General features: G+C 34.9%; 1 pseudogene; it reads right to left on the minus strand.

The window, feature by feature from the left end:
- Positions 1–37,158: 37,158 nt before the first annotated feature.
- LOC128566438 (RNA-binding protein 6-like) lies at positions 37,159–41,415 on the minus strand (annotated as a pseudogene).
- Between the last annotated feature and the right edge of the window lie 30,674 nt (positions 41,416–72,089).

Below are 72,089 nucleotides of genomic sequence, written 5' to 3' on the forward strand. Positions count from 1 at the left end.
AATACTTGAAGGAAATGTAAAGTGCTACTCCAGTGAACACTCAAATGATAAGAAAGCAAAATATCCTTATTTCTGCTATGTAGAAACATTGAGTGCTCTGTACCAGCCACAGAGCCAAAGCCTAATTCAGAGCAAATTCTTAACTTTCTTTAATTCTATGAAAATGAGAAAGGTTAGAAAATGCAGGAAAAAAGTTCAAAATTAGCAAAAATTTGTGTAGGAGATTGAAAAAATATATTTTCTGTACATAAAAGTGCAAGTGCTGATGTAGAAGCTGCAGCAACTTATACAGATCATCTAGCTGAGATCACTGATGAAGGGGGCTACCCTAAGCAAGAGCTTTTCCATGTAGATGAAAAAACTTTATACAAGGAGAAGATATGATCTAGGACTTTCATCACTAGAGAGAAGAACTAAATGCTCCACTTTCAAGTTTCAAAGGAAAGATTGGCTCTTGCTGGGATTAATGCAGCTGACGGCTTTAAGGTAAATTAGAATGGTGTATGAGCATTTTAGCTAAAGTCATCAGCTACATTCAGTCCCTAGCAAAAGAGTCAACCTCTAGAACCCCTAAGAATTATACTGAACTTACTCTATCTCTGCTCTGTAAATGGAAAACAAAGCCTAGACAATAGGCTGTTTTCAGCATGGTTTACTAAAAATTTTAAGAGCGCGGTTAAAACCTACTGCTCAAAATAAAATATTCCTATTAAAATATCAATGTTACTGTTCATTGACAATGTGCCTCATCATGTAAGCACTCCAACAAAGATGTGAGAAATTGTTTTTATGCCTGCTAAAACAACATTCATGCTCCAGCTTTTGGTTCACAGAGTAATTATGACTATAATGTCTTAGTGTTTAAGAAATATAATACCTTTCATGAGGCTGTGGCTGCCGTTGATAGTGATTCCTCTGATGGATCTGAACAGAGTAATGTGAAAACCTTCTGGGAAGAATTCACTAGAGGCATTCACGATTCATAGGAGGAGGCCAGACTAGCAACATTAACAGGAGTTTGTAAGAAGTCGAATATAACCTTCCTGAATTACTTTAGAGGATTCACGACTTCAGTGGAGGAAATAACTGCAGATGTGGTGGAAATAGCAACAGAGCCAGAGTACGAAGTCCAAAGATATTTGAATTGCTATAATATCATGATAAAACTTGAATCAATAGGGAGTTACTTCTTTTAGGTTTGCCAAGAAATGGGACAGACTCTGCTTTTAATGAAGATGTGAACATTGTTCAAATGCCAATAAAAGATTTACATTACATGTGTATTACATAAAGTTAGTCAATAAAGCAGTGGCAGAGTTAGAGAGGGTGAGATGCTATCAAATGGCATCACAAGCTACAGAGAAATTTCCAGTGAAAGGAAGAGTCCATTAATTTGTTACACTTCACTGTTGTTTTATTTTAAGAAATTGCCGCAACCTCCACAACTTTTAGCAACCACTACCCGGATCAGTGGGTCACCGGCCGTATGGAGGCAAGATCCTCCCTACCAGCAAACCCAGCAAACACACTCTCTAAAAGCTCAGAGGACCATTAGCATTTTTACTAGTAAAATGTTATTAATGAATGTAGGTAAATGAGATTTTTAGACATAATGCTATTGCATACTTAACAGACTACAGAATAGTATAAACATAATTTTTTCACACATGGTGAAAAAATTGGGTGATTCCCTTTACTGTGATTTTTGCAGTAGTCTGAAACTGCACCTGCGATATGGCCAAGGTGTGTGGATGTGTATACATATAACACACACACATACACAGAAGGTGCACAAAACATGGACACCCATTTTAAAAAATGTTTTCTATTTATTACTTTTAGAAGTTGAATTGAACTGTAGTAGCAGTGACTATCATTGCTACTTTGACAGTCATTTGCTAGGATATCAAACTATAGTATGACGTTTTTGCAAAAGATGACATTAATCAAATGAATGCTACGGTCACCATGCAACAAGCAACACATCAAAGAAAATGGCGCAAGCACAATTGTAGTTGAAGGAGCATGATACCATTTTAAGTGGTGTTTGAAATCCTAGAAATTGCGGAAATACAACAATGACAGAGGCCTGAGTAGGCAACAGAAACTCCAGCATGCCAAACCATTGCATGCTTTCTTGGTAAGTTTGAAATGAAAGGGAAGAAATTGAAATGGCACGCGTGGTGATACCAATGGATGCAAATGGCGTGAGCAACTTTGATCATGATCAGAAGTGTCTGGACGCTGATAGTAACCACTTTGAGCACATCTTGTAATTGCAGAAGTCAAACGTGACTTGTATTTATCTATTGTTGATATTATGTATCGAGTATTGCAATTTTAATACTGTTGTTTCCTTTTTTATGATGTATATGTGTTTCTTGGCACCCTGTGTGTGTGTGTGTGTGTGTGTGTGTGTGTATCACATACCAGTAATGCACTATATTCCAGGGTAAGTTGGTAAATGTGACCCAGGAAGTCACTGTGCTTATAGAGCTCATGCCCAGTGAGTAATAAACCTGAGAATTAAGTTTGCAAATTCATCCTAGAAAAAGTGCTTTGAAGGGTGAACCAGGCACTGGCATAGGTACACAGCTTCCCAAGGGGAGTGCTTTGAAGGTGATCATGGTGATCTTCAGCCTTGAGGTATGTATGAATTTTTCTAGGATGAGTAGGAGAACTTAACTGTCAGACTTCGTATATATGTCATATATGTCACATGCCAGACTAAGAAGGTTAGAGATTTTTTTTTCAAAGGTTTTTTTATTAGTAAACCATACTGCCTTTACATAAGATAGATGACAAAATAGAGATGATTTTAGCCCTTGTAAGGTGATAAAGTATGTTGAACAGCCAGACCTGGTGATATAATCTAGTACTACAAGTTATTTTAAGGTAATCAGAACAATTTATTGCATGTTTTGTATCTACGTAAACAAGTGTTTGCATAGGGCAGGAGAAAGGACAGCTCTCCTTGTCAAAGAAGTTATTCAAGTTCAAAAAAGTCACTTTTCTATTTTAATTCTGCCTGATAAAATTGAGGCGTGCCCTTTGTCATCCTCCTGGAGGAAAGGTGAAGTCATCAGAGTGAAGAGTGTTAATAACCTGATAATCTGCTAATGATGACTGCTCTAAATATCATGTATTATTATACAGTCTGATTCTTCCACATTTTATTGATCTATTTTTCTAGTAAAAGTCAACTTACTTGCTTTCCTATGTCCCTGCTTACCTAAGTGCATGTATATACACATACACAAAAACATAAAGATACTTTTGTTTGACAGATATTTTTCTAAATGTACTCTACATACTTCGGATGAACTGTCGCAGAATTATAAAAATAGCTTAATGGTTTCAGTGAGAAAGGGAAATGCCAATGCGAGTCCAAGGTCAATTAAGTCCGTGAACTCATCCTAGAAAAAGTGCTACATAACGTCATTGTTGAATATCACTATGGTCACCTTCCAACTACTCCCCTTGATAAGCCACTCAACAGAGTCAGTGCCTAGTTCACCCTTCAAAGCACTTTTTCTAGCATGAGTTCACAAACTTCACTGTTCAACTTTGTATAAGACACAACCTCCTCTTATTCTAAGGGATGGGAGGGGAAGAACATTCAAATAAGCCTCTAACAGAAAGCTTCTGGCAGAAAACCTGGCAGGACTCTAGAATCTTTCCTTGGGAACAATTTGCAATTTAAAAAAGATTTAGGATGGAAATTTCTAATTTTAAACCTAAGGTAGGGTTTGAGGACTCATAATCTTGAGAGTCTAAGCATTAGGATTTTGGAGGTGGGATGGTGCTACGTAGTGGTAGTTTTCCCCAAGTTGAGATCACACCTTGCTCTTGAACCCTCTTTAATCAAGGCACCCTGGGACACTTTGTCTCAGCTGTCTAACAGATGGCTTACAGCAGGAGAAGATTTAGGAGACTATGACTCTTCATTTGTACTATGATTTGGGATAGGTGAACAAGAGCCCTGAGAATATATGAGCTTTTGTGCCTGCCACTGGTCATGTGATTTATAATCCCATTACCTCCTTAATTAGTCACAACCACGGCATTGGCTTTGGGAGGGAGTTTTCAACCTGTTCAAATATAATAAGACCAAATGGTAGTTGCAGAAAATACAAAAGGTGGGGTATATAGGTCAAATCTCAGGACAGCAAGCTAATTCTATCTGTAGGACTCAAGATAGTGTAGCAAGCCCTATACCACAGCTTACTTGGCTGGCAATAGCCGAACACAACGGCCACCCCACTTATTAAGCAATTCTACGTTCTATAGAATATACAAGTCTGTGGAGTGGGGCTAAGGCTTCTTGACCTGGAGAATTATAAAGGATAATAGCAAAATTAGAGGATGGTGATGACATTTTCTGATGATAAAATGTGATGATAGAACAAGGGCATACTGACCATGATGGCGCCAAAAGTGGTCCCAATTAAACAAGAAACAAAATGTGGAAAGATAAAAAGTGGTCCCAATTAAACAAGAAACAAAATGTGGAAAGATAATACTATGACTTTTCCACTTACATTACCTTCCAACCTTATCCCTACTACTGTTTAAAATAGGAGAATCACAACACTTTCTCTGAGAGTTCTCTCTGTTGTTTTGTTTGAAGAGAGAAAAATATGCTCACACATACTTGTGACTAAAAATATTATTTAATTCTGAATTAATTGTCGATGATGTGGTAAGAAATTAAAGGCGTAATAACATTAATTAATCCAAATTGTTGTTTCTACCTGTTTTCAAGCCTGAGCCACACTTCATAATTTGTTCTCACATTCCTCTTGGCTTTCCTTTTTCAAAACAAACTTCATTCATTCCTTATGTGTTATATGTTTCCTTATTATTTTCAAAATTTTTAAATTAAATGTTTAAATTATTTTATTTTCAATATTTATTAATTTGTCTTTGAAGTATTCATGTAGTATTTCTTTTTCTATTCTTTTTTTATTTTATTATTATTATTATTATTATTATTATTTAGAGACTGAGTCTCACTTTATCACCCTTGGTAGAATGCCATGGCGTCACAGCAACCTCCAACTCCTGGGCTTAGGCAATTCTCTTGCCTCAGCCTCCCGAGTAGCTGGGACTTCAGGCGCCCACCACATGCCCAGCTATTTTTTTGTTGCAATTTGGCTGGAGCCAGGTTTGAACCCGCCACCCTTGGTATATGGGGCTGGCGCCCTACTCATGAGCCACAGGCACAGCCCTCTTTTTCCATTCTTAAGATATTTCACTTAGTAGAATAGTCTCCAGCTCCATCTAGGTTGTTACAAAAGATACTAGATTGTCATTTTTTATAGCCAAATAGTATTCCATGGTATACAAATACACAGAATTTTATTGATCTTTTCATGAATTGGAAACTTGGGTTGCTTCCATATCTTTGCAATTGTAAATTGTGCTGCTATAAACATTCAAGTTCAAGTATCTTTTCATAAAATTTCTTTATTTCCCCCTCTTTGTGTAAGCACTTAGTAGTGAGGTTGCAGGATCAAATAGTAAGTCTACTTAAAGTTCTTGAAGAATCACTACTTTCCAAAGAGGTTGAACTAGTTTGCAGTGCCTGCAACAGTGTATGAGATTTCTTTCTCTCTGCATCCATGCCAGCATCTGTTGCTTTGAGACTTTATGATGTGAGCCATTCTCACAGGGGTTAACTGTTATCTTAATATAGTTTTGATTTGCATTTCCCTGATGACATTAAGCTTTTTTTATGAGTTGTTTGACCATTAGTCTGTCTTCCTTAGAAGAGTTTCTGTTCATGTCTTTTGCTCACTTTCAAACAATGGGATCATTTGATCTTCTTGATTTAGTTGAATTTTTTATAGATTCTGGTTATCAGTCCTTCATCAGATGTGTGGCATGCACATATTTTCTCCTATTGTGTAGGCTGTCTATTTTATTGATTGTGCCCTTGTTTATTTTTAACTTGATCAAACGGCATTTATTATTTTTTATTATTGCTATGATTGCTTTTGGCTTTTCTTCATAAATTCCCTGCCGAGGCTTATCTCCATGAGTTTTTCTAACACTTTCTTCTATAATTTTTATAGTTTCATGTTTTAGGTTTAAATCTTGTTATTCATTGTGAATTAATTTTTCCAAGTGATGAGAGGCATGGGTCCTGTTTCTGTCTTTTACATGAAGCTATCCAATTTTCTCAGCACTATTGAATATGGATTCTTTTCCCCAATGTATGCTTTGATTGCTTTGTCGGAGATCAGATGGGAATATGAGGATGGTTTTACATCCCGGTTCTTTGTTCTGATCCCTAGATCCATGTATCTATATTTATGCCAATACCATGTTGTTTTGACTACTGTAGCATTTTAGTATAGCCTAATGTCTGGTAATATAATGCCTGCAGATTTGTTCTTATTATGTTAGATTTCATTGGCTACTTGAAGCCTTTTCTAATTCCATATGAAGCATAGAGCTATTTTTCAAGGTATGTGAAAATGACATTAAAATTTTAATGGGAAATTAATTTAGTATGTAAATCACTTTGGGTAGTATAGACATAATAACAGTGTTGGTTCTGCCAATCCATGGTCAGGATATATAAATACTAGAAGAATGAAGCTCAAGTAATTTAACATACTGACTACATTGTGTAATCAGCATCCTAGATCAAAAATTATAGTATCTCAGGATACTTTTAATGGTTCCTTTCAGTTTCTACTCTATTCCAAACTATCATTCTGTATGGAACACTGCAACTACCTTCTTTTATGTTTTGCTTCTTTCACTTGATATAATATTTATGAGATCTGTTCATATTGCATGTGGTCCAAATTATTCATTGTTATTGTTGAAGAGTATTACAAAATACGTGTATACTGTAATTTATTTTCCATTCTAATATTTTGGACACCTGGATAGTATCAAGCTTTGGATCAATTAAAGTAGTGCTGTAATGAACATTCTAGTATAAATCTTATTTTTTTTTGTTTGTTTGTTTGTTTTTTCTTTTTTGAGACAGAGTCCCAAGCTGTCACCCTGGGTAGAGTGCCGTGACATCACAGCTTACAGCAACCTCAAACTATAGGGCTTAAGCAATTCTCTTGCCTCAGCCTCCCAAGTAGCTGGGACTTCAGGTGGTCCGCCATGATGCCCAGCTATCTTTATTGTTGTTGTTGTTGTTGTTGTTGTCATTGTGATTTTAGCTGGCCTGGCCTGGGTTTGAACCTGCCGGTCTCGATGTATGTGGCTGGCACTCCACCAATTGAGCTACAAGCACCACCCTAAATCTTACAATTTTAGGACATCTTGTCATTTATTTCTATTTTTCCTTTATTCTATGGCCCATTTTTAATACAGCAAGTATATTTTCTATTTAAATACATAAAATTCCATAAATGCACTTATTTTTTTAAATTAACCATGTAAGCCTGGACAACGCCCCTTGTTTTGCTAATTAATTCACAGCAAAGAATACCATTTATCAGAGGTTACACATCACAGAGTTAGTGGACATTAGCAGTGAAAAGAATATTACAGACAAAAAATTTCATTTTATTTTTCCTGAAACTTATAGGAAGCATTGCATTTGCTATTAATGTGCATTCCAGTATAGAAAATCTTTGATTTAATAGCCATGACCTACAATCTAGTTCCATTTGATGCATATCCATATAGCCTTATTCTCTTGAGTTTAATAGTCATCTCCATAAGTATCCAGTAAATTAGATCCCAAGATATAAGCAAATGGAGAATTTATTTGTAGCATACCCTACTTTAGGTTGAGAGATTCTCCACAAGCTCCTTGCCATTGGTTTTAATTAATGTTTCCCCCAAGTAATATAACTTAATATCAAATCTGTAAGATGCATTCCTTCAAGTCATAATACCCTACTGGCTAACTAAATTTATTTAATGATGTTGCTCCTTGTCAATTGATTAAAATTGCATTGTATATCATGCAGTTTGGACTTTTTCTTACTCTTTATCTTTCCCTGCATCTTCATCTCTAGGTACAATCAGGCTCCTGTTCTTGAATTTCTTCATATGTTCCTTTTGTTCATATTTTGGAAACTAGGATGTGATACTCATGTCAAAGTTCAAAGTCGAAGTAACAGAAATGTGATCTCCCCACTTTTTAATGAATTATCTCCTGAGATTATATTCTAAAGATAATTGTAAGTTAAGAATGTTCTTCCCTGAGATGTCTATGCCGAGCCTAACTATAATTCTCCCAAACAGCAGGATGAACACGTATTCTTAAATGTATGGGAGGAGAAGAAACTAGCACTTAGGAGACAAACCCTTATGGTAAAAATTATTTTGAGCAGCAAATGTGATTGGCAGGTCACATTCCTGACCTTGATCACCTTTTAGTGAGTTGTGGCTCATAGAATATAAGGTAAATAAGACTGCAAAAGTTATTTCACGCTCAAAAAGTAAAAGCAAGTTAAAACAACACCACCACAATAATAAACTCATGCAAACACTTCCATATTTTATAAGCGGGATTGTGTTGTGTCATTAATATAAAATCCACTGTTAACTATAAAAATTACAGTTTTATTTCTTAGATTCCCCAAAATATGAGTTTGGAATTCATGGTTTTAATTGAAAAAAAAAAATAGAAACTATGTATAAACTGTACACAAACACTGCACTTGATTTAAAACTGAATACTCAAACCTAATCATGAAATTTATAATACAATAATAGATTGAGGCAACTAAGAAGAAGAAAATTATAAGTGAATATTTTCTAATTTGTCTTATTAGAATTTTTAAAACATGTCCTCTGATATTTTTCTCCTTTTATAACTATTTTAAAAACATATTCTCAAAGACTTTATTCTTTCATAATTATGAAATGGCACAAAAAGAAACACCAGTTATGGCAACATTGGGAAGAAAGTGACACATGACCAGAATAGAAGACAATGAAAAATAGGTTAAAACTATAAACACTCATCTGATACAGATACTATTAAAATTACATTTCAAAATATTTATATGCATCATTTTTTAAAAACATAAAAGTCTCTGAGCTACACAAAATACATAGTTATCAGATGACTTTCGCTCCCTGATACTATTCTAGTATTTATCTTCTTCATTTTCTAAAAGCAGGATAAACTTAAAAAATATTTCACTGTGGGATTTTAGTAAGAGAAATTTTTCATCTTTTCTATATAGCAGAGCATTGAGATTCCAAATAGCAAGAATATACAGAATGGCACATTTTATTATGCCTTTTTCTGAATTTCCTTATTTATTTATTAGTTTGTTTTTCAATTTGCCCAAGGCTTTCAGTTGTTTTAGCCTCTGGGAAATATCCTCACATTATAAAATCCACATACAATTTAGAATGATTGACAGGCTCCAATGAGGAGGGATCAAAACTGGACCAGCAGGGGACGTACATGTTAACAAATGATGCACAAATGTATCCCAAATACTCACAGAATTCCTTTGTATATGTTTTCTTATGCATATAGTTTGCATCAGTGCCTAATTTACTGAAATCTTGAAAAATATTCATGCACCGAGAAGAGTAAATAATGCAGTAAAACTGAAAGGGTAAAATGCATTGACTAGAAAAAGCCCAATTGATGATAGAAGATGTGCTGCCCTGAAAGTGAATAAAACAACAGAAGATCCTTTCAGTTATTTCTTGAAAGATAGCATGATCAATAATAGAATGCTTTTGGCCACTATGGAATAATAGGAAGAATTAAATAATAACAGAATAGAATATGAATAAAAATAATAAGTTTTTTTCCTTGACATTATCATGAATAAAATCATAGACCAAATATCTGAGTTGAAAGCAAGGCTTCAAAGATGCTGCATGAATATTATCTTTAAAATAAACAAATGCCGTTTCAGGCAAATACTGATGGACAGAGTAAGGGCTCCTTGATCATAAAATACAGGAAAATAAAAGTCATGCATAGCTGTAAGAAAATTTATGAGTGCAGATGACTGGGAGTTAATAAAGTTAAAGCACAAGTTCTTAATTGATGTGAATATTTAGAAAGTTATTTCATATCATCCCCAAAGTAATTACATTTAAAGGTGAACAGAGGATATAAAGGATAGCAAAAATGTCAGAGACATTTTTCTTTATTTAGAGCTTACTTTTTTAAAAATTTGAAAACATTTCCCTATGACTACTTTCCTGTTTTAAATATAACTTTGTGATCCATGAACGTGAACTCAAATATTTTTAACTCTACAATGCTATGGGGACTTGTACCTATGGATAGCTTCATGAGTTTGGGGGCTTTGGCATCCCCTAGGACTTGGACTGGGAAGGTCCCTAAACTTGAATTAACCAATATTTCCTAAGTTTTGAACAAGGGATCCCACATTTTCATTTTGCAAATTATATAGCTAGTCCTACATGCCTTATTTTAAAGCTAAAAATCTAATTTGATGTCTTTTTCCACTTCTCTGAAGAGGTACATCTAAGGAAAATTCCATTGCCAGTAAAACTATCTTTAGGATGAATCACTATTACTTTTCTTCTCATCTCCTCTATGTGGAAAATTTCGAGGTATACTCTAAATTTTCTGGAGATGTGGCATTATACAAACATTATTATTGCCTAGGGATTCTTCCTAATTGTTTTCTCAAGTCTTTTATTGCCATAGCCTTGTATGGCTTATGCTATTGTCAAAGTGGGCTGTTCTCTCCTTTTTGAAAGACATGCTAAATTTACCACTTTTCTTGTCAAAATCTTGTTCATGTCAAAGATTATGCTCAGATATTATTCTTTCTTTGCTATATTTCCTGATTTTTCAGAGTTGTTACAATGTTAATATACTTTTGACATGTCAGAGGAGTTACATGCTTTTCTTATCTTTTTTACTGCGTACTCAATACTTGTGCAAACATCTCTCTATCTTCTTCAGAAATTAATGTAGATAAGTGTGCATATGGATATGCCCATGAATATATGTTGAATTCAAGTGAATGGTGAGAATCAAGCTCAGCTGGCTGAATGGAAAAGCTGGTGGTCCTAGCAAGAGCCTGTGAGTGTCTCCTGGCTTTTCAGTCTGATCCCATGAAGGAACGGCACCATTGGAGCAGGTACCTTGGGAGACTTGACCCTTTTAGCATGTCAATGCAAGACAGACATGCATCCTCTTCTCCCTTACCCTTAGATCCAGATTTTCAGGCCTGAGGCCCAGAGTGGCCTTGCCTGCCAAGAAACTCCTCCTACATTATGTGGGGTTCTATATAGTCTTCCAAGATCTTTAAATCAAGGCTTACTGGGAATAGTCTTCAAACTTAGTTGGGCCATGGAACAGTATGCAGCAAACAACAGTAGTTCAACATAGAAGATTATCGCAGAGGCTGAACAGATTTTGCAGCAGTGATACGGATATGTCTTAGTGGTTCAAGTAAGGGAAGACCTTAAACAGTGATAGGCTGGCAGTTGAAAGCAACTGCCAGCCTATCGCTGTTTAAGCTGTCCCTGGTGGATAATGCCAAACCATCATGCAAGTACCTATATCTGGGACACAGCATTTTTAGCAGATATAGTTGGTTCCATGAAAACAGATCAAGGTCTATGGAAAAATAGAGAATGGTGAGGGCAGAGAAAGAGATTTTACAGGTTCAGGGCCAACAAGACCAGAGTCATCAGATCATCATTCAGCAACTGCAGACACCTCCAGCCAGACTCAGGCACAGGAGCAGATTGCCATCCAAGGGAAGTTAGTAGGAAAAGCCTTTATATCAGCCAGGTAATGAAGATGACAATATCTAGCAAGGTGTGATTATCATGTCAGCAGCCAGTTCAATAATGGTACAGCCTTTATTCAGGAGCCAACACCAAACAACCAGCAGTAGACAAGCAGTCATTGTAATACTCCCACTGGCCTTCTATCTGCTCAATTTCAGGAAGGATGGTTATGATGGTTCCTGGACTGGCTCTGTAACTGCCCTGGAAGACTCCCTCACTCAACACAGAGGGGTTTGATGGAGAGCTTCTCAGCATGAATGGGAATGTTGTCTACTGACATTTCCTTTGTAGGACGAGGAAAACTTGGACTGAACTAGAAGCATAAGAGACATTCCTAAAGAAAGAAGAAAATATCTGTGTAATTTATGCTGTGCCACAAAAGTATCGAGGAGGTGGATAATATTTTTGCTGAAAAGAAAAAGGATAGTCCCCATATTCAGTTTCTGAACCAAGTAAGAAAAGCAGCAATGCTACACAGAGTCCACATGTTCTCAAACCAGCCCATGTGATAGGGACAAATCAGGTTCTATTTCTTCTCAATGTTTTCTACTGTTCTAGGAAAATGATCATCTCTTTTACAGGGACACATGCAGTCACCTTCTGAGTTTTTCAGCAAAACAACAACCACTTAGTTTTGATTAGATGCTTAGTATTTCAGTTGCAGGAATATTTAATAAATTGTAAACTCTTTTTTTATTTTTTTCAGTTCCAGGCCTTTTTCACTGGGGACAACATAGAAATTTTTTAGATTAGAATGAAAATTGAAAAATTCATGCCAGCCCAGCAGTACCACAAAATCACTTGTGTTGACTGGTGAAGACAACCATCCGTCTTAGCAGAGGAGAGCAATCGTTTCAACCAAGACTGGAATCAGAGAAGCTATGGCCAGCTCCTTCTAACAGGAATTGGCTATTTTTTTGTTATGTAGCTGAGTTTGCCTAACTGGATGGGTATTTAATATTTAGAGATGACTTCTAGTCAAGGAAGTTCCACGTCATAACCTGGAAGCAATAAACTATCTGAGGTATTATACATATATGATTTACCTTAACATAATGATTTTCAAAGAATTCTTTAAGAAAAACTTCAGTTCAGAGTATATTACATAGAAAGGGTTGTTAACTTATAGCAAAGAGGGAGTCCTGTGGTCAGTAATTTTGATAAATATGTTGCAACTCAAGCAACTTTCTATACTACCGGACATATCAGATCTTCTACTATGCTTAAGCTTTGTGAATCTTAAAGACAGAGGTAGACTGCAGCATTTGTCAAAATTATTTGACCATAAAATCAATTTATTCATATCAAGAATCTCATGAAAACAACTTTTCTGTGAAATGTACTTTGGGATATATCAATTTAATATTTATTTCTTTCTTATGGAAGAAAACATGCATCTATATGATGCTAAATAGGCCACATACACATGAAATAAATGACATTTTATTGATTGGAATGCTTTGATAAAAATAATTTAAAGTGATATTTGATCAGGCTTCTATATACTACAAGTGTTTTCTCTATATGAATAATGTATACTCACAATGTCATGTCTACTGAGCTTATAGTATATTTGTATCTCTGAAATCATAACTTTTAATACTACAAATTCTGAGCCCATACTTTATCTTCTCTTACTATCTATGTTCTCTGATTTCACTAGAAATTCTTGCTTTTTATCTAATTTTCTCCCCAATATTCAAGCCATCCTGTTGTTATGTCTATCCTCATTAACCCATGAATATGGAATGCATCAAAACCACTCTATCCCTGGACATTTGCAATGCCTAGAACATCAGGACCAGCAAACTTCATTCTCTTTTCTTCTCAAGTTCCACTGTATCAAAAGGTCTTTTCTGATTGACTTATGAAAAAAATACCATCCTGTTGCTTGCTTTTCCCTATTTGTTATGATCTGCCAGTGCAGGAAGGTAAGGATATAAAAATGTTTATAAATATATTTACCCTAAGCCCTTACATGGCTATTTTCAGAAAGGATGAGTTTTTAATCCTGTATTAAAATAACATTATAGACACTGGCAAAACTCAAACAATATAAAATAAAAAAAACGATACGACTACTACATGCAACTCTTGTTGCCTCATCTGTGAGCTCATAGATTAAAAAAAAAAAAGAAGAAAATATGGGGTCTATTTTTCACACTTAAGGCCTATTTTGTAAATGTTGAAAATGTTGTATATAACTGAATAAATCCAAAGGTCTCATAAATCTTATAAATACAGTAAATAACTTCATTTCCAATGGGGAAGACCACAAAAGAGAAGTAGAGAGAAAGTGAGGTATTTGCAATGTAAATTTCTCTTTCTGGTAGAATGTGTTTCCCATATGTGGAAAAATACACATGGACACATGGTGGAATATATACTCTTAAAGGTCATTAAGATCTTTATTCTTGTTAAAGTCAGTGAATACATATACAGATGCACCTCTACTTACCATGATGTCACATACCGATAAACCCATCATAAATTGAAAATATTGTAATTTGAAAATGCATTTAGACCACACCCACTTCTAGGAAGTGAGGGCAGGGTTGATTTATATTAATCAGTAGTTTGTATCCCACTGAGCAGACATTGATTAAATACTGGACATACAAAAAATTATTTTGCATTCTTACTGGGAATGCTGGAACTAATGGATTCTGTCTCCTGGCGTGTGTGAGACTTAGAACCTGAAGCAACAATTATATTAACATACCTAAAAATAATCATGCTCATTTAGAGAGTCATAGACAAAAATAACAAAAGCTATCATTTAGCCATGCTCTGTCACAATTCTACTTACAATTTTAGCCATTTTGCACTGAGTGTTGGCTACTTTCAGCAGAATCCATACTAAATGATAATCCAAATATATTTGAAGTCATCTAACTCAATGGTCCTCAACCTTTTTGGCACCAGGGACCAGTTTCATAGAAGACAATATTTCCAAGGACTAGGGGCAGGGGTGGTTGGGGGAAGGCCATATGGTTTCAGGATTGTTCATGGAGATTACATTTATTGTGCAGGTTATATTATTATTACATTGTAACATATAGTGAACTAATTTTACAATTCACCATAATACAGAATCAGTGGGAGACGTGAGCTTGTTTTTCTGTAACTAGACAGTCTCATCTGGAGTAATGGGAGACAGTGACAGATAAAGCTTCACTCACGTGCCCACAGCTCACTATTACTATGTGCATGTTTCCTAATAGGCCACCGACATGTGCCAGTCCTCAGCCTGGGAATTGGGGGCCCCAGGTATGACTGATTCATAATCACTCTAAGACAATACTTGATGTCTTCTTTTAAAAGATCTTGTCTCTCTTTGTCCTCTGTAAGTTTTGAAGAATTATTACATTTTATAAATCTGTGAAATTGAATAAGGCAAGTTTAGGAAGAAAGGATAGCATTCACTTTCAATGTCCTTGCTTTAACCTCTTTTATCAGACCCTTAAAGTTATTTTTATATTGTTTTGGTACTTAATTTTTTATAGCATTTGAAAACGTATTTGTCTGCCAGAGCCTGGAGAGAATTACAGAGAAGGCTGACAGATGATTCTGTCATCACTCTAAATGTCATTAGCCTGGCAGTTTTCTCCAGAGGAAACGAAAATACTTATATAAACAGGGAAAAATTGGATGGTAATATAAATATTTTCATAGTGATTTAATGATATCTAGTCCCTTAAATAATGTACTCTACATGCTCTATATTTAACATATAAATTAATATGACTGTTAACTGGTAGTTTTAATTTTCTGTATGTTCAATCATAAAGTATTAAAAATGATTTGAGTAGCACTCTAGCATGAAACACAATTTTTTACTCAAAACCTATAGTAAATGACACATAATTTTAATTACAAATGTTAAAAAATTAGAGCTGCAACTGTAATTTCCTGCTTAATATTTAACTGCATAAAATATGTGGCAACAATACTTATCAGGGCACATAAGGACAAAGACATTTTCTAATTGATAACAGTCTAATGTCCATTGCAAACATTTCTTTTCTATTTTCCTTATTTTTTCTTGGTTCAGCCATGCTGTATATAATTGCAATTTCTTGAAAAGGCCACACATTACCATTTCTTTTTGCATTTGTTTGTGTTTCTACTTCTGCTTGAAAAAATTTTATTCTCAAATGGGAGGTGAACTGCCTCCCATTTGCCAACCTTAGCTCGTATTTTACTTTAATGAAGTCTCTGTTGAGTCTCACAGGTGGAAGAAATAATAGGCTCCTTCCTATAACATTTAATGAGTTGGTAACTGTATATGAGCAAGTATTCTGACCAATAGTGTTCCCATAGCATTTTGTATATATCACCATTATAATGCTCATTATCAGCAGCTAATTTACCATAACGTGAATATAGTTTAAGACTCAGAACTTCTTCGTTTTATAAGCCCCATTGAAAGGCCTATCCACGTTTTTTAATTTGTACTCTGTAACATTTTTCTTAAAAAGCACCTCCCAAATTGTATAAACTTCAAACCCGGATACATACTTAATTCCTCACATTGCTTCAAAGTTACACGCCATTCTAGTCTGAAAGATTTTCAAGGTTTCTGGTATGTTTATTTCTTTAGTGATAATCACTCTCTTACACATAGCAGAGAGTTGATAAGGGTCTATTGGACAAGTCATAGTATTGACCTCATGATGAAATTGGGTATAAAAACTGTAATCAAAAGAAGAGAGAGAAACTGGTTTTTGTTTTTGCTGTTGTTTGCTTTTTTAGAAAAAAAGCAAAAGTTAATAAACACACTAAGATGCAACACCTAGAAGATAGAATCAGAAAGTGCTCATGTTAGCCTGTATAGATCAATGGCCAATTTGACCAATAAGCTTATGTACACTAAAAGTTCAATTTAAATATTGAAATAACAAGTACATTGTGTTAGTAGTTTTATTATTTCAGTTGCATGGTTATATTTAACAGAAAAAAAGAAAAAATTTAAAAAATTTTCATGTACTTTCAGAGTATGGTAAAGCTTTCTCTAGAACATTGGCCTTTAGAAAGTATACCCTGGTGAAGCCAGGACAAGTGATTTCTGTCACTTTACCAATATTCGATTGATATTTATAATCTTTCTTGAGCATCAAAGTTATAAACTTGGCCTTAGTTTCAACTTTTCACCTATACTTGTCTCATATTACTCTATTATTTACTAAAATAAGTCTTAGGAGTTTTCTTAATAATGATATTTTTATATATACATATATATGCACACACATGTATTTGACACTTGAACAATGTGGAGATTAGGAGTGCTGAATCCCCACAGCAACTAAAAATCCATGTGTAACTTTCGACTCTCCAAAAACATAACTATTAATAGTCTACTGCTGGCTGGAAGCTTTGCTGATAACCTAAACTGTGGATTAACATATATTTTATATATTGTATATGTTATATACCATATTCTTACAATAACACAAACAAACTAGAGAAAATAAAGTATTAAGAAAATCTAGGAAAGCTGAAACGTATTTACAACTCACTAAGTGGAAGTGGATCCTCATTAAGTTCTTCATTTGCTCTGTCCTCACATTCAGCAGGCTACAAATGGATGAAGAGGAGGGGTTGGTCGTGCTGTCTTAGGGGTGGCAGAATTAGAGAAAAATCCACATATATGTGAACCTGCACAGTTGAAACCTGTGTTTTTCAAAAGTCAGTGTATGTATACATGTGCACGTGCGTTTGTGTGTTCCCACTGTTTTCCACGGTCTTGGACAATTAAATGACAATGGAAGCATAAGCCTTAACGTAGGGGGACAAGTCTGCACTACTAACCTCCCCCAGAAAGTATTAATAACATGCTTCAGCAATCTTAATCACTCCAATGACCTTCTTAATTGAACAGATTCAACTTTTTTCATTTGTAATTTTGCCAGAATAATTGGATAACTAGGCAATGCAAGTACCCAAACAAATTAGGCATTTTAATAAAACTTCATTATTCATAGTTCATTAGACTTAAGTTAGATTTTTTTATTATATTTAATAACCATAGAATAAAGGCTCAACATTAAGCATCATACTTTGTCTTTTTACTTATTTTTTTAAATTGTGTCTTTTTAGGTTTAAGTTGTTCACAACATAAAATGCAAGCCAATTCTAAGATATATTCTATTGAAAGGCATCATTTTGAATTTTCTAAGTATAAAAAAATTCAAGATATAATTGATATGAACTAGGTAGTAGAAGTAATGTGTGGTACAATTTGAATTTTGTTTCTGCACTTGTATTTACTCACATGAATTTCATGCCTCTAGTTGGGTTGTCATAAATGGATCATGTCTATAATCAAGTTGACCTTAATGCTTCCCTTGGCTTGAATAAACTTTAGACACATTTAGTTCTGACTCTAGGCTCCTTAACTCCCTATTCTTACAACATTTACACTAAAAAACACTTATAAATTTTTTCTTTAAAACCTTGATATGTAAATCTTTTTAAATATCTCTAGCTTATTTTATGATACAGAAATGTCTCCATCAAGGACCTGGACTCATCCCTTTGGAATGCAGTCTTGAAGACAAGACTGCACCCCACACCCCTAATTCTGTGGAAGAGCAAGAGCTTAATTTTAATAGACACCTTCCCCCAAGTTGTGAAACTATCTCATCACAAATGTAGAAGGTTGACTTTTCTTTTTCTTTGGGTAATGCCAATTGGCAAATATAGATGGCCAGATATTCACCTGTCCTTTCTCCTCATTTTTAATAATCCTTCCAATTTTGTTTCAGTCGAATGGAGTTCATGATTTCTGGTGTCTGTCTCCTATTTCAATAGCCTTAGATAAAGTCCTCCTTAGAGGTCAGCACGTGTGGCTTAAGGAGAAGGGCGCCGGCCCCAGGGTTTGGGTTCAAATGTTGCCCCGGCCAATTTTGTCCAGTGATATATATATACATACATATATATAATAATAAATAATAAAATAAATATATACACATATATATTTATTTATTTATTTTATTATTTATTTATTTATTTATTTTTGCATTTTTGGCCGGGGTTGGACTTGAACCCTCCACCCTGGGTATACGTGGCCAGCGCCCTACTCCTTGAGCTACAGGCATGGCCCCGGCCAAGTTTTTGTTTTTCTACTATAAATTATTTATATATTTTCATGTTTCATTTTTGTTTTGAGATTCTATATAATCATTTGAATGTCTCTTCTTGAATATAGAATCTAGTTTAACATTCATTTTGAGAAGGAATGCAAAGAAAGGGACTTCAGGGGGAATGGTAGGAAAGCCTGGCCTGTTCATGAGGAAGTCTGGAAGACCCATAGGAGCACTGACCATGCAGCAGTTCTCACCGAATGTATGAGGTAACCTAGGTAACCAATAGCCAAGTGAAAAAGACAACAATCAATGACCAGTGGAAAAAGGAATTAATGCCTGGAGGCACAAAGAGGCCAGTGAAAGAGTGGCAACCAATTTCAAACAGAGGAAAAGAGGAGTTTACACCTCTGCACTTGCCTTTGTGTCTCATCCCTCTCATCTCTTCATGATAGGGACCCACTTCCAACCTCCCTCGGGAAGTGCTCTTTCCTTTTGTTCTTAAATAAAATTTCTCTGTTTACTATTATGGAAAATTTTCAGTATCCCTACAATTTTTAAAAGCTGATAACTGCATGAAACTATATATAAGATTACACAACACAATTTAAAATCATGCTCCCCCTTCCTCTAATTATAAAAAGAAGTGGTAAAAGCAATACTTAAAATTGTTGTGAGTGCTTTTTTTAAATAAAAAGCAGAAAAAAATCATAGAAATAGACTTTAAAGCATTTAATCCCAGAGTCATCACTCAGTTCATCTATACCAAGGATTTGGAAAATTTTGGCATCAAGGGGCTTATATTAGATATTTACCCTTACAATTGCAAATAACCAACATGCATCTCAAACTGGTACCTATAATATAACCGTACCTGTATATCCGAGAATAGCTCTGGCTTGAGCCTAGCTGAAATGATATATCAGGACAGAGTTGCCCTCTCTCGTGGTTTTGCCTCCCCATGCTGGCTTCAGCTTTAGGCAGTCTTGTTTTCTCATTGGCAAAATGTATTTTAAAGCTTATATCCCCTTAATAAGCAATGGTCCCTCTATTTCTGTGTCCTAAAATAGAATATTGATTAAATAATTTGTTATTCTAGTAAAAGTCCTCAGTTTGATTCTCCTTAAACAGGCTTGAGTCAGAAGTAATCCCTGAATGAATGAACATGGCAGAAGAAATGGACTGTCTTGCCTGGAATATATATGCTTGTACCTGTGTTTGGTTCCCGAACTGCCTAATTCACATAAATGTACAAAGAAAGAAAATATATAGCTACACATTATAAGGAATAATACTTATATACAAGCCATACTCCCAATCTGCACGTGCAAAGATCAAAGGGGGGCAATTGCCTTCCGCATGCAGCCCTAAACCCAAATTATTTAAAACAATGCCTTTCTTTTAGGACACTTTAAAAGTCAATCTGCTTCCTACATCTGTTTATCCTCTCTAGCAAACATCTAGCCCTAAACTGAATTACGTATACTCCTCATTTACCCTCCTCCCCTCTAAAATGTAGTGCAAAAAGTATCTAAGCTTCACTGGGATATTAGGTAATCACTATGTGATTCTCCCCATGCATATGGTATTGGTAAATAAACCTTTCTCTTATTCATCTGCTTTAATAGTGAGTTGATCTTACATCATACTTTCAAAGGGAAGGGCAAGTTTCCCTTCACCCCTCCATATACCTTAGTTGAAGGAATTTGAGGGATAAAAAAGTGATTACAATTTATACAGTCAAGGATAGATCAGTGCAACACAGTTGACATAATTATTATTGAAAATATATACAAGATTTGAGGTGATCTATTATAAGCTGGGAAAATTAAAAATTACTTCATGAGAAAATAATACCTCCTTTAAATAATTTATATAATGGTTATGTTGAAACTAAAATTTTTCCCCTTTCTCTCATTTTCTCTCCTCTATCTTATTTCTCTCATTTTTCTCTTTCTATATTTATCCAACAGAATTTTATTAGTATTGATGTATGTGTATGTGTTACATTCATTAGCTCTATTATGTTTTGCCAATCTTCGTGTCTACTAACATGACATATAAATGGCCAGTAGATATTATTATCATTCAAATGAGTATTGATAAAAAAGGTGGCAGATCATTGACAGTAAAACCACCCTGTAACAGAGAAAAATGAAATAAAATTAAGACCCTTATCTTTCCCCAGGGGGGAAAAAAAATAGAGAAAAGGAAATAAGATTACGAGCCCTTATCTTCCCCCCCAAAAAAACATAAGCATGTATGTCTGGAGTATGATTGGAGATAAACTCTATGGGCTTGACATGTGTGAAAAATCTTTAACTTAGATTCCAGCACCATAATAACCATTAGTCATGTAAAAAAAAACTCTACAAACCAAATCACAGACAATGAAATTATGAGTCTGGATGTAAAGTACAGAAATGTCCACTTGCATCCCTCCAATACACCTTAAAGGAAATTGTGCTATGGGAAAATGAGTCAGGCTCTAGAAAGATTAAAGGAAGGTAGGTAAAATCTCAACAAATCTGTGACAATTAATTTAATTCAAAAGTACGTAACTTTCATTATAGAACTTTAAAGTTGATTTTCCATATAATAGTTTAATAAATTTATTTATTAATTTATTCATAATATTTTTAAAAGTTCAAGAACTTTGTTGGAATTGTTCTTTCAAAGACCACCTTTCTTCCTTGCTTGATGGAATACTTGAAACTATTCAGCTACCTTGAAGGGCTCATTTCATCCTGACTTTCCTCTTAGGGTAGCCACAGAAAGGCTAAAAGATGGTTTTGAGTTCATTTACACAAACCATTCATCTCTGTGAATCCCTTTTGTCAGACAGAATCACCCCACAACTATAGTGTGTGTTATACTATAAAACTAGTACATAGACTTTGATAATCTTTTCCTGGGCTTTCTTTTATTGCTTTGGATGAAGTAAACATTCAGTACTTCTTCAAATTAACTATGCCTCCTACAGCACTAAGTTTTAAATTTAATAGAAAGAGAACTGCATGTGCTCTAAATCTATCAGACTATAAAAATTGTATTACCCTGATGGGTCATAAATATTAGAATTTATTCTATTATATGATATTTCGTTTGATGAATAACAAATTACAAATACAAATAATGAATAGTTCTGGGAGCTGCTTTTTTACAAAGAGAAAGAAAGGGACTTGTTAGATAGTTCTCACTTTGAACACACTTAAAGTATGAAAATAAAAGATTTTGACCCTGATGAAAATCTCTGACTGGGGATTATAGTTTGTTTGACAGAGCAAAACATTTCAGCAAACACAAGGATATTTGATAAGAATGGCTCAGAACTATTAAAAGTCTAAGAATCATATCTTATAACTTTTGGTATAAAAACTTAAATTTCAATAAAATAATCATTTACATTGGTAACTAAACCTTTCTCTTATTCATGTGTCTGAATTGTGAGTCCAATATTACATTTCAGGTGGGGGACATACACAAATTATAAATAACAAGCTACTCCTCCCAGTTGAAAATAAGGAAAGAGGTATTTCCCCCATCCTTTCTTAATATAACTTGTAATTGCAAATATTTTCTCCTCTTTTTGGAATATATATGGAGTATAAGTTTTCTCAAAAGTGGATAGCTCTTTGGCAAACTGGATATGCCTTTTTTCAGTTTTAAGGCCTAGTAATGTTTTTCTCAAAGATTTGTAATCATCAGGGGTTAGCAGTCATATCTCTCAGTTTCTGTGAGATGATGGAAGCCTAATTTCAGGGGAAACTTTGGTCTAAGTTGCAAAGCTAATTACCAGCCACCTGCCATAATGATAGAAAATGTTTGATTTTCCTCTGGACAAAGTCAATAAAACAGATCACCCCAATTACCAGGTGAATCTAGGATGAACTACTTGTGATAAATGGTGTTGTCAATCCTTCTTACTTGAGAACTACTTTTTATCTTCCAAGCATGTGTGTAAAGAGTTACTTTGCTTAGATATGGAAAAAAGAGATATATACTTTTTCTGTCTTTGCAATCTCTTGGGGGATTGCCTTTAATGCACACACTTGGTTTAATATCTATTCAGTCATAAAACTATTTTATTTCTCTGTTACCTTTTTGGAAAATTTTTTTTGGTTGATTGTTTTTAATTTTCTTAATACAGGTCATTCTTAATATCTTTATTTTTCTTCCCCATAATTTGATTGAGGAACAGGAGATAAGAAGGATAAGAAGGTAAGAAGATATTTGTCACTATGGATAAATATCTTAACTATAATTTTTTTTAACCTTTACAGGAATAGAACCACAAGCACAGTTACATATGTGGTATCAGAAATGCCTTTGCTGGAAACACTGTAATAGAGTTTTGAATTTGACCTGCATCATCTTCAGTCTTTCTTTAAAAAAAAAAAAAAGAAAAAGACTCCCCCCACCCCAAGGAAAAACATACTGGAATCAAGGGAAACTCCTGTACAAGTTACCTTTATAACATGCCAGGGATATTTTGCCTAGTTGACAAGTTGTTTTCAGTAGTATTATTGTCTAGTTCATCAGCTTTGAAACTCAGGAAATAATTTCTAGCAAAGTCTGCAATGCATGATAATGTTCAGGTACCTTACATACCATACAAATAATCTATGCAAGGTGATTTCCTAACTACTTCCAAGTAACAGAGTTATTTCCCCATAAGAATTAGACCCTAGATGACTAAAAACTTGATAAAACACTTTAATATTCAAGACCATTATTATATGTAATGTAGTTTAAAATTACATAAAGTAAACAAGTCAAAGAACTCAATAACATGGATATTACAATGATCACATTATGTTAAAAATAGTATATGCAGTTCTTAGAATCATATTTTAAGGTACATTTCGAAAAGAACCTTTATAAACTTTAGTTTTTCCAAAGCAGAACCAACATAATAGTAAGAAATTCTGAAACTATATCATATAAAGAAGAAATTTTTAATTCTGTTTGAAATTTTTATCAGGTACTATTTAATAATCATAAGAATATTAATATTACCATGTTTCCTCTCCCCTCTACAGGTTTTTCAATGCAGGTGATGAATAAGACATGTTCACAAATATCTACAAAGTAGACCTATTGTAAAAGGAAAAACAGCCTTATAATTTCTCCATTAATCATTTCCTGTGTCCCAAGAAGATAAAAGGGGAGTGGAAGTTTTTCACTTCCTTGTGTGGTTAATCATTTAATTTAATAAATTTAACTGGAGATAAAGGGGTATATTAACTTTAACATCTTCAATGGATGAGGCCTGATATAATATGGCACTGTAAATTTAGATAAAGTTAATGTAAGCTTCAGTAAAAGCAATACCAAAATATAAGTGGGTGAACAACCTTCAAATTTGTTTCTCATTAACATAGAAATTTTTGGATTTAAGAGAATTAACTGAGTCTATTCCTTGTGTGGAATTCTTTCAGAAATGACGTTATAGGTAACTTGCTTGAAGTAAAGGTATATAAAAGTTTGAAATTATTCCCAAAATTACTTCTATTATTTAAAACATAGGTTGTAATTATTAAAATAAACGTAGTAGGGACTCTGTATTTCTGAACTTTTAACATATTTATAAAAAGCATCATTCATAAAATAGTAAGTTCAAAAATAGGTTGTAATTATTAAAATAAACTAGTAGTGACTCTGTATTTCTGAATATTTGAACATATTTATAAAAAGCATTATTTATAAAATAATAAGTTCACTACCCAAACCACAGGAGTTATAAATAAGTTGATTAAATCATTACTACTTAAATGAAGAATGAAATAATAGTCATGTTAAATAATACAAAATCCATTTCAAATATATTTTCCCAGAAAATATTTTCAAAAATCAAATTTTTCTAATCCATGCTTAGTACTTAATAGAAATAAAAAGGTTTCTCTCATTTTCAGAATATAGTAAAAACAAAACTCAATTTGTCATATACTCTAACTCAGCAAAAATAATTAACACATAAAACTTCTGTGACCAAATACAGTGGTTCTACTCCACACTAGACAACCCAGCAGTCCTGCAGTGGACACGAGCTGTATGTCCTCTAATTCATTCTGATATTATCTATCTGGAGATAGTGTCAGATCCTACAAGTTGAAGGCTCAATCCCCAAGGCTCCCCACCTCTACTTCCAATGCCAATTATAAGCAGCAGTTTATTTTGCCTGTGCCAACAAGTTATAAATCGAGATTTCCACAACTCCATTCTTGGTTTTGTTAGAGTGGCTCACAGAACTCAGGGAAATACATTTACTGATTTATTACAAAAGCTATTTTAAAATATCCAAATGGAGACATGCATAGGACAAAACACGGAAGAATGGGTGCAGATCTCCTGTGCCCTCCTCAGGTGTGCCACGCTCCAAGAACCTCCACCTGTTCTGCTGTCTGGAGTCTCTGAATAGTGTTCTCTTGGGCTTTTCATGGAGACTTCAGTCCATTGCATGAATGGCAATGGAATAGAAATAAAAAGGAGTTAGATAAAAAAGGTATGATCTAATACTTAATAGTTTGAGGGGGGGATTCAGCAATGCCTTGCATTCATGTTCTTTCTGGCCACTTGTGCAGCGTTCTTTCCACCAGGGTCTGGGGCAGGACTCCTGAAATAAGATCTCAGGACCTCCAATCAGACAAAGTGTGTTGGAAAATTTCTTTATGGCTAGAGGTGGGGGAAGATTAGAGTATGTTTTTAGTTTATGAGGTCTGCCTTGGAGAGAAAAAGAAGCAGGTAAGAGGAGGTCAGGAGTTCAGAGACAGATTGTATTTTCCAAGGCCTGCTTCTGAGGCTTATAGTGCTCTAACCTTATAACAAAGGCTGTGGGAGTTATGACACAGGAACTGTGGATGACAATCAGTATGAATCGAGCTATCAACTTATCTAGATATAATATATTCAAACATTCTTCTATTATATACACTAAATTTGAAGTTACTTATCAACTGAAAATTTCTCATTAAACAATTTATTAAATGTTGAAGTGCATATGCTTTTATGTTCCTTTGTACACTGTCAACCAGAAAGTTAGAAACAGTCATTTACTGAGCACATTATTCACTGAACCCTGTAGGTTCTCACTGGTTACTCTGTATTAGCTCTAACTTGAGTTTGTTCTCTGACCATCTCATCTCCCTTGGGCTATAACTTCTGGCCCATTAAGAAGATTGCTTCTGCCATTGCTGATCTAATATTCATTTATATTATCCATGACTCAGCTTGGCTTAATTTTGCTAACCAAAACTTACAAGGATGCATTTGTTACTAGGGCCCCAATATGTATACTCTGTGAAAATAATACCATCCATTTATACACATACATAAATGAATTTCAATATTAAGAGATTGACCTACATAAGAAAATAAAAACTTGAAACTGCTTGAATGAATAAAATATTTAAAATTTGAGAGCCCATTAAGTAATCAATGTATTCATTCCTCACACTTCATCACTGTGAGAGTCAGAACAATTGATTCAACATGAGAAAAATGCTCGCAGCTAAAATGTGCCTGAACTCATTCTGCCTCCCACTTTCTGGATGAAAATGGCTAAACTCCCATGTTGGTGGAATTGAGGAAGCTATATTGAAATCCAATCTTCTTCAATAATAGCAAAGGAGAAAGGAAGGATAGGTGACCAGATAATATAAGTAGATAGCATGGCTCCTTAGACAACATTTAGATTGTTATTTATTATTCTATCTATTGTGTGATTCCAATACTCTAGTGTACCAAACTCGTTAAGGACAATAATGCTATGCTTTGGAATCAGCATGCCTTTTTTAAAAAATCAGTTTGCTCAATATGTCACAAAGAACAATCTAATAATCAGCTAAGTAATAAAGTATAAGAGAGTCTTAGAACAAACACATTTGCATGACAGAGCAGGGTGGGAGTGAGGGAAAACTTCTTTCCTTCCGATGTTCTCTTAAAGATCAACTCATAATAAGGCAGCTTAATAAGGAAAGAGATTTATTTACCGTACGCACAGGGAAAAATCACAGAGTGATTACCTAACATCCCAGTGGGGTTTGGAAATTTACATACCCTACTTCTGAGAGAAACAGATGAGGAATATAGGTAGAATTCTGTTAAGTGGCAATAAGTTGTTACCATAGGGGATGAATGGATTCTTGGGAGTATGAATAAATGGGGAAAACAGATTGATTTGTAAATAATTCTCTTTGAAAATTAACTTGAGAGAGGGGTTTTATATTTAACATAATTTGGGCCTGGTCTGGTTGCATAGTTTTTACCAAAAGTTCAATAATTGTCCCTGAGGCTGAAACAGTGAGAACAAAGAACATATGGTTTGGGGAAGAGAAAAGGGAAGTTTATGAATTTGCCAGTAAATGAGGAAGACGGTGGACTGGCATTTCAAAGACCACCATCCTGTCTTTAAAAAGAAATGCAGGGCTCTTTTAAAAGGGAAATATTCACTAGTTGTGCTTGGGTCTACATGAAAAGTGTCACATGTTGTGACTTTGGGCTTTTGTAGTTTTGGTCAACTTTATCTGCAGTGATGGTGATCTCATGACCCTTGTCTAGACGAGTCTGATGAGCCAGCTTCTGTGAATTAAGATACTAGAAAACAAACAGCAAAAATACTCATTTTGTTTGTTTGTTTTGTGCCCCTTTGATTACTGGCCTTGGGGAAAGAATATAGGTTTGAATTCCCCAAAAATGGTCTGGGGTTTCAAAGAGACAACTCATAAAACATTTCATTGCCCTTTTTTAGACCTTTACCTTTGTTATATTCTTGATCTTTGTCCCACAATTATTGAGATACCAAGGAGAGGAAGGGAAGTCAGTAGTTCTTCTTGATGGATCTAGATTTTTTATGAAGAAAGATGAAAAGCCCCTTCCAACAACTGTTGGACTCTAAGGGCTTTTAATTCAAAATATTTTGGAGTAAAATTTCCCTAGCTTCTTCAACATCATATCAGCAAATGCTCAAAGAAAATACTTTAGCATAATTTTTCCTTTTGTACATGACAAAATATATATATATATATATTTGCTGATTATTAGTTTTTCTTCTAATCAGACACACATGAAATATATATTATTTATTTTCCTTTTTTTATAGTAAGATAGGACTTTATTAAACAGAAAGGAATACAGAAGTAGTAAAAAGTACCAGAGCTTCTGGTAGACAGGAAGACCCAAGTGGAAAGTCTCTACATGGTCTCTTTGCCTATGGGTATTAGATCTTGAGAATTAAACTTGGCCCAGACTTGGCAGATGGACATATTTTCAATGTTAATGAGTGTTATTTACAAATAAATGAATGTGGCCCTTCTAGCTAGGGGCAAAAGGTTAGGGTGTTCCTTTCATGAAATTGCCCAGGCCTAGGAAAATTGGGGTCCCCTGTCCATCCTTGAATGGGTAAACTGTGTATCATTTCTCCTCTCCAAGGAAACTCTAACTGCTATCAGGAAAAAGGGATGAAGACTCAATATAGCTGCTTCCTTCTGAATCTGGCAGTGACAGAAGCCAGCAGTTGGGGTTTCTACAGCAGGAGAGTGATCCAGGGGTCCATAAAAGAATTGGGCCTTGGACTGGAACAATCTTTACTATTTGTGGCCTGATGACATCATCTCTGGAATACACAACTCTGGTTATATTAAAAGGCAAGAGTAGGGTGGTGCCTGTTGCTCAAAGGAGTAGGACGCCGGCCCCATGTGCCAGAGGTGGGGTTCAAACCTAGCCCCGGCCAAAAACTGCAAAAAAAAAAAAAAAAAAGGCAAGGGTAGAAGATGAAGAAGAGGGGGTTAATTACAGTGCTACTGGTGGTGTCAGATTGGAAACAACAAGTCAGTGATGTCAAAAGAAAACTATATTAACACTTTCTTTACCATCTTCTGAATAATAACTTTAAATTTTCTTTAAGCTCACAAGCGTAGGTGGACAGTGGTTGATTCTCTTCATGGTCTGCTTCTGTAGGATGTGGTGGGTTCCAGGATTTTACTGGTGAATGACGTATCCAGGAATCTATTCCCATAACTTTAACAGCAGCAGAAGAAGACAAGATAATAGGAAAGGGACCTACCCAACTTGGGGTCAGGGAAGGTGAACTGGAGGGAAGAGTTTTGATCATAACTAGATCTCAGGAGAGAATATAGATGCAAAAATTCTCAACAAAATCCTAGCCAATACATTACAGCTTATCATCAAAAACGTCATATATCATGATCAAGTAGGTTTCATCCCAGGGATGCAAGGCTGGTTTAATATACGCAAATCCATAAATGTTATTCACCATATCAACAGAAGCAAAAACAAAGCCCAGAAGTTCCTCTCAATAGATGCAGAAAAAGCATTTTATAAAATCCAGCATCCTTTTCTAATTAGAACACTGAAGACTTTAGGCATAGGTGGTACATTTCTTAAACTGATTGAAGCTATATATGACAAACCCACAGCTAAAATTTTACTGAATTGAGTTAAACTGAAAGCTTTTCCATTTAGGACTGGAACCAGACAAGGTTGTCCTCTGTCACCATTACTATTCAACATAGTGCTGGAAGTTCTAGCCAATACAATTAGGCAAGACAAGGAAATAAAGGGAATCCAAATGGGAGCAGAGGAGGTCAAACTCTCCCTCTTTTCTGATGATATGATCTTATACTTATAGAACCCCTTTATTTTCCATTATTAAAGTCTTTATTACCCAGCATCAAGTATTTCCTTTACAGCAATGCAAAACAGAACAACACATCCCCCATACGTCAGAAGCTCTGTAACAGAAGATAGATGTCTATTTTTGCTTACCATGCAATATGTGTTTATTTAGGGTAGGCATAGATGAGTAAGAAATTACAAGGCACATTTCTAATTCCAAGATCAGTTTTGAGGAAAAGCTATAACTAGTGGTACAATAAGGATAATTAACTTCAAAATGGGGGAGTAAGTAAATAAGGTTAAAGAAAAAAAAATGAACCAGTTAAAAACTAGACAGTAATTACTAAAAGAACACCTACCTGAGCCTAGATATTTCAAATATTAGGCTTTCATTTGTTAAATGTCAATGTATTTAAAAGATTGGTGAGTGCAATTGTAATCCTCAAGTTTCTATCTTATATGTTTTAATTGGTTATAGCATATAAGAGATGTTGCTATAAACAGAAATTAAAGTTTACTTGTGAGTTATGAAACACTTATTTGCTAGAATAATTTAGTAACATACAATTACCATCTTTTTCTTAAAGGAAGTACATTTTGTTTCTGAAACAAATGAAAACTACAACTTAAAAAGGAGTCTATCAACAAATGCATTTATATTTATGGAAATTTAACCAGATAGTCCCACATCTTTCATATTTCTCTGCACATTAAGAAAATGTTACTGTTTGGCAGATGGGAACCAGTGGCAAACATTTATTTCTAAACTTATTTGAGATGCTGCTTTGTGTAGTATGTTAGGGGATCTTATTTCATGAGAAATGGTTTTGGAAAATACATCTCTTGATAATATCTCATTAAAATAGATGACCAATTACCATTACAAAGATATTTAAAGCAAAATACAGTAGAACCTCTGTAAGTTGATCACACAACGGACTGTAAAAATCTGTTCAACATAGGGAGGTGGTCAACATAGGAACTTCTATTGAGTACAAGGACCACATATCCATTCTGTGAAAATTAGTTCAACCTAGGGAGGTAGTCGATGTAAGGAGGTGGTCAGATATAGAGGTCCTACTGTATTTCTCTTGAAAATAATACATCTGGAATTTAAAAAGACACACAACATAAAGTAATTTTTTAACATGGTAAGGTAGATGAAAATAAATAAGTACAATTCTAAAGTTGCAAATGTGTAGTCCTTCACATAGCTAAAAACAAACGGAAAATCGTTTAAACTATGTCCTGATTTAAAAGAATTTCATTGAAAGATGTTTTCTGTAAAAATAAAGCACAAAATAATAATGTAGTATATTATCAGGCTCAACCAGGATACAGCCCACCATTCCTTATTTGCAAATTATGTTTTGAGAACATGCCACATCCATTTATTTACATGTGAGCAAGAACTGCTTTCATGCTACAATGGCAGAGTTATGTAATAAGAACAGAGCCCTTGTAGTTCACACAGCTAAAAATACTTAGCTGTGTCCATCTTTCCCTCCAAATGTTTGCCAATCCAGGATACATGTAGTAAAGAAAGTTGCCCAGATCAAAAGAAGTAATGATATCTGTGTTACTTTTGTTGCTCAAAAAATAACAGTAAATTCTCATTCATTCTTCAGATACCAGGCCAAAAGACTCTTTGTCAGGTAAGCTTTTCTGACCCCACACTCATTAAATCTAAATAAAACTACTCATTCACGAAGTCTTAAAGTCTCCTGTTCTTTTAGTACTATTAATCATCACTATTATAAATAAACATTTTGTTTGGATTATTTGAGTTTTTCTTTTCTCTCCTGATATGGTTTGGGCTATTTGACCTCTCCCAATTTCATGCTGAATTTTGATCTGCAGTGTCCTGAGGTGGGGCTGAGAGGGAGGTGTTTGGGTCATGAGAGCAAGTCTCTCCTAAATGGCTTGTTGCTGTCCCCACATTAATAAGTGGGTTCTGTGAGAGCTGATTATTTAAAGGAGCCTGGCCTGACCTCTGCCTGCTGCTTCTCTGCCACTTGACACGCACACCCCCTTTTCCCTATCTGCCTTGATTGGAAGCTCCTTGAACCCTGCCAGATGGACATGGTTGCACTGATTCTTATATATTCTGCAGAACTGTGAGCTAGGAACTAAAATAAAATCTTACACTGTCCAGATTACTGAACACCTTCTTGACCAATGGAACCCAAGAAAACCCATAAAGCTGAGCTGCTGGCCAGGAATAGGGACATCAGGTGGGGAGGTGTAGTCCTAGCTACTGGGGAGGCTGAGGCAAGAGGATTGCTTGAGCCCAAGAATTTGAGGTTGCTGTGAGCTATGGGCAGGGCACTCCAGCCTGGGCAACAGAATGAGACTCTGCCCTACCCCCCCCAAAAAATGTATTATTTTTCAACATCAATGTACTTACAAAGAGGACAAATGGTTTTAATAAGCGGATAATTAAAGTTGAGTTGATACTGTATAAAAAAGTACAAATTAATGAAAATTTTGTATTTATCTTTATTTATTATACATTGAACGCATGATTAAATATTATGGCCTCTGGATCAAAGATAAAGGAAGAATATCTACCTACCAATTTACTTAACTCTAAAAGGGAAACATGACAATGAATTTAATGAAAGTATGCAGTATTTCCATCATGAATTTAATAAAATTTAGCTATTAAAAGCATCCTCAATATAATGAATGTACCTAAATTCTGAAACCTTTCACATTTAATCAGGCTTGTACAACTCTATGTCTCTGGTGTATGACAAGATACTTGATACAGATGATATAGGAACTCTGTGGAAAGAAAGTAGAAGAGAGAGCACTTTGGATTTGAACTTAGATGGAATAAATCCCAGACCTGTCTCTGGTCTTAAATTTAGTTGCTATTTGGGTAAGTTAAGTGAATTCTGCCTCAAGATCTTCATCTGTGAACTATGAGGTAGAAATGAAAGTTACAAAAATGATATCAAAATATATGACTTCAAAATAAATGACATCAAAATATATGGCTTCAAAATTCTTAATACCCTGTTCTCCTCTTCTCTTGAGGGGGAAGCTAAAGCTCATTAAGTGTGTTTTCATGTCTACCCTTGAAAAAAGGCAGAGATCAAAGAGAGTCCTTCCTAGACAGTATTTATCATAGCAGAACTCTGACTTCTCCTAAAGAATTGTTCAGAAAGATATGCTCTCAGCCAGAATAAGAACGGTACCATTTGTCTTTTTCTTTAACATCTTCATGGTCACTAGTTTGTAACACTTCACCCTCTGGAGAAATAACTGTCTGCTTCCTGTCAGCCTCATTAATACTCCAGTGAACTCCTGGCTGATGCCCAGGGAGGGTGCTTTTCTTCAAATGGAACCTGGCAATAATGATAGAGATAATGGATTAGACTCAGGTTAGATTTTTATCCATTTGGTTTCACAGCAAAACTTAACAGCGACCTTGCAGGACAGGTGGTGCTAATAACCAATTCTGGCTTTGAAGAAGAGTATAAAACTAGACACAGAGGATTATTATCTGTTCTTCACATTATTAATTCAGATCTACATTTTTAACAATAATCATCAAGTTATTCCTGTAATAATTATTTTTAGCAATTTTATATTTATTTCACTCTACTTATATTTTCAAAATAATTATTGTTTCCTTTTTGAGTGCTAGTTACCAAATTGATTTTATAAATATTAAAATACTGTTATATTCACAATTTGTAGAAAATCTACAGATAATAAGCAAATAAATATTGAGGAATATCCATCACAAAAACTCAGATAAATTAATTAGTTCTAATTTGTTATGAATCACCAAATACTGAATCATCTTTGTGTATTTTTGAAAAATATATGATTAATAGCATGGACAGAAAATTGCGGCACACAGTAATTACATACTTCTCGGAAAAAGAAGTCACTGGTGTACATTCAGGAAGGTCTTTTTATTGAAATTCTTTATTTGGGAAATCAGTACACAAAATTATAAAAGAGAAGCCATCAGCATGATGTGTTCATTTGCATTTAGTCAATTTGTATAAGCAGTTTTAGAATATTAAAAACTAGATTTTATATAAAAGGTGCATTTGCTTAGTGAATCTGAAAAATGATATATACCGTCTATATATTCTCCACAGAAAGGCCACACTACAGCTTATTCATTAAAGCTTTTTAACCAGTTGGAATATCTGACAGAGATATGAACACTTAATTTTAATAAAAGTGGTATTATTTTCAACCATCCCTTAAAATACAAACACATTAAATATAGAAATAATTTACAGTAAACTGCTGGGAAAAATTTTTAAATCTATGTTTATACTGTAAAATTGGTGTGCACAAGAACCTTGTTCTTGTGACCTCATCAAGTACATAAAGTCTGACATTTTATAGAATAAGAAAATATTTTGTTTCTATACTGCGAACTATTTTACTGGCCATCAAAAGTATGTTCATTGGCCGTTTCTGCTTTATAAACTGGAGTAGAACTTATGCTTGCCAGTTGACCTATTATTTAGCTGATTCATGAATGTGTTTTATAATTTAAAGGTCACAGCTATCCATTCAACTTATTAACTAACATAAAGCAAAATGCCTTGAATCAAAACTACTTTCATTGAACTTCATTACTTTTGTGTCATGAATGCTAAGGAAAGAGGAAGATTTTAAAATACTCAAAACATAATGACCGCAGCTAAACTGAGTTACAGTTAATTAGGAATTGGAAGAATTGAGGCACTATTTTATTTCTTAAAGGAAAATTTAGAGAAACTGTTTTGCCATGTTAATGAAACAATGTTGAGTTTGCCATTACTCTGTTTCAGAGGACATTCCCCAATCATGTTATTCAGTCTTTCCTTGCTCAAGAGGCATGATTTTCCTTTATTGCATGTTTACTTACTTCTTAGGAAGTATAGACAAGGATCTCAAGATTTTTGTGAAAAGTAAGATTCTTATTCAAGGCATGGCAAGTTTCCTAATGGAGATGCCTATAACAAGGACAGATGAACAAGAGAACAGGAATGAAGACCCACAGAAACCGCATAAACGGTCACACGAGACACTTGCCTTCCAAGTCACAAGAGATTTCCAGGCTTGCCAGGAGAATGTCTTGTTCTCAGTAATTCCTCAGATGAGTTATGATATTGGTGGCTGTTGTAGTAAGTATGATGTTTAATCCTCTATAAGGGAAAACTGGTTTTTTTTATGCGCACATTTTGATGAATAGTAGACAGTTGTATGGAGCAGGATTGGACAGAGTGGGTACAAACTAATTGTAATAAACTAGAGGAACGTAGCAAAGCCTGTTTGTTCAGATTCTTCTTTTTGTGTCTCTGTCTGAATTCTTTCTCCCATGTACAGAATGGACAGACACCTGTCACATGAACGTCTTCAGAAAAGAAGGGAGGCAGGAGGTCAGAGAGTGACTTTCCAAGGCTTTATGGACTTTTTCAGGAAGGAAGGGTGATAGGAAGGTGAGAATAAGCTCCTTGACACTGTTTTCTCAATTTCTAAATTGCCATATTTGGGGAACACTTTTTACACCCCTCAGAAATTTGGTCATGGTTTTCAGGCATCTCTCATCCTCCTAGAATGAAGATTTTATTTTTCATTTCATTCTTCAAGGTCCCAGCACCTCCATTCCTTTTACTCCAGCCAAAATTTCCCCTTTGCCTCTTTCTTCCTGAACCATTACTATCAATCTTACTTAGTCTTTGGAAGAGTTACAGAAAAAAAAAAATTGATACATTTAACAATCATGTATCTAGATCTTTCTTAGCGTATGGCGGCCTCAAACCAACACTTATGCTCTAGTGACAGAGGCTGTGCTACCAGCCCATAAGTGCCCCGAGATCCCCTACTCCCTTCGGACCGGCACATGCTTCACTTGGTGACCCGATAAGGCTTTTGGACAAAGAAAAGTGAGTCTTTTCCCTTGACTAAACACAATCCAGCATTGTGATGCAAGCATTACTGAGCAAAGAACAGGTTGAATTAACCAGGTGTTCATAGTGCGCAAACGTAAGAAGTTTTAAGGTAAGAAAGAAAGAAAGATGTTTACATACAAGGTACTATGGGATAAAACCTTGTTGGATTAATATGGCAAATGTACAAGATGCTTCAAATAAACTAGACTCAAGACTCAAAATAATATCATTAGAAATGTTGTCACTATCTTATAGATGGAGATAGTGAATTTCACAGAATTTAAGAATATGTACAAGTTTATTCATGTAGTAACTTCCTGGTGCCTGACTTCTTCTCTGGATTGGGAGCTTCTAAGGCAGGTTCACTTTTGTTTACCTTTTTATTTATTATCATCTTCAATATGTGGTAAAGACCCAATTGATTTTTTTTTTTTTTAGACAGAGTCTCACCTTAACACCCTCGGTAGAGTGCCGTGGCATCACAGCTTACAGCAACTTCCAACTCCTGGACTTAGGTGATTCTGTTGCCTCAGCCTCCCAAGTAGCTGGGACTACAGTCACCCACCACAAATCCCGGCTATTTTGTGTTGCCCTTTGGCCAGGGCCGGGTTTGAACCCGCCACCCTCGGTATATGGGGCCGGTGCCCTACCCACTGGTGCTGCCCTCCAAATTGATATTTTTAAAGTAAAGTATTAAATGTGAATTATTCTCCCTTACATTTTAAAAATGGATATTTTCCTCCAGATTCTGATTATTTTCAAAGTTCCTTCTTTCATATTTTCTATTTTTCAAGATCACAATTTCTGTAATTATAGAGAACGTTTGAAATTTTCTTTTAGTTACTAATGAATACATGCAGACCATTTTTAAATGCTAAGAACGTATAATAGGGAAATTCACAGATGCTTTTGTCATTTGTGGAAAAGGTTAGCATTGTGCTTTCACACAATTTAAATCTATGCTTTGACATTTACATTGTTTTCTTTCTCTTAAATGTGTGAATATTTAATACAACTTAAACATTCTCATTGTATTGTAGCAATTAACTTTTTCTGATTGAATTTTTATATTTTCCAAATTGGAATTATCAATGGTTTCATTTCTTGGTGACAATTTAGACTGGAATATGGCCTTAATCCTCACACCTATATTATTATCCTTTCACAACAGATTTGGAATCACACAGAGAGCATGGTTATACTAAGCGTTAAGATATTACTTCTCTGTCAGAGAAAGTCAACAGGTTTTCAATAATAAATAATAAAAAGTTAGATTGGTTTACCTATTCATTATTTAGGTGAATCTATATTTTTACATTTTTTAAACTAAGAATGTTTAGTCTATTTTTTCTTTTGGATTTGGAAAGTTATAGGACTAAAAAAATATTTAATTCATCAGATTCCTTAACATTTTTTTTTTTGAAGTTCAAATTTAATTATTCTTTTAGCTGTCTGGAGTTCAAATTATATTTAGATTTCTTTGTAACTATTGTTTTTATACATAGCTTTTGAAAAGGTTCATGAGTAAGGCTCAAATAACAAAGCTAAATTTGTGAATGGTACTACCTACAGGATAAATTATGTTTATCTTTTAGTGTCATTTTTTTCACATTGAACAACAGTTTATTCAAAAAAGTTCTAGTAGCCAGAACAGCAACAAAACAAAAGGTGGCTCAAAGGAGTAGGGCACCGGCCCCATATGCTGGAAGTGGAGGGTTCAAACCCAGCCCCGGCAAAAACTGCAAAAGAAAAAAAAAAAGAAGGGGTTGTGCCCTAGGGAGCTGTCTCCATTCTTAATCTGGTTCTTTACACTGAGCAAACATGACTCTTCCGACGGCATCTGGGAATGTCTCACTGGACTGTCTCTTGCCGGTTCTTCGTGGAGCCCCAGAGCTGGAGCCCCTTGTTCGCGTATGATGTTTAATCCTCCATAGCCTCTCATCCAGCCTGCAGTCTCCTCTAGAGAAGCCAATCCAGGATGGCCACATGCCAGGCCTGTCCCTTTCCTCCAGTCAGGGGCCTGTTGGATACAGCCATGTTTGCTGCCAGTGTCAATCTTTTCTTTATCAACAGGTTTACAATCACTGTCAGTTTACTTGGAGTATTTAATCTGTTTCCTTTCTGGAGAGTCGAAAGTTTGGAGTTTTCCTTGCGATCATTTCCTCTTTCTTTAACTCTTCCCTCTCGTTCTCTCCTCTCCAGACAGTCTAGCTCCTGTTCCGACTGTTTTATCTTCTGGTGGATTTCCAGGTTTTGCCTGTGCAGGTCTGACGGCTGCTGCTGTTTGATCAGAGATTTTTGACGGGGAAACTGCCTCCTACAGAGCAGACAAGCCAGTTTATTCCAGTGGTGAGCCTGCCTTCTTCATTCTCCTTCTCGTCAGCTCTTCCCGCTGCCCCGGCTGCACTGTGCGGCTGTGGGGTGGGGCCTGCTCCTCCTCTTCTTCCTCTTATAGTCACTGTGTCCTCCATGATCAGCCAAGAGGCCAACTAATGGGTTTACCACCTCAAGTGGAGGGGTACTCTCTTCCTTCTTCACAGAGGGAGGCAGGGGCTTCTTCAAGAAGTCCTGTGGGAGTCTTTCCCTTCATTGGTATTTTCCTAAAACCTTGTCACTCAGCTCTGTCTTTTTTCTCCTTGCGGTTTCTTTTAGGGGTATCCTGCTTGCAACTTGACTTTCCTTGACTGGTGGGTTTCTTTTCCTTGACTCTTCTTCCTCAAGTGACCCAGGGTCCTGGGACACACAGACATCTTGCTGTGTATTGGAGTCATAATAATTTGCTGCCAAGGGGTCACAATGGTAGCCAGCAGCAGAATCATATATGCAGCAGTTGGTCGAGGACTGTTGTCCTTGTTTATTTGTATCTGACCACCAGTCTGAATTTCTGCCACCTCCCCTCCTATCTCGGACATCTTTATCACCCTGATAGAATGCATGTGGTCAGAAGGATCCAGAAATGTGAAGACATATTTCTTCATTTTCCAGTGGCCAGGTTGCAGCTACCATCTTTCCTTCAATGCTAAATGGTGGATCAAGGTTCTGTAAGATCTTCACAATGGGAAGAGCTTCCATATGGGTGTCGAGGTCAATAAAGCCATTGGTGTGGCCCATAGGGCCCTTTCTGTTCTGAATGATACGGACACTTGCAGTAGTAAGGCAGACCCAGAGCTCTAGGGCTTCCACTATTACTTCAGGAGGAATGAATGTGTTTTAGCATGATTGTTTTGCTGTCTGCATCCTGGCATGTTTCTCCAGACCACAGCTCTTTCTCCCAGTTCTCTGGAAAGTGAGCCCTTCCCTTTGAGGAGGCTGATACCTTTCTATTTCTCTCCAAAAACTACATGCCTTAAAAATTTTTGCTGTGTATTTCTCACTCATTTCACAATCAGATTTTTGAAAGTACTTCTACTTTTGGCTAAAAGTGAGTATTATAGCTGGCTATAGTTACTGTCATGACATAATAAACAAAAGACAAAGTAAAAAAAAATATTGTGGTTCCTGAGGAAAGGGAAATGAGATGTGAAGTATTATTTCTTAGGGCTTTGGCATAGATCTAGTTCCAAGTCTGCGATTCAGGGATGGGTCCCCAAATGGAGCCCAGAAATCTGGGTAGTTGGAGAGACAGATGTTGAAGTGTGAGACATGGAAGTGGCCAGAAAATTTCAGGGTAGGTCATATGAGAGAAGGAATTTACATGTAGAGAGAGACCAGGAAACCACAGTAAGGGCCCTTGAGTCTTTAAGTAGGCACCAAACTACACATTTGTAGCATAAAAATCCATGAGCTCAGGAAAAAGCAACCTCTGACAACTTCTTCAGGCAAAGGAGAATGGTATTTGGCACTAGACTAGGTATTAGGTATTAGAAGAAACTTGTTTAACAAAAAAAAGAATCAAGAGAGCCCCAAATGAGAACTATATGGGCTATCCAAATGCTCAAAAGTGTCAAACACTGGTCATTACCTCCATTTGCTCATCTTCTATTCACTTTTCAGTGGGTAGCAATGTGGCTTCTGTCTTTACATCTACATTCTTCTGGTGACACTTCCTAATACCTAATTCCAAACACATTACTATGGCTTATTTACTTGCTATTGCTGCTATATTTGATGATATTTACAACTAATTCTTTCTTTATTAAACTCATACTGTGAAAACTTCATGACTCAGACTCCTGGTATTCTTCTTCTTGTATATTTCAGTTTCTCTGCCTGATCTCTCCCTGAAAATCCCATAAAAATGGTATTGAATGGTTTTTTCACTGGATCATCATTATTTATGCAGGAATTTTTCTATTAATATTACTTAAATCATTTACTCATGTAGTGTTTGTTAATCACAACATATTGATTCCTTCCAATTATCTACCTGGTATTTGGACATCTGTACTAACTAATAGACCCATATGTTCAATTGCCAGACTTTATTCATCACCACTGAGTCTCAACCTCATAAAAGCTAAAATTAACACATAATCCTCAATCCAAAAGTATGCACTTCCACTACATTCATTATATTGTTTCATGGTTCTGTTGCCAGAATTTCCTTCTTCAGTAGGTTCTGGGTGAACCCACTGAACCACAGATCAGTAGTAAGATGGGATTTTTTAGCCAGAAAGGAATATAGAAGGAGTAAAAAGCACCAGAACTTCTGGCAAAGGGAAAGACCCAAGTCAGAAAATCTTGGCCTGGGTTCTTTGTCTAGGGATATGTATACATACCTTCCAGAGTTATATTTGGCCAAGACATGGTAGATGGAAAAACACTTTTTTTCAAAGTGAACGAGCATGTTACATGAATAGACATAGTCCCTTCATGAAATTGTCCAGGCCTCGGAAATGGGGGGCAGGGTCCCTGTTCAATCCCGAATGAGGGAACCCTGTATCATGGTAGGTCGTTCTCAGCTTCAGAAGTTGTATGTGTGCTGAGAAGCAGCAGTCAGTACTGTACTTTGAAATAAAGAGAAATAAGAGGTGGCTCCATCAGCAGCCTGGGCTGTGCTGTGGTCTCCCGCGACTTCCTGGGGACTCCTGGGCTTTGTTCTTGCCCCTGTGCACTCTACTTGGTTCTCCAGCCCTCATGCTCCCCTATCCCACTGCAGCAACACCCCCCAGCAAGGCAGAAGGGGCAGAAGTTCCTCTCATGTGCTCTGTATCGGTACATCATTCATCTACTTGGCCAACCAGAAATTTTTAAATCCTTCATTCACCTTCTTGTTACTGATTCAAACAAAATTTATTGAGCACTTTCTAGTAAGGACTTTCTGTTGAATAGGAAATATAGAAATAAAAAGGATAGTCTCTGTTCTGACAGAGTTCAGACATTTGGAAGACAAGTAAAGTTATAAAACAATGCAAAAAGATACCATGATAAAATGGGTGAGGACCAAGGAGTGATCACATCATGTAAGACCTCACAGATGAACTAATATCATTGCCTGTTATTGAAAGTTGATGGGTTAGAGAAGATATACAACAAAACAACCAAGGTTATCCCAAGCAGAGGAAAGGGGTGAAATAGATAAAATAATTCTATGAACATGGATGGGTTAGAGGAACTATGTACTCTTCGGCAGATCTTAAAGCAGTTTGTGCATTATTACTACATATTATTAAAGTAATATAAACTTTGGTTTATTACACATAAGGTACCAAAAAGTGTGTACACATTTTAAGAAAAAAAAAACCTGTATTAAATATGTAATACTCAAGGCATGTTTGACTTCAGCAATTATAAGTGGTGCTCAACATGACTTGTCTTCACCTTTGGCTATCAGTTCTTTTTTTTTTTTTCCTTCCTTAAAATACGTATACATTTTTAGCACCCTTTCTATATATGTATCTATATATGAGAGAGAGTAAATTCACTTCCTTATCTTTAACAAAGAGACTGGCATAGTTTGTCTCTTAGGAATTTTTCTCTCAGTTGTATAAATAATTCATCATGTTGATAAAAATTATTTTTGCAGTGGCACACATTTCTGTAATTTGGGTTTTTTTATGTTTTAACTGTTTTTTATGTTTTAATTTTTGCTGTTGGCACTTTTGCCTCATTGAATTTTCCACCCACCTGTGCTCTAAAAGGAAGATAATATAATAATCTAATTGTCTCAATCCAATTCTCGTTTTGTTGGCTGTCTTACACAACGAATTGAAACGAATGCATAGCCTAAATGGATTAAGTTAGCAACTAATATGAGAAGAAACAACTAAATAAAATAAACACAGCTTATAGGGAAATCACAACTCTCTTTTGAATCTTGGATATTGGTGGTCACATTTGTTGCAATAGGTGTTATAGGTTAATATGATTGGTGTTGTTATTGGTTTGAGTCTTTAATTGGTATCAACTGGGAAGAGACTCATGGATCACAGAAGACTAAGCGTTGAGACTTCAAACTACAAGTCCTTGGGAGGAGGCTTTGATACCTGAAGATGTTAGAGTCCCACATGGAAAGAAGAAGGAAGGAAGGAGGGAGGGAGAGAGGAAGAAAGTGAAGGCTCATTTCATGCATATCATGAAAGTTGGCTTTAGTTCTAGCTCTACCAAACGAATTTCTTCTTCCTCTCTCCTGTACAACAGAATTTTGTCTCAAAAAAATAATAATTCAGCATGTGTTCTGGATCATATCTCCTGCTACCATGTCAAGTGCTTCAGTCCTATATCGATTTTCCTATGATTTCCACCTTTCTTCTGAATTGTTACCAATTGCATACAAATATTGCTTTATATTCCCTGTTTTATAGCAGTCCTTCATCTTATTTGTGTAGTTGATTTCTGCCTCTCTTTCCAACTGGATTGCAAATTCCATTAGGATAAGGACTAGCACTATTTGTTAAACCTTGTAAATCTAAGACATAGATCAATGCCAAAAGTCTAAGTGGCACACTGAAATTAGTGGGGAGACATTAAAAGAGCTTTATCGGGGGAAATAGCATGATCAAATTTGCATTCTATATTGTTCAGGAGTCTATTAGAAAGATTGATAGACAAGAACATAGCTGTGAAGGCACTGATCTATCACTTGGCCACTCTATCTCTTGCATCATTAATTTTCTCCTCTATGCTAGAACATTCCCATAAAGCACTAATATGCTATCACAAACCTAAAAATATTTTATAGTGACCCTCATCCCTTACACAAACACTTCAGACATTAAAGCTACACCCTTGCCTGTTTCTATTCCTATTCCTACCACTTCTTAACATCTCATTCTCTCAAATGTTGCAAGAAAAAAATATCTGTTGAAGTATACCAAATCATAAGTCTACAGATTAATGATTTTTTACAAAAGGAAAATACCTATAAAATCATCAAAATTATGATTTTAAAACTATCCAGCCAGGAGCAATAGTTCACGCCTGTGATCCTAACACTCTGGGAGGTCTAGGTGGGTGGTTCACCTGAGCTCAGGAGTTCCAGATCAGCCTAAGCAAGAGCAAGACCCATCTCTTCTAAAAACAGAAAAACTAGTCCAGCATTGCAGCAAACACCTATAATCCCAGGAATTCAGGAGGCTGAGGTGAGAGGATCACTTGAGCCCAAGAGTTTGAGGTTGCTGTGAGCTATGTCATCATGGCACTCTACCCATAAATAACCCAATTTATATAAATTGATTATTTATATATAAAATAAACATATATATATATATTATTTGTTTCTAAGAGTTTTTTTTTGTATTCTACATAAATATTTGTATTTGCAAAGGCCATTTTGCTGTTTTTGTCTTTCTCTAGCATTTAAAACATGCTGGAATGTGAACTAAAGTGCCATTTTTGAAATGAATGAGGGAAGAACATGTGTACAATATTGTGTCCCATGAGATACGTACACAAATTAACCATGATATACATTATACATATGTTTTAGCACTGTGCTTTTTTTTTTTTGCTAATGTTTTTTAGGTTCACTTTCCAGTACTAAACACATCATTGTTCTCTGTGATCTTGGACAACATCCTGAAACACTGAAAGTTTTAACTTTTTTCTCACTGTCATTAAGATTTTATTTTCTCTGAATCTAGTTAAATTGTGATGGTGTGAGATGCAGTGGTTTTTTCTGTTATAAAAATAATCAATTTACCATCATCACTAGTAAAGCTTCTGCCTTTCTGCATTGATATGTGATGACATTGCTGTTATTTATCAAGTTTTATACGTCAGATTATGTTTTATTAGAGTCAGTTTGTCAATTTCTAAACACACACACATTGATTTGGATTTTGAATGAATTACATCTATAAAGTTATACGGAAAAATGAGTATGTTAGTTATATTGTGTCCTCCTGTTATATTATTTGTTCTCAGGAAAAGTCTTACACATATTTTGTTATATTACTTATAGATTAAGTAATATCTATATCTGTTATATTACTTAAGATTTTTAAAATCGAAATGTAATTGTCTTTTATATTGAAGAAAATAAAATTGCTAATCTATTTTTTGAATTCCAAGAACTTATCTGTATATTTTCCCCAGTTTTCCAGTAGAAAATCATGTAATACTTAAATGTTAATGGTTTGTTCTTCTTCCTTCTCTCATATTTTCAAAAAAAAAAGCATTACTATTTTTTAACTTCCACAGTGTATCAAGAAATTATCATAAAAAGCATTATTTTCTTGTTCTTGATCTTGAAATGAATATTTCCCAGTATTCTTGATGTTAGATACATGTTAAGGAAATTTGCTCCAACTTTTACTTTATTGAAAGGTTTTATCATGAATTGAACAGTGAATATTACAGAATATTTTTTTATCCATTGATGTAACACTAAACATTTATTTTTATTTTTAATTCTTAATATAGTGAGTTAATATTACTTGGTTTACTAATATTTAAAAAAATGTTATATTTTATGCCTTACTTGGTTCCATCTATGATTTTCTTTGTATGAAGAGGGTGTGCCAATATTTCTTACTTTTATTAATACTATACCCATTTGGTTTTATTTGAAATGAAATAAGGAATGTTGGTATGATAGCCATGTATACACATCCCTCTTATCTTCATGAGGCAGGAGAAAAACTGCCTGATGATACTAGTTACCATCCCTCTTAATCTTTTACTATATACACACAAAGATTACCTGAGAAGCTACTAGTCAAAAACTGGCACAGCAGGAATGCATGTCAAAGTCCATTTCTGCTCAATCTCAAACTGCTCAATTACAGGTGGCTTTGGCCTCTTCAGCTTTGATGAAGCTTTCTTAGAGCTGTTCTGCCATCTGAGACACTTTTTATCCAAACTCCCTTTTTTCTCCCTCTCTTTTTATAGATTTCAAACTTGCACCATAATCTGAAGCTCAACCCCCTCCATTTCTTTTCTTTCTCTTTAATATTACTAGGCATTCCCTCTCATACCTCTCATACATCTAGTCTTCTCTTGGCACCTGCTTTTCAGAAACTGGAAACTAACATGGGTACATTACTCATGACAATTAACAAAACATATTAGAGGGAGGTGCAAGTACTATTTAGTGAGAAAAATACAATTTTACCAGGATTTTTGTCTGAGGATACTGTAGAAACTGCAGTTCACTCATGAATTTATGAACAACAATGGCAGCAACAAAAACAGGGATAAGCTAATGTGGAATAAGTGTAACACTCTCTTTTCAACTATGTGTTGTGTGTATGTAATATGCATATATTTAATAGAAAAGCTAACAAGTACTCTATATGTTAGGTTTTCCAGGCTCTGCAGCACATGTCTTATTTCAGATGTTTAGATTAAATATTTGTAAGTATTACCCTCTTTTAGAACAAAAATCTATGGCACAGAGTAAATAGCTTGCAAATGGTCATGGTGTGATTCCAAGTCAGAAAAGAAATTTGGACAGCCTGTGTCATTCCAGCTGATTCTACTTAAAGTAGTATAGCATTTTATCTGAGAGAAATAAGAATGGGGGAATATTGATGTTAAAAGTATTCTACGTTACTATGCATTTTGCCTTTACTCTAGCAACTTTCATTGTAAGAAAAATATTAAAAGGCAAGATCAAAGCTTTATACCATGAAATATATCAAGCTTACAAATATGAATTATATCTAAATAATATTTGAATGGATAGTACATGTATAATTGTTTACGAATAAATATGAAAAGGATTTTGTAAAATGGTTAAAATGAAAACTCTCCTCAATTTTCTTATGATATAGTTAATACTTCATCTGAAAAATTAATTCAATAAACTTAAGGCCAGAGAAGAGAGGACAAAGATCTTCATTATCTTAGCTCAGATTCTATTTTTGAAGCTCTTAAAGATGACACTAATTATAAAACAATTATAAATATTTATAAAATTATAAATAATTATAAAACAGGACAAACAAGAGCTTTCCTTTTATATTTAATATTCTGAAACAATATTAGGAATATATTTGAGAATTTTCATCTTAATTTCCATTACTGCATTCTCAATTTTAATTGATTTAATCAATAATTTCTAAGTAATGAAGAACTTAGTGCAATAAACTCTGTCAATGTGAAAATAAATTTTACAAAACAATGTTGGAAATACCTCGATAAGCAACCCAGAATGTGCATATTTTCATGATGTTTTATACTTTGGAATTCATTTTTCTCTGTATCCTTCCTATCTAATACCCTAAAAAAATCACAAGTGCATAGATAACATTGAAAAATAAAGTTTTCTTTAGTGATTCTTCAGTTTTCAGAAATTAATTACGTTAAATTTTTTGTTACTGATAACATTGGGATAATCCTTTGGGCTGCCAATGAAATCGGATAGTTTGCAACAAACTATCTGCAACAAATGTCTATGAGGCATAAAATTCCAAAGACCTTTACATGATATGTCTAAATGCCAAGGAAGACATTACCACTTGATGTCCACAAAAATTTCTGAACTTCTGCTTACATGTGGGAAGTTCTGAGGTTCTGTTTAGGGCTTGTCAAAGTTAAACATGCATACAAGTCACTTGGGAATCTTAGTAAAAGACAAATTTAAGGCACTTAAGAAAATGACTTAGTAAAAGACAAATTTAAAAGGCACTTAAAAAAATGCATTTCTAATAAACTTCTATGATGCTACTTGCTAGTCTTTTGGCTGCATTTTCAATATCAATATTGTTGAGGAATGAAACAACCCATATATCAAATTCAAAGCCATCATTTATTTCCACAATCAAATATGCCCATACACGGTCTGCACACAACATATGAATGTATTGTACTGGTCAAGCTTCTTAGGGAAAATTGAGAAGTGTTTTAAATTAAAATACTATCAATTGTTTCAAATGAAATAGTAGAGCTCATCGTTCTTAAAGAATTCTTTGTTTATCACACTAATCACTAGATTCATTGGCTTCAAGCCCACATAATGCTAGCCTTTTTTCATTTAGTTGGTTCTAATTACCTGTCTTCTTTTCTCTCCTAAACTTATAGTTTGGCACTAGCCACCATTATCCTGTGAGGTTCTCAACTATTTTAAAAATATCTCTCAGGCACTTTTACCTTTTCAAAGAAAGATACATAACTCTGTAAGGGAAATTCTGGCATCAGTTATCAGGAAAATAATTGTGACCTCATTGTATAATATAGGTAACATAAAATCACAAACTACAAAAATCTTTTTATGACCTGAAGACATGTAAGACACACCAAAGTTTTTTTAAAAAAATTATAAAACTAATCATTTAAAAGAAAAAAGTATATTTCCATCAAAAATGTTCTTTACAATTATCATAAAATGTCAAAATAAAATGTGTTTCAATTTTCACTGAAATATTACCAGCTATGTATGTCTGGAAAAACAAAAACCCATGTGCTATGATGAATAGTAACAAAATATGATTTTGAAAATTTACTCTATGAAATTCATACAGTTTAATAAGTTTAACAAAAATCAAAATTAGAACTCCATGCATGTGCAGACAATTTTTCCACTGCCTAATAGTTGCTAATTAATAAATTTTTTATTTTTAATAAAAAGCTATCTATATCTAAAGATTTGCACATTCTACTATCCCCATTAATCTTTGGTTCTTGGTCTTTTATTGAAAAGTAGCACTCTCTCTCTCTCTCTCTCCTCCTCCCTTCCTCCCCTCCTTTCTCTCCTTTTTGCTAAGAATAGGCAGATCTTTCATCATGTCCTTCTGCTTTATGACAGTTATATCAACTTCTGTAACGCCTACAGTTTTATCACTCATTCTTTTATCCAATCGAAGTACATAGACAAAATTCACAAGCAGAGTAACATTTACCTTTTAAGTTCTTCACTTGTTGAAAATATATTCTCTTATGCTAAAAATATATTTCTACAGAAAGAAAGATAAGTTGAAATGGGAAGCCAATTCTCACAAGGAAGGATTCTTCAAAAAGAAATGACCTTATTTTTTGACTAGAAATATATTTCCTGTTATAAGAAAAAGACAGAAAAAAGAGTGATACATTAGTAATAATAGAAAGGGAAACTTGCTGTTACAATCCACAGAATTTGGACATTAATGTCCTAAATAATACATCAAATATTTTTGTATTTGCTCTTACAATGTCTCTAGATTAAATAAATCTAAAGATATAAGGAGATAAAATATATTAAAGCTACTGGCAGAGGAAATGTCATATATATCTTGTTTGTTCAGGTATCTTTCTGTGGTCTAGTAGTTTCATCTTAGAAGAAACTGTAAACACAAATAAGAACAAAATAACAACAGGAATATATTTAATACCCTCAGAGATAACCCTTGAAGGATGGAACACATTCATAAATTCAACACATATTAAAATTACAATAGAAAACTCCAATTGCAAAGTATTTTATGCATTTGAAAGTATTAAATTTATCAAATAAAAGAAACAAAATGAAACTAATGACATGCTACATGGAGAAGATGAGAGTGGCTCACGTATTTCAATTTGTCAAAAGTAATTAGGTGGTGAGAATTCTGGGAAATCATACATAGTGCTCCTGAACAGAGATACTTGTCCAGTACTGATTACCATACAGCAAGAGGATGTAAGATGCTGGCTCAGTGCACAAATGTCTGTGAGTGTGTGTGCATGTGTTAAGGTTTTTGAAGACGTGTAAGTAGAAACGTAGATTTATAGAGTAGGGATTCTTTCCCCTGGTGTATGTTTTTGTTTGGTTTATCAAAGATTAGGTGGCTGTAAGATGTTAGTTTCATCTCCTGATTTTCTATTCAGTTCCAGATGTTTATGTCTCTATATTTGTGTCAATACCATGCTGTTTTGATCACTATGACCATGTAGTACAGCCTACAGTCTGGTAGGCTGATGCCTCCGGCTTTGTTCATTTTATTATTAAGAACTACCTTAGCTATACAGGTTTTTTTCTGGTTCCATACAAAATGAAGAATTATATTTTCTAAGGCTTGAAAGTATGATGTTGGTATTTTAATGGGATGGCATTGAATCTGTAGATTGCTTTGGGTGGTATAGACATTTTAACAATGCTGCTTCTCCACAGCTATGAGCATGGCATGTGGTAAGTTATTCCATTTTTTAATATCTTCTGTTTTTTTCTTTTCTTACAGCTTCATAATTTTCTTTGTAGAGGTCCTTCATCTCTGGTGTGAAGTATATTCCTAGGTATTTCATTTTCCTTGACACTACTGTGAAAGAATTACTGTGTGTCCTTAATTGGCTTCTCATCTTGGCTGTTATTGGCGTATACAAAGGCTACTGATTTGTGGACATTGATTTTATATCCTGAGACATTACTGTATTTTTTGACCACTTCCAGGAGTCCTGTGGTTGAGTCTTTGGGATTCTCTAAGTATAAGATCATATCTTCCACAAAGAGAGTTTGACTTCCTCTGGTCCCATATGGATGTCCTTTATTTCCTTCACTTGCCTGATTGTACTGGCTAGGAGACGCTACATCTTTTATATTATTCTGGGTGGAAGTGGAACACATTATTCTTACTTAGTAAAGCATCACAAGAATGGAGAAGCAAGAATCCTATGTACTCAATTCTGATATGAGGACAATTAATGACCTAGTACACAGTGAGGGGTTGGGAAGGGGAGAGCAGAAAGAGAGAAGGAGGGAGGGGTTGGAGGGACCACTGTGTGGGAGTGTGACACAATTTTGGGGAGAGGGACACACTTATGAGAGGGATTTTACCTAACAAACACAATCAATGTAACCTGGTTCTTTGTACACTCAATGAATCCCCAACAATAAAAAGAAAGTATATTTATTCTAGAGTAATGCATAGTAAATATATTCAAAATAGGCTCTGGGAATTATGTATTATTTTATTATTTTTATCTTTTTCTAAATTAATTAATTAATTATTTTGTTAAATCATAGCTGTGTACATTAGTGCAATCAAGGGGTACAATGTGCTGGTTTCATAAACAATCTGAAATATTCTCATCAAACTGTCCAACGTAGCCTTCATGGCATTTTCTTAGTTATTGTATGTATACATTTGTATTATGCATTTAATAGGTTTTGCCTGTACCCATTCTAAGATGCACCATAGGTAGCCCCACCCATTACCTTCCCTCCACCCTGACTTCTCCTCTCCCTTCCCCTCTCTCCCCCTCCCTTTGCCCTTTCCCCCTAGTCTTGTGCTATAGTTGGGTTATAGCCTTCGTATGAAAGCTATAAATTAGCTTCAGAGTAGGGCTGAGTACATTGGATACTTTTTCTTCCTTTCTTGAGATACTTTGCTAAGAAGAATATGTTCCAGCTCTATCCATGTAAGCATGAAAGAGGTAAAGTCTCCATCTTCCTTTAAGGCTGCATAATATTCCATGGTATACAAGTACCACAATTTGCTAGTCCATTTGTGGGTCGATGGGCACTTGGGCTTCTTCCATGACTTAGCAATTATGACTTGGGCTGCAATAAACATTCTGGTACAGATGTCTTTGTTATATTGTGATATTTGGTCTTCTGAGTATATACCTAGTAAAGGAATTATAGATTCGAATGGCAGGTCTATTATTAGATCTCTAAGTATTCTCTAAACATCCTTCCAAAAGGAACCTATTAGTGTGCATTCCCACCAGCAGTGTAGAAGTGTACCCTTCTCTCCGCATCCACGCCAACATCTCTGGTTTTGGGATTTTGTTATGTGGGCTACTCTTACTGGGGTTAGGTGATATCTCAAAGTAGTTTTAATTTGCATTTCTCTGATGATTAAGAATGATGAGCTTTTTTTCATGTGTCGGTAGATCATGCATCTGTCTGCTGTAGAGAAGTTTCTCTTCCAGTCCTTTGCCCACCCTGAGATGGGATCACTTGTTCTTTTCTTGCTAATACGTTTGAATTCTCTGTAGATTCTGGTTATTAAACCTTGCAGAGGTATAACCTGCAAATATTTTCTCACATTCTGAGGGCTGTCTGCTTGCTTTACTTACGGTGTTCTTGGCTGTGCAGAAGCTTTTTAGTTTGATCAGGTCCCAGTAACATATTTTTGATACTGCTTCAATTACCTAGGGTGTCTTCCTCATAAAATATTCACCAAGGCCAATTCCTTCAAGAGTTTTTCCTGCACTTTCTAGTTTCATGCCTTAAGTTTAAATCTTTTATTCAGTGAGAGTTTATATTAGCTAATGGTGAAAGGTGTGGGTCCAGTTTCAGTCTTTTACAGATCGCCAGCCGGTTTACCCAGCACCATTTGTTAAATAGGAAATCTTTTCCCCACTGAATGTTTTTAATTGGCTTGTCAAAGGTCAAATAATGGTAAGTAGCTGGATTCATCTCTTGGTTCTATGTTCTGTTCCAGACATCTGCTTCTCTATTTTTGTGCCAGTACCATGCTGTTTTGATCACTATCGATTTATAGTACAGTCTCAGGTCTGGTAGTGTGATTCCTCCTGCTTTGTTTTTATTTCTGAGTAATGTTTTGGCTATTCAAAGTTTTTTCTGATTCCATATAAAACAAAGTATTATTTTTTCAAAATCTTTAGAATATGACAATTGAGCTTTTATAGGAATTGCATTAAAATTATATATTGCTTTGGGTAGTATAGACATTTTAACGATGTTGATTCTTCCCACCCATGTGCATGGTATGTTTTTCCATCTGTTAACATCTTCGGCTATTTTTTTTCTTAGTTTCATAGTTTTCTTTATAGAAATATTTCACATCCTTTGTTAGATAAACTCCCAAATATTTCATCTTCTTTGGCACTACTGTGAAAGGAATAGAGTCCTTGACTCTTTTTTCAGCTTGGCTATTATTGGTACACATAAAGGCTACAGACTTATGGGTGTTGATTTTGTAGCCTGAGACATTACTGTATTCTTTGATTACTTCTAAAAGTTTGTAGTAGAATCCCTAGTGTTTTCCAGATATACGATCATATCATCTGTGAAGAGTGAAAGTTTGATCTCTTCTGACCCTATGTGGATACCCTTGATCACCTTTTCTTTCAAGTTGTAATGGCTAAAACTTCCATTACAATGTTAAAAAGCAGTGGAGACAATGGGCAACCTTGCCTGGTTCCTGATCTAAGTGGAAATAATTTCAATTTAACTCCATTCAATATGATATTGGCTGTGGGTTTGCTGTAGATGGCCTCTATTAGTTTAAGAAATGTCCCTTCTATACCAATTTTCTTAAGTGTTCTGATCATGAAGGGATACTGGATATTATCAAAAGCTTTTTCTGCATCAATTGAGAGAATCATATGGTGTTTATTTTTTAGTTTGCTTATGTGCTGAATTACCTTTATAGATTTACATATATTGAACCAGCCTTGAGAGCCTGGGATAAACCCCACTTGGTCATGGTGTATAATTTTTTTGATGTGTTGTTGGATTCTGTTTGTTAGGATCTTATTGAGTATTTTTGCATCAACATGCATTAGTGATATTGGTCTATAATTTTCTTTTCTTGTTGGGTCTTTCCCTGGTTTAGGGATCAAGATGATGTTTGCTTCAGAGAATGTGTTGATTAGTATTCTTTCTTTTTCTATATTTTGGAAGAGGTTTAGTAATATAGGTACTAGTTCTTCTATAAAGGTTTGGTAGAATTCTGATGTAAAGCCATCTGGTCCTGGGCTTTTCTTTTTAGGGAGATTTTATATAGTTGATGCTATTTCAGAACTTGATATAGGCCTGTTCAACATTTCCACTTCGTTCTGGCTAAGTCTTGGTAGGTGGCGTACTTCCAGGTATTGGTCGATTTCTTTCAGATTTTCATATTTCTGAAAGTAAAGTTTCTTGTAATATTCGTTAAGGTTTTTTTGAATTTCTGAGGGGTCTGTTGTTATTTCATCACCACCTTTTCTGATTAATGAAATTAGAGATTTTACTCTTTTTTTCCTGGTTAGGTTGGCCAAAGGTTTATCTATTTTATTGACCTTTTCCAAAAACCGACTTTTGGATTTATTGATCTGTTATATAGTTCTTTTGTTTTCAATTTAATTTAATTCTGCTCTGATTTTGGTTATTTCTTTGATTCTACTGGGTTTGGGGTTGGAATATTCTTTCTTCTCCAGTTGTTTAAGATATCCCATTAATTTCTTAACTTGCTGTCTTTCTGTTTTCTTGAGGAAGGCTTGCAGTGCTATAAATTTCCCTCTTAGGACTTCCTTTAAAGTATCCCAGAGGTTCAGATATTTGTGTCTTCATTGCTGTTTTGTTCCAAAAATTTGGTGATTTCCTTCTTAATCTTGTCTATAACCCATCTATCCTTCAGCATAAGGTTATTTAGCTTCCATGTTCTTGTATGGGTAAGCAGATTCCTGTTGTTATTGAGTTCAACTTTTATTCCATGATGGACTGAAAAGATGCCAGGTATAATTTCTATATTTTTAAATTTGCTGAGGTTAGACTTGTGGCCCAGGATGTGGTCGATTTTGGAGTATGTTCTGTGGACTGATGAGAAGAATGTGTGTTCAGTTTCGTTGGGATAAAATGTTCTGTAGATGCCTGTTAAGTCCAGATGTTGAATGGTTACGTTTAAAACTAAGATTTTGCTTAGCTTCTTTTTGGAGGATCTATCCAGCACTGCCAAAGCGGTGTTAAAATCTCCAACTACTATGAAACTGGAGGAAATCAAGTTTCTCATGTCTGTTAGAGTTTCTCTTATAAATCGAGGTGTGTTCTGGTAGGGCGCATAAATATTAATAATTGAAATCTCATCATATTGAGTATTACCTTTAACAAATGTGAAGTGTCATTCCTTATCCTTCCTTATTTTTGTTTCTTTAAAGCCTATTGCATCTGAGAATAGGATTGCAACTCCTGCTTTTTTCTGCTTTCCATTTGCCTGGAGTATAGATGACCATCCCTTCATCTTGAGTCTATATTTGTCTTTTAATGTAAAATGAGGTTCTTGTATGCAGCAGATATCTGGCTTGAGTTTTTGTATCCAGTCAGCCAACCTGTGCCTCTTTAGAGGACAATTTAAACCATTCACATTAATTGAGAATATTGATAAGCCTTTTGAGAGACCGGTGGACATTTTTAATTCTTTTGTGACTGTGGAAGTTGGAATTTGATCAAAATTTTCTGTGTGGGTTTACTTTTGTGGTGGAGGATTATGCTGGTCTTTATGGAGGATAGGTCTGAGAATATCCTGGAGAGCTGGTTTACTTGTGGCAAATTTCTTCAACATATGAATGTCATTAAAATATTTAATTTCTCCATCATAAATGAAACTCAGTTTAGCTGTGTACAGGATTCTGGGTTGAAAGTTAATTTGTTTTAGGAGATTAAAAGTCAATGACCATCCTTTTCTAGCTTGAAAGGTTTCAGCAGAGAGATCTGCAGTTATTCTAATATTCTTCCCTTTGTAGGTAAAGGTTTTCTTTCATCTGGCTGCTTTCAGAATTTTCTCCTTCATATTAACTTCAGTGAAATTCATTATGATGTGTCTGGGGGATGTCTTATTCCAATTGAGTCGTGCTGAAGTTCTGAAACTGTCAGCTATCTGAAATTTAGAATCTCTTTGCATGTCTGAAAAGTTCTCCTTCATAATCTCATGGAGAAGAGACTTGTGCCTTGTGAAGCCATTTCATCACTTTCAGGGATCCCTATAAGACGAATATTAGTTTTCTTTGAATTGTCCCAGAGCTCTCTGAGAGAGTGATCTGTTTTTGCCCTTCATTTCTCTTCCTCTCTGGGAGTTTGGAAGCGTTCAAGAGCATTTCAATGTCAGAAATTCTTTCTTCTGCTTGCTCCATTCTGTTACTGAGGGATTCTACTGTGTTTCTCAGATCTTTGAGGGCTGCAACTTCTTGTCTCAATGTGTCAAAATCTTTGGTCATTTGGTCTTTGAATTCGTTGAATTCTTGAGACATCTTTTGGGTTACTGCTTGGAATTCTAATTAGATCTTACTAGCTATCCAGATTCTGCATTTGATTTCTGACATCTCAGCTGTTTGTGCATGAGATCTTGTGCTGTATCTGCCCCATTGTTCCTTGGGTGAGTTAATCTACTCTGATTATTCATATTGCCAGACTTTTTCCTTTGATTTTTGTCTCATGATTATTTTTCACCATTGCCTCTGGCCGTCCTCAGAGTTGGGGTGGTGTCTCTCCAAGATTAGACCCTGGGGGAATTACCCTATTGTTGCTGGATCTTTGTGGAGAGTGAACCCATGTAGCTCTTCTTGGGCTGCTCCAGCCAGGGAGTTCTGGTTGTTGGAGCAGCTCCAGAGTGTGACTCCCTCGGATCCAGCAACAGGGCAGGGGGTGATGCACAAATTTCTGGGAGTGCTGGGTGCCCAGTGACTTTGGCACAGAGGGCCCAAGGCTCCAGTAGTCTCTGGCCAGGAGATGGGCTCCATGTATAGGCAGGGAGGGCTCCAGAGGGCACTGAATACGCGAGTCCCTGGCCAGACAAGTGGGCGGTGTGGAGGCAGGCAGGGTACAGGAGGGAGGACGTGGGGTTGCATGGCTCCTGGAGTTCATGATCAGGTCATAGGGAGGCCCGGCATGTGGGGTTGTGGTCCCAGTGCAGCTCTTACTGGGGTCTGGGTGGGCACAGCTGTTACGGAGGTCTGGGAGGCTGCCAATCGCAGGTCCCAGGGCAGCTCTTCTGGAGATCCGGGAGGGTGCCGGTTGCGGGTGGTGGGGCAGCTCTTCTGGTATTTTATCATTTTTTATTAGAAATAGTATTTTTTAAAACTTTTAATTTCACTCTAAATTAATGGCATTAACACAATGAAATTCTATGTAATCTTTATATTTTTATTTAATTTTGTATTAATATCAGAGACATTTTATATTCTATTTTTTAATTAATATCATGTCAAGTATATTTTTCTACTTTGCTATGATTTTTTTAAACTTCAACAATACTTGTTTTCTTTCTTTTTCATGACAATATTTTCCTTGCTCATGCTATCATTTGTGAGTGCTATAAAAATAATCAGTAAAATATAGTAATATATTTCAATGATTATTGTATTTATTTATTGTATTTCAAAATACATATTTCCTTATACCTTTATTTTTCACTTATGAAATATATGGTAGAATTCTAATCATGTGAAGTAAAAAATAAATAATTGAGTCTTTTGCACAGTAACTTAGTATTTCATGATAGGGATGTATTATCTATTGTCATTATTTCAGCCTGTCTGCTATCAACTGACATTTATATAAATTTAAGATTAATTTTTCTTATGCCTCAATTTTTTTTTTTTTTTTGGCCGGGGCTGGGTTTGAACCCGCCACCTCCGGCATATGGGACCGGCGCCCTACTCCTTGAGCCACAGGCGCTGCCCCTATGCCTCAATTTTTTAATAGATTTTCTTTGAGTGCACTCTGGACATACACATATGACTATGTTCATGGAATACATGTGGGGGTGGGTGTTTTTAATTCTTAAAGACAGGAAAGGTAGAGAAAAGTAGATGCATTATTTATTGCTTTTACAAATATTAAGACATGCATTCCAACATATTTGTTGGCTTTCTTATTTTGGGTAGTAAATGAGAGTGGATTTTTGAATGCATTTAAACTAGCACTTAGAAAATTACCCGTTGACTTATACTAATTTGAAAGATAAGTAGTTATAATATCTCAGTTGCTTTGATTTGCCTTTGCCTGAGTACTAACAAAATTGAGTGAATTTTTATGTATTCTGGACATTTAATTTCTACTTCTGTTTGTTACGTTTCAACAACAATGCACATGACATTTTTCATCAGGTTATCATTTTGTAATCAATCGTGCATTTGTGTATATTTTAGAAACTAACCATTACAGTGTAATTTGATTCGTGCATGTTATCTATTATGTTATTTTTATCTTTTTTCCAGGGTATTTCCCCATAATGTCTTCATTTTTTGTCACTGTCAAACACTATCATTCCTCTGTAAGTTAGTCCTTTTCTACCTTTGCTAACATGTTGTTATACTAAGAAAGTGTTAAATAATATTTCCTTGATTAATTTTGATACTATTACTATTTTAATAAATATTGTAACATTTATTTCACCTCAACTTTGTATTTGTAATTTATTGCTATAGTTCATATTTGCTTTCTTTTACATAAATGACCAGTTATGCCAGCATTATTTATTAATTACACTTTCAATTATACAATAAAATTAAATACTATAGAAGAAATTTTATTTCTTACAAGTTATTTTTTCCTGTGTTCCAATATTAATATCATCATACTATATTGTTTAAAAGAGCTAAACATTTCTTTTAAGTTTTCATACATGAGGGAAAGCCTCCCTCACCAAATTAATTTCAATTTGTTCCTAGTATTGGTAATTAATGTGCATTCATTATTCTAAGTGTCATAATATATATTTAATGGATCACCCACATCATCTTCAAAGAAAATTAAAAATATCATTAGATTTACACTAAATTTAAATTATAGTTGTGAAATGATTTTTATCCTAAATACTCACATGTAAAAATGTAATATTTATTTTCTTTTATTTTTTACTATTTTAAGTCTTTTGCTTAGATTTTGCAAGTTCTGTTTTAAAAATGGTGTGTATCACTTATTTGTTAAGCTTACTACTAGTTTTCTCTTTTATGGGATTTAGTTGGCTACTACTGATCTGTTAATGCTTGTTAAATAAATAAATAAAAATTATTTAATTTTTACATAAAAAATTAAAAGCATAAATGCTTATTAAAACAGGTTTATTGCTAATAAAATTTAATATTATGGCCTCTACAATTATTACTAAAACATCTCAATAATTTAAGGGATTCAGAAAAAGTTTGCCCTACAATTTTTACATCCTAGTTATCCTTAAAATTTTATAAAATGACTGAGAGAAAATATGCTATAACGTAGTTCTCCAACAAAAATTCATAAGACATGAGGCCCATCATTGACAAAATAAAGGGATAGCTGTTGGGGTTGAGGAATGGTATGGTCCTTCATAGAGGGAAACTCTTAAAACACTGTAATTTTTATTTTAATTTCTCATACAACCCACCCTGATGTTTGTATTCCAAATATATAATAATACTAAGAAACAGTTTGTCCTATTTATAAATTATATAAGGAACAAAAAACAGTAAAGTTCCTCTACATTAAAATGAATTCACCACTATTTACCACTACTAAGTGGCTAGAGAACCTCCTTTGTCTATTCCAGTCAGTTGTGCCAGCAGGTTTAGCCCCTGAATGCCCCGCTCAAGCTGCATGTGAAATTCAAGAGCAGGATGTATGTGGGGCCACTTCGTAAATGGCAAATGGAAATGATACGGTTGATGGCTGTTGTAGGAGAGTCAGGACTTGGGGCAGGAACTGGCGTCCGAATGTAATAGGTTTCAAAGGCATGCCAAAAATATCTGCTGTGAATAAAGGTGCCCCAAATCCTCCTAAACAAAAATAAAGTGAAACAAAAGAGAGAGCCAGAGAGCAGTGGGGCAGAAAAATCAATAAATATGCAGTCTCAGACGTATTCCTAAAAAAAGAAAATGGTGATGCTAGTATGTGATGATGAGTGAAATTCATGATAAAGACTGCTAAATTTTGAAAGGTTATTCTGTCAAATAACCAAAATGTTCAACAAAATACTAGCAGTCCAAATCCAACAGTACACACGCATGCACACAAAATCATGATGATCAAATCATTTTCATTCTAGGATACAAGGATGGTTCAAGACAATAAATGTGAGTCAGAATCACATAATCAGAATTGAAAACAAAGCATGATCATTTCAATAGATGCAGAAAGGCATTTAATAAAATCCAGCACCCTTCTTGACAGAAATAAAGAAGGCATAGAAGGAACATACCTCAAAATAGTGAAAGCCATAGAAGATAAACCAACAGTTTGAATGGGGAAAAATTGAAAGCATTCTTCCTAAGAACTGGAAGAAAGCAAAAATACCCACTTTCACCACTTCTTTTCACCCTAGTACTAGAAGTCCTAGCCTACAGCAATCAAAAAGACAAAGAAAGAAAAAAGATCCAGTTTAGAAAAAAAGAAGTCAAAATATCCTCATTTACTGATGATATGATCTTACACCTAGGAACTCCTCTAAAAGTTCCTCGAAAAGACTCCTATAATTCTCAAGTTACAGTATCAATATACACAAATCACTAGCATCTCTATACACTAATAATAAGCTGAAAAATAAAAAACTAAATACCATTCTAAAGAGCTGCAAAGAAATAAAATATTTTGGTATTTACTTAACCAAGGAGATAAAAGAACTCTATTAGGAGAATTACTAAAACACTTTGAAGGAAATTACAGATGAAAAGAGCATTCCATACTCATGGATTATAAGAATCATGGATTTAAGAATTCCTTTGTCCATACTACTCAAAATCATCTGCTGAGTCAATGCGATTCCTATCAAGATACCAATGTCATTTTCTGCAGAATTAGGAAAAGAACACTAAATTTCACATGGAACCAAAAAGAGCATCAATTTTCAAAGTAATACTAAGAGAAAAGAACAAACCTGGAGGCATTATACTACCTACTTTAAATTATACTACAAGGCTATAATAGCATGGTATTTGTATAAAATAGAGGACATACAGAACAAAGGAACAGAATAGAAAACAAAGAAAAAAAGACAAATACCTACAACCAACTGACTTTGACAAAACATACACTGGGAAAAGTATGTCCTATTCAATCAGTGGTGCTGAGAAAACTGTATAATCACATGCAGGAGAATGAAAATAGATTATCCCCATCTCCTGTTACATACAAAAAATAACAAGTTGGAGTAAAGACTTAAATGTAGCCATGTAAATATTAGAAGAAAACCTAGCAAAAACAATCCTTGACCCTGGCCCCCATAAATATTTTATGAGTAAGTTTCCCAAAGCAAATATTAAATACAACAAAAATAAAAATGAATGAACGGTACTTAAACTTAAAAATCTTCTGTACATCAAAAAATATAATCAACAGAATAAATAGATAACCTATGGAATGAGGGAAAATGTTCTCAAACTTATCTCTTTAAAGAACTTATTGCTAAACTCTATGAGAACTCAAATCAGCAAGAAAAAAAATAAACCTGTTTATAAGTGGGAAAAATACATTAGCAGATATTTTTGAAAAGAAGAACAGCAAACAAAATTATGAAAAATGCTCAATATCAATAATCCTTAGGGAAATACAAATTGAAGCTACACTGAAATACCACCTTATCCTTTCAGAATGTCTGTTATCAAAATAAAAAAAAAATGCTGCTGTGCAAGTGATAAAAATGGAACTCTTATACACTGTTGGTGGGAATGTAAATTACCACAACCTCTATGACCAATGGTATATAGATTTCTCAAAGAACTAATTCTAGACTTATTATTCAATCCCCCCACTGCATATCCACTCAAAGGAAAAGTAGTCACTTTATTAAAGGTGCGTGCACTCGTAGGTTTATCGAACACAATTCACAATTGCAAAGATACATAACTAACATAAGAACCTACCAACAGTGGAATGGATAAAGAAAATGTGATATATATATATAAACATATATTTATACATACATACATATATATGTACACAAACACACACTATAGAACACTACCCAGCCATAAAAAGAATGAAATTATGCCATTTGCAGCAACTTGGATGTATTTTAAGGCCATTATTCTAAGTGAAGTAACCCAAGAACAAAAAAACAAATGCTGCATGCTTTCTTTTTCTTTCTTTTTTTTGTAGAGACAGAGTCTCACTTTATGGCCCTCAGTAGAGTGCCGTGGCCTCACACAGCTCACAGCAACCTCCAACTCCTGGGCTTAAGCGATTCTCCTGCCTCAGCCTCCCGAGTAGCTGGGACTACAGGCGCCCGCCACAACGCCCGGCTATTTTTTGGTTGCAGTTTGGCTGAGGCTGGGTCTGAACCTGCCACCCTCGGTATATGGGGCCGGCGCCTTACCGACTGAGCCACAGGTGCCGCCTGCTGCATGCTTTCTTATGAGTGAGAGATAAGCGATGTGTACGTATGGTAATACAGACTGACTTAGTGGGCATTGGAGAATTTTTCCTGATATTGTCTTGGTCTCAGATCTCACTGTCTTCATGCATTGGTTCAATAATTACCTCTTCTGGGGCGTCGCCTGTGGCTCAGTGAGTAGGGTGCCGGCCCCATATGCCGAGGGTGGCGGGTCCAAACCCAGCCCCGGCCAAACTGCAACAAAGAAAATAGCCGGGCGTTGTGGCGGGCGCCTGTAGTCCCAGCTGCTCGGGAGGCTGAGGCAAGAGAGTCGCGTAAGCCCAAGAGTTAGAGGTTGCTGTGAGCCATGTGATGCCACGACACTTTACCCGAGGGCGGTACAGTGAGACCTGTCCCCACAAAAAAAATAAAAATAAAATAAATAAAATAAAATAAAAATAATTACCTCTTCTGGAGACATAGGGGCAGTTACTCATAAAAACAGATTCCATAGCATGCAGTAATAGTGTTTACTTGTTGACTATAAAATTACTAGGTTTTTAATTGTGGAAAGGTGGCACAATAATTTTTTCTCATATTTCCATTTTAGTTTACTTGAATAAAATATATTTTAAAATCTATGTTTACTTCAAATGAGTATTTTTTTCACTTGTTCACTATGATAATAAACCCTAATCAGCTTATTTATGCATACTAATTTGAAGGCAAGAAAAATTATGTTTAAAATTTATTTTCCGTTTTTCAATGATTACATAAATATTCTCAATGTAAATTATAGACAAATATTTTCTTACCATTAGTGGATATCTATAGCAATTTTATCAACCCATATATATTTAATGTGGATGTTTAATATAAATAAATAAGTAGGTTTATACCTATTAACAAATTCTTAACCTTTCAAAATATCCTTATTTGGAAAAAGATGTGTTATAACATGTCTACCATTATCTTATTTTCATGTGGTCAATTTCCAAAAGGTTTATGTTAGTTTATACAACTCTACATTTAGAGGCAATGATGTGGAGAGACAATTAATGCAGAAATTAAGGTGGTAAGGAAGGCAAAACAAAGTAGCAGAAATACTCTTAAGAAAAATGGAGGTGGGCGGTGTCTGTGTCTCAAAGGGATAGGGCACTGGCCCCATATGCCGGAGATGGCGGGTTCAAACCCAGCCCCTGCCAAAAACCACAAAAAAAAAAGGAAAAATGGAGGTGTGGGAAAGTCCTATATGACACTCCCTAAACAATCAGGCAACACGTTTGCCCACATCATCACGATGTGAATGTAAGCTTCAGAAGAAACAATGTGATGAGCCTGGCATTGAAGATGAAACAGCTGATCATGGGAGAGAGGACCTGTGGAAAGGAAGGTTAAGATAAAAATTTTGTGGCTTTTTTTAGTGTGTGTGTGTGTGTGTGTGTGTGTGTGTGTTTTCTTTGTTTTCCTTTGGAGACACAGTCTCACTCTTTCACCCTGGGGAGAGTGTCGTGGTTGTCATACTGGCTCACAGCAATCTCAAACTCTTGGACACAAGCAATCCTCTTTCTCCAGTTTTCCTATTTTTTAGTAGAGGTGGAGTCCCACTCTTGCTGATGCTGGTGAAATCCTGAGCTCAAGCAATCTGCCTTCCTTGGCCTCCCAGAGAGCTAGGATTACAGGCATGAGCCACCACACCCAGCCATTTTTGTTGTTTTCTAAGAACATTCTGTCAGGGGTATATAAGACCATCCCACCCCTATATTGGAGAAATTGCTGGAAGAACTCACAACTCACTAGCCTCAGCATAAAATTATCCCTAGGGATAAAATTTATTATAGTAAGCTTATGAGAATACTTAGCTATATCATAAGGAGAAATACGGAATTCATACGCAGGCTTTCCATGCTTTCTCCCTCCCACGAGAAGACACCGTCTTTACTCCAATAAGAAACATGCAGCAATAAGTTTGCATGTGATTCTATGTATCTTCTGTAAGTTCATTAGAGATTCTATGTATCTTCTGTAAGTTCATTAGAGATTCAGTGACCAAGGTTTTCATTGGAACTGATCACACAGGCACCCTCTACTTGGCACCAAACAAAAACTTCAGCGTCCTAGAAGTAGACTGATGGAGAGAAGTCACACAGCCTAAACCCTACTGTTTGCATAATCTAAAGACAATCAATCTTCTTTATCTGTCAACTTTTGGTTGTGAATACTTTAGGAGCCGGATTCCAGGATATCAGCTAACACAAACTTGCAAGCAGGCTTTTTGAAACGTAGTTGTCTCAGATCTCCTATGTGAACATTTTCTGTACGCTGTCCATACTCATTCACATTTCCTACATAGTTTTCAAATTTGTAAAATATGTATACGATTCTATTTTTTGTATAAATGATCTAAAGATTACCATCTTGTGCAATATATGTGCACTTGTATTTCTTGTGGAAAATTGTGAAAGAATAAAATTTCAGATGTGGAACTTTATTCTAATATATATTTATGCATCATATCAAGGATGCAAAATATTGCCAGGGAAGCAAAAATATATATAGTCCAAAAGACACAGTGCACTCCAAGATACATGTTGCACTCCTAAGAGAAAAGAAGAGGCTCAATAGATCCTCGAGTTACATCTTCTTATGTCTTGTCTTGAATTATAAAATAAGTTATAGTACTCAGCTGCATACTGTATGTGAATATCACGACAGGCTAAATTCATCGGAGAGACAACTCCAGCCAAGCTATCACACATATCTGGTGGATCTATGCAGTGCAGCTACATGAAATCAACGTGAACACTGTGTATGTTACTTCAGGCTCAGGGGGGAACACCGAGGTTTGCTTTATGAAACTTAATAATGAAGAATATTCTACTGATAGCCAAGACATATTGCATTATGAGAATTTATGAAGAAAATGTAAGGATAACATAAATAAGTAAATAAATTGAGGTCAAGTTTAACCTGGCTCTATTTCATTATTCAGAATGTCTGTTCTAGCAGGCACTGTGTGACTGAAAGTGAAGTAAAAAGTGAAGACTGAAATTTGAAAATGCTCTCAGATGCTACAGGCACTTACAGAATGTAAATTTCCAAGAAATAAAGAGACGTGTTGAATTGTGTTGAGAGAATCACTGTGACATATTAAAAAACTGATCCCTTAAATGCAAGGAATCTATGAATATTACATCAATTTTGCAGAAATGCAAAGTAAGAATTATACATGCTATTGTACTTAATTATTGGTTGTTTTTGAATTAGAAAACCTTACTTTATTCAAATAGTTACTGGACACTTTGAAAAACTGAATGTCTACCTTGAGTTTCTTATTATCCTCTAAGTGTAGGAGAAATTTTCTTATATAATTTTTAAGTTAGAAAGATTTTAAAACTATGAGAAAAATATCATAAAAAACTATTTGAAAAAAATTGAAGTTTGTTAGTTCAAGTGCTAATGAAAATAATTTAATAAACCTATAATGAAGATTTCAAACTTTACTAATCCATTTGAATTCAAATTGGTATTCATTCTGTAATTAAGACCAGAATAAAAAGAAAAATAAAAAAGAGAAAGGAAGGAAGGAAGGAAAGGAAGAAAAGAGAAAGAAAGAGATAAAAGAGAAAAGAAAAAAACTTCAATGACTAGTGAAAATTGAGACCTAACTTTTGATTGAAAAATGTAAAATATACAAGTGTATTTTGATTCCTTAGAAAAGAACATATGGGGGAAATGTGGTAAACAAAGCCAAAGAAAGAGAAATATAGTTGGCCACTTAACCCATTGATGTTTGTGTTGTGGAAAACTTTCTTAGGAATAGAACAGAGTTGACATATCAAAATACTCAACTCATATTACTAAGCCCTAATATTTTCTAGTTTTCAAAAAATAAAGCCCTTCAGCAGTGACTTTTTCTCCCACCACCTTTTTCTTTTGTCACGTCTCAGGCTTTTTCTCAATACTTTGAAACAGTACAACATTAAAACAGATGTACACAATAGTTATTCTAGTTATCTATTCCTATATACTAAAAAATGGTTATGTAGAAGCAGAATGTACTCACAAATTGGGATTTACAATGTCTTTAAAACGTTAAGGTTAAAATTAGTCAATTTAGCAGTATGAGGCAAATCCCTCACATGGTGAACTTGGTTTTCAAAAATCTGATTTAGAACATATTTCTTTGTCAAAAATAGAGCCTAGGCTTTGTTGTGACTTATGATTCTGAGAATAAAACCTTGACTTCCTGGGGGAAAAATAAGGCCAAGAAATGAAGGCAGAACAAAGTAAAGAAGCATTATTGAACATAAATTGAAAAAGCTTGATAGAAACACATGGCAGCTAGAAAAATGCATCCCTTAATCTAGGGTGTTATAGTTGATCAATGGCCTCTGCTCCTAAACTTTGAAATCTATCTTCACATTCACTTCAAGGATCAGCTTCCAACAGGCTGTTCCCAGCCACAGGCTGAGTGTTGCAGGAATACTAAAACAGGCCTGTTCCTGGAGGACACAATATTCCTCTGATGGGCTTCTTTGACCAGACTGCCTATTGACCTTGCCAGAAAGCTTAGCATTACACTGGAATCTGACAAATTTCCCTCAAAATTTCCTTCTTTATTCTTTAATGCACATCTTTTCTCCTCCAATAGTATGAAGTAAGATGTGTATCATAGTCTGGTGGCTCTCCTGGTACCCTTTAAAAGTTTCCTAAATTCCCCTTTCAGGTATTTCTTCTAACAAGTTTATTGTAAACCTGCCTAATCTTATGATGGTGTTTGCTTCATGGAAGATTTGAACTAAACAAGACACCATCTCACATTCATTGTAGCAAGTAGAGCCCATAGGAGGGAAGGGAGAAAAAATAAGCAGCAAACTGATAAACTATGTAGCTTAGGGTGAATCAGATTAAACTTCTTATTCAGGACAGAAGAAGGGTTGTCAGACACCCACCTGGGTTCTGGCATTGAGAGTAAAGAAAGTGGGGCAGAAGACAATGGGATGGTATTTTTAACTATTTTGTTTTCAGAAAAAACTTTAAACCAATGTTTTCTTATTTTATACTATATATATAAACTTTCACAGCTTCCCTAGAATCATCTGAGAGCCGCTGGCTATTTTATATCTTTGGACTTGTGTGGGCAGCAAACTTTTTCTGAAAATGTACAGATGAGAAATGCAGATAATAAATATTTTAAACTTTGAAGGCTAAATACCAGTTTTCATCTTCTTTGCATTCTTCTTCTCTCTTTCTTCTCCTCCTTTTTTAAAAACTAAAATGTAAAATTTATTTTAACGTACAGGCCAGGAACCAGTCAGTAGTTTTCTTACTCCAGGCTGAGATTAAAAGAAAGACAGTATTTCCAGACCACATTACTCTATCAAAATTGAAAAGAAAAGAATAGAAAAATGAAAGAACTCCTCTCAAACTCTATGGGAAATCCTGAAAAAGTTAATTTTGTCTTATGCTCCTCCTTGGCTTCTCCCCCTAATTTGTGGGAAAAAAAAAAAAATTTTTTTTAAGACAGAGTCTCATTCTGGCACCCTGATCAGAGTGTTGTGGCATTAGAGCTCACAGCAACCTCATGTTCTTGGGCTTAAGTGATCGTCTTTTCTTAGTTTTTCTATTTTTAGTAAAGACAGGGTCTCACTCTTGCTCAGGCGGGTCTTGAGCTCCTGAAGCCCAAGGAATCCACCCAGCTCGCCTTCCTGGAGTGCTAGGATTACAGGTGTGAGCCACTGTGCCCAGCTGTGGAATTCTTATATAGCCAAATGTGGGATGGCTTCTTAAAAATGGGCGGCGCCTGTGGCTCAGTGAGTAGGGCGCTGGCCCCATATGCCGAGGGTGGCAGGTTCAAACCCAGCCCCGGCCAAACTGCAACAACAACAAAAAAAATAGCCGGGCATTGTGGCGGGCGCCTGTAGTCCCAGCTGCTCGGGAGGCTGAGGCAGGAGAATCGCGGAAGCCCAAGAGTTAGAGGTTGCTGTGAGCCCTGTGACGCCACGGCACTCTACCCTAGGGCGGTACAGTGAGACTCTTGTCTCTACAAAAAAAAAATAAATAAATAAGTAAATACACATACAAACATATAGTGAAGATATGTATACACACTTGCCCTTACATACACATACTCAAATATTAAATAATGTGTAATTTTTGGCATGTTGCCTAAAGCATATTGTGAAGACACCAAATAGGAACAACAGTAGCAAAGTGAAAGTATGGAATACAATCTCCTGAAGGCTAGGTATATCTCTGGAAATGTTCACTAGGTGAGAGTTTAAAATTTTAACCTGGAAAGCATTATAAGACCACTATGACGCTAAAAGGGAAGAAGAAGAATGCTGAAAGAAGAGAAATCATGCCTGAGAAATTGTAACCTTGCCCTAAAACCCTCAAATAAGTACTACATTCTATAATTGCAATTGTAACTAAAATGTTATAAACCTAAGTTGAAATTTATACAAAAATAATATATTTAATGACTGTCATACAGGGAATTGTGAAATGGCTTTATTACATAAGAAACATATTTTTTCCAAATGAATCATGGATAGTGGATTTGAGGCTGTGGACTCTATAAATTCAAAGTCAGGTTGAAGAAGAAAGAATTGAGGAAGAATGTGGTACATTGTCCTCATCTATTCGTTGCATGATAAATAAGGCCTTCATAATACAGAACCTGGGTGTGGTGGTTATTCCTATAATCTTAACACTTTGGGAGGCTAGGGTAGGAGGATCACTTGAGACCATGAGTTTAAGATCAGCTTGGGCAACACAGCAAGATGCTACCTCTACAAAAAATAGAAGAATTAACCCCGTGAGATCAAATGTACATTTTGGAGCCCCAGCTACTCGGAAGATTGAGGCAAAAGGATCCTTTGAGTCCAGGATAATGCGGTTCCAGCAAGCTATGATGCTGCCACTGCACTCTAGCTGAGGCGACAGAGACCCTGTCTCCCCCTAAAAAATATCAAAAAACATAGGTCTTTCATTTATATTCTTTCAAACATCTTCTACTGTGATACTAAAATAGTACACTTCATAAACCATAGTAGATCAAATCAATGAATTTTTACCTAGGTACATTTCGGAACAATATACAAGAGAATCAAGATAAAAAATAAAAATATTTTTTTTCTGTAAAGTAGACTCCAGGAAAATTATACCTAATAGAAATTTTTACTATTTCTGTATTGTGACTCAATAATGAACATTTATTTTCAGCGTGTATTATATAAAGTGCATAAAATGAAAATTTTTGACAATGTCATCAAAACAGTGTTCTTGTGTTGTTTTAAATATATTTCACCTCTATTTTTAATCATTTGACACTTGATATCAAATAAGTTTGAGTGTATCTGTGCCATGCCAAAATATTTGAGTTTTTTATAATGAACAAGCAATCAAAATAGTCTAATAATTAGTCAGTATTGCTGTGGCATATGCAGTCTGACTCGAATATCTAGAACTCTGAAATGTTTAAAAAATTATTTTTCTCTGTATATTTATTGATGCAAATGAAAACATTTATAATGCTATAATAACCACCCACATGCAAGTAACTTTTTGTAATATTAATTAGGTCCCTAGTTCAACATGTAATTTGATTGTAATAACTTGTATTTTCTGCTATTGATCTACCAAAGTACTAATTTCATGCATCTTTGACTTTTATGAAAAGAGTTGGCTCAGTTGCCTACTTTCAAATCATTGCAACATTATGATTTATGTCCACATGATGTTAAATAAAGCTAGTAATGTTCTTAATTTTGCTACCTAAGACATCGAAAATATCATTTCTGTGATTCAAGGTTAGTCCCCTAACTTCTATGTACCAGGGGATCACAAAATTATAAAATAAAATACTTTGGCATTGTCAGCTTCTTAGATGGTGCACTGATGTTGCCCATTTCCAGCCTAGCTATTTCGATAATAGCAGTAAGGAGAGCTTACCAGTGTCACCAAGGCACAGTAATATGAGACGATTACTCATGAAAACTTAACCAGTATACTCTGGCATTTTATAAGCCAGTTAAGAGAATGGCTGGAACTAACTGTAATTTCTAAGTCAAGGGAAAAGATACAATAAAAGCAAATCAAATTTCTATAATCCGGTATAGCAAAGGTGATGAAATTTCCCATATACTAAGTGGACATTGAAGACACTAAGTTTAATAGAGAGGAATTAAAAGTTTACAAAAGGGCTACCTGACACAGTGGAGTTTTTCCTCCAGGAAAAGACTATCCAGGGTTCACCACAAGCATAAACCAAAGAACAAGTGAATATATTACCAAAGACCACAAAACCTATTCCAGGGAAATACAGTTTCACAGCTTCAGGGGCAATCCTTCAAAACAAGGAGTCACCAACATTAGTCCATCATGAACTAATTTTTTTTTCTCACTTCTCCCTGTAGATGTCAGACTGTAGGAAAAAAGGAGGAAGAGGAAGAGCTGGGGTGGGAAGCACAAGGACACTGGGCGTCCATTGTTCTCTCCTCACTGAAGGTTTCCTGGTGTGGTTCCAGCATCAACCAACCCAAGGGGAAATGGTATAAACTAAGTATGTGATAATAGGTTTTTTAATTTAGATTAAGTGGGCCACTTTAGTAAGTAAAACTGAGACATGGCTAGTACTTAAAAATGAAGGAAATGCTAGGGAATTTGCTTGTGATAATAACCATTGGTAGTGCAACCTTTGATCATAGAAATTGGAGCTTTCTTAAGCATACCCAAATAAAACAGGGTTAAAAGGGATACATAATGTAATTCTCTGCAAATCTGAATGAGGAAACCTGAGACTACTTTTATCTACAGCTGCTGAGATAATTGTACCTCTAGGACTAATTTTAATTCTGCTTACCACCCTCACCCATCCAGAAAAACTTACTAAGGCTAATAAACTTTCTTAAGGAGCAATACATACATTTATTTTTTTTAAATAAGAGCTCCAACTTCTCTTGCCCCTTAGCTACAAAGAAGGCCATCTGATCCTCATGCATATATTGAATTGCAATTCTTGCCAAATAAAATGTTAAATGTAGAGACTTATCTCTACATTTTATTTTGATCTTTCAGGAGGAAAGAGATACAAAAAATTGTGAGTTCAAATCTGGTTTCACCCCCAAGAGGTTCATTTCATTAAATAGACTAGCTTGAAATAAATACATACTTCCTACTTTTAAAAGTGATGAAATTGTGAATGATGAACATGGAAATAACTTAATTATTATTTTTCTAAAATTTAAAAAAATGTATGTGTGGGCATAATTATTTTCTGCCTCAATTTAATGGAAAACAGAACTAAATAATTAAATGGGTTATAAGAAAGTATACTTAAGAATCAGAACACGTTTATTTTAACAAAGAAAGTTAAAATAGCCATGTTAGTTTTCCAAAATCCTTTTTGTCTAAGAAAACATACATGTTTTATTATCAAACACTAAAAATAATTTTATTAAGAATAGCCTTCTACAAACACAAACTTTTTTATTACAAAATTATTTTATTAGGCTCAGAACCTGTAGCTCAAGCGGCTAGGGCACCAGCCACATAACACTGGAGCTGGCAGGTTCGAATCCAGCCTGGGCCCACTACAACAACAATGACACTACATCGTAGGTGTATTCCCACCACGGTGCATTTTACAAGGGTACATGTGAAATTTACTAAATGTAGAATATAAATGTCTTAACACAATAACTAAGAAAATACCTTGAAGGCTATGTTAACCAGTTAAATGAAAATATTTCAAATTGTATATAAAACCAGCACATTGTACCCCATGATTGCATTAATGTACATAGCTATGATTTAATAATAATAATAATAATGAAACAATGACAACTATAACAAAAAAAAATAGCTGGGCGTTGTGGCAGGCTCCTGTAGTCCTAGCTACTTGGGAGACTGAGGCAAGAGAATTGCTTAGGCCCAAGAGTTTGAGGTTGCTGTGAGCTGTGACGCCACAGCACTCTACTCAGGGCGACAGCTTGAGACTCTGTCTCCAAGAAAAAAAAAATTATTAGATATTTAGGAGAAAAATTCTGTGCAATATGAAATATTTACTAAGTTCTAGAAATGAGGAAAAGAAAGACCATCTACTTGAGCACCAAAAATAATTGGCAATAGTAAGGAACAGTAACAACAACAAAATCACCTTCCGTTCAAAATTCTATGTCCTTGTCAAGTCTCCTTAAATATTTTTGATCATTTTTATCAACAAGATTTGTATACATAATCAGAAAACTAATCCATTCAATGAACTTGGGTTGATTAGGTCCACTGTAAGACAATAGGTACAAGATGAATATGTTCTAGGAATTTAATATATAGTAAGGTGACTTAATAGTACTCCATTGTTTACTCAACATTTGATAAGAGAGCAATTTAGTTTCAGGTACCATCAACACATACATACATGTACACACAAATGGTAATTATGAGTGGTGACAGGTGTGTTCATTTGAATGTGGTAACCATTACATAATGCATATGTGTATCAAAATATCATACTGAACATTTTGAATATATAAATTTGCTTTTAATTACATATTTTTAAAATTGAGAAATTAGTGTCTCTGAATGAAAGTAAATAACTTTTTCCGATGTTAAAACTATGAGGGAATACTCAGAAAGGGATTAAAAGAGGATGGTAGATTTTATCTTGTTTTCAAATCACTCTCTGACTCTATGGTACCAAGAGAAATCATGATTCTTGTGTGTTTTGCTTAGAATAAAGAAATATAATAATAATAAAATTATGGTAATAATGATTATATAGTCATTTATGTATGTTCATTCTAGAGAAAGAAATAAAATTCAAAGAGAAAAAATTCAACACTCATATTTTAATAATTATATGTTATCAAAGATATTATTATGCCAAAAGTAATATATTACAGGTAAGATAAATGAAAGGACTGTACATTTTCCTGTCATTTTTTTCTCTTTAAAGCTCAAACTCAAATGACAAGTAAACAGAGAGAGAGAAAATTTGGGAAGATTACTACGAATAATTCAAGAATTGGTTTTGATTTCTTACAGGCTTAAATTCAAAGAAATTGCTTATTTACTCAACACATTCAAACATGTTTTACGTTAAGCAAACATAATGAACAGACTCTGCAATATAAATAATCTAGTGGCCAGCTCCATGCATTCTTATCCTTCATAATGCTTTTAAAAAATAAATGTCCTATGATGATTTATTATTTATCTTATGAACAATAAAGATGAATAATTTGTCCAATGTTGAATAATGCAGCAGACAAAAGATTACAGGTTACATTACTTATTTATTGTAATTTACTGTTACTTGTCACAACATATTTTCAAAATTATATCAACTGTTAACAAAAATCACATTTGTCCTGAAGCAGCCTCTGCACACACTGAACTGTAACCTAACTTAATATGTAAATAAACTGAACTAA

The sequence above is a fragment of the Nycticebus coucang genome, chromosome 15 (genome assembly GCF_027406575.1).
Source record: "Nycticebus coucang isolate mNycCou1 chromosome 15, mNycCou1.pri, whole genome shotgun sequence".
NCBI lineage: Eukaryota > Metazoa > Chordata > Mammalia > Primates > Lorisidae > Nycticebus > Nycticebus coucang.